Raw genomic sequence first — 60432 nt, 5'->3', positions numbered from 1 at the left:
AATATCCAATATTTTGTTATAAAAAAAAGCTAGATATCACCGAAATGTAGCTGTAGCACACAGTGTACCATCCATCCCATTTCTCACAATATCTTCTAAAACTAGGTGGGTTGTATCCAGGTTTAAAGCAGTATTCAGACTTTTTTATTGTACGTACAATATTGTATGCAACATATCTACGTTGTTTAACCTATTGCCATTCTATTTCCAGTAATGTTTAAGTTCTAACGAATGTTTGATGACGTAAAATCGATAATATATTTCTACTAGATATTATATGTAACATATTATTGATTTTTCGTCATCAAACATTCGTTAGAACTTAAACATTACTGGAAATAGAATGGCAATAGATTAAATAACGTAGATATGTTGCATACAATATTGTACGTACAATACTCGGAGTCTGTGGAGCGCTTTAAACATACAAATGAACATAACTTAACAATAAAATGAAAAGGAAATTGATTTCTTTTGTAACATTTCATGAAAAACTATTGTGTCCTACCACAACAAAAGGGTATATCCTTGGTGTAAGATGTTCATGAGTTAGACTATTGTAAAGACTGAATGTAAAAATTGCCTTGAGGAATAAAGCTGTATAATCCTTCAATAAATAATTCTGTGTACTTTTACATAAAGGAAAAACCAACAAACGGGCTGTTACTGATCATTTTGCTGAAATTAAGTTGCTGCATTTTAAAAATGTTTCTATTGTATCTGGGAAGGCTTCCAAACCTAAGCGCCGCTCGACCACAGGCGCCCTGGTGGTTTAACCCACGTTTAACCCATCATATTGCTTTGAACAACCAGGCCCAACTGCCAGAGTGCCAGCGGTTAGGTTTTGAAGCCATTTGTCATTACACAAGCAATAGAACTATTGCAGTTTGAGAATGGCGAATACACCATAGCACACAGATCAGGTGTATTATCTGCCTTTTGACCAAGATTAGGTCAAAGGTCATCTGTCTAGTTGACAGAATCCCTGATGTTTAGATCATTGACAAAAATAAATGGTAAAAATATGATATGAATGAGATTTGCAGGCACAACACAGTGCAGACGACAGTGGTCCTACAGCAGACGACAAATGCAATGACTGGAGGTTTAACAACATCTACTTCCTCAAGCCGAGTTATAAAGATGCCTTACAGAAGTTACGGACACAATATTTGCTTAACAAGGCCAAGGTGTGCATCCGCAAGGATGGCCAAGCTGCTGTAACTGTACTGTCCCTTAAGAATATGCAGGAAATAGCTGCATAAAAACCAATGGGAATTTGCAAATGGGTCTACATGGCATGATCTGATCTACTCAGACCAAAGTCGGAAATTGGGTTATTACCATTACCAACTTTCTCGAATGTAAGTTCATACGTGCTGGTAATAAACAATTTCCAAAAGTTTAAACTGACTTTAAAAATTCACTAACCTTGAATTTTTAATGTGTAACACACATCTTCATCAGAAGAAGTCCTGCTAACTTGTTCAGTACCAAAGCTTACTAACTCCCTGGCATAATTGGTTGCAAAGTCTTATACTGTTAAAGGGGGATCCAGTTGACCAGGCAAACTTTCAAGGACAACCCAATTAAGTAGGCTTGAAATATAATCAAGTCAATGTTCACCTCTATACCACCAGACTTTGTACAGCTCCCAACTTAATGTGTTTTCCAGATATTTATAGCGGCCTTTAATAAATGTTTGTTCGTTACTTTTGCCTATATCTCTTATTTCATAATTGCAGACTTGGCAATTTTTGCATACTTTGTTTCAACTCGACTTTGGCAGCCATGTTAATGCCATTACGCACTAGCGTCTAATGCGTGTTGACTGTTGACAACAGCCTTTGTGCGTGTATACACTCTGCAGGGATTAGGATAATGCGCACATTTTGATCCTGCAACCAGTGAAATATGCAGCTACATTGCTCATCAGAGACTGCCTTGCCGACTTGGCAATTTTTGCATACTTGGTTTCAACTCGACTTTGACAGCCATGTTAATGCCATTACACACTAGCGTCTAATGCGCGTTGACTGTTGACAACAGCCCTTGTGCGTGTATACACTCTGCAGGGATTAGGATAATGCACACATTTTATCCTGCAACCAGTGAAATATGCAGCTACATTGCTCATCAGAGACTGCCTTTTGTGGAGAGCGAGAGCAATCGCTCTCTCACTCTTCTTAAATCTGACATAGGAGAGTGATTTTTAGCTCTCATTACATTCTATTTTAAATGCTCTAAACCGCTCTCATCGAAGGCTCTAGAAGAGCTATTTAATGCTCTCCTGCAAATTTAAGACAGTCCCTGATTGCTACCACACTCAGGGTGAAATGTCTAGTCTGTGGTTACAGCAAAGTATCTCCATGCTAATGCCTTGGTGGCATACCATATTGGTATAGACCCCCCCCCTCCCCCCGACGTCACTGATCAATCGATATTGGGTCCAGCATTCAGGGTATCCCAAACTCAAATACTGTGCTGGCATACATGATTAACGTTGTGTGATGCCCTGTGCCAAATTTGTCATGTCATAGAAAGTAAGCAAATGAAAAAACAAAACAAAGATTGATTTTCAAATAGCATTGCATTTTTTTCTTTTGTATTTTATAAGATGAAAACAAGCTGAAACAAAGGTAGACAATAAACTCATGTTTAAGCAAGTATTTTGCGGAAGCTGAGGTGAAAAGAGACCAAACGAGGAGAAAATATGCAATATATGGTGTTATCACATTGCATACACCCCGGTTACTTGTTTACATCGAAGAGCCAATATCGATTATGTGATGTCACAGAAAAAATGTCTAAACTGGGAATCACACAAATTAACATGAAACTATTGTCTTTTCATAAACAATATACTTATTGTAAAAAATCATCACTAACCTGATTAAAACAGAGTACAATGACAGAATAAACATCTTAAAAGGGTAAAATCAAGTGCAAAAAATAACACTTTAAACAATGTTTTACATAACAATAAAGTTTTTAGTAATTACAGAACATAATATGAAAAGTACTCTATAAGTGGTAATTTTCGCGAGGGTTTTATTTTCACAAATTTCACGATTAGAGCTCCAACCACGAAAATAACATCTCACAAATATATGCAATAATGTATAACAAGTATAGGGAAGGACTGGGCAATAGTGAAATTAACATTCGCGAAAATGTGTCTCTCACTCCAAATCGTGAAAATAACTGCACACGAAAATTACCACTTATACAGTATTGCCAAAAACATGTCATTACATTCAGCATGGAAGATTCAAAGAAAAATGCGACCCAACGTAAGTACATGAGGCACACATTGGACCTACAGCAACTTTTATAAGGTCTTCACTTTTTGCTTTTTGTTAATAGAAGCCCAAGAAAGTACCACTCTAAAAATATACCACTGTATAACATTTTCACCCTGATGTGGCAGTAACATCGGTGCGCATTTCATTGGGCGCACAGCCTCAAATCCCTAGCATTTGCTCAAAGCGTTGGTGTACACACGCCCCACACATTTAAAGATGCCACATAGATGTACAATCAAAGCAATTGCTTCAATATGTTGATGTCACTGCCACATCCAGGTAACCCCATTTGAAATTAAGGTCAAGTCTTCCATAGGGTGTGTATGGATTTTAATCTGAAATAGCCCATTACACCAACTTCAGGCTCATGTACTTAGGCTAGGTCTTGATTTTGATGTGATACAAGGAAACATGTAGCATCCAAGAACATGCATTGGATATGTTTTAGCGTAAAGTAAATGTTTAAATACTTCTGTGGTCTGGGTACGCAATGTTGATAGAAGATGCAAGCTCTCCTCCCCTTCTATGTGCCGATGACCAGTGGTTCAACCGCCTTGTTATAATGACCACTGATCAGCAATCAGGGTGACTGTTACCACTTCTGTGGTTACGCTCGTTGCGACTCATGTATACTCACTGCAGAGTATAGACCACGGGGTATATTAAATCCTAATCCTTTTTGCACTCTATAGTTTTAGTGTAGTCATTACCCTCACACAGCACCATATTCGCCGTAGAAGTGGTAATAATCGGATTAACTACCATAGCAATAGATGAATACAATTTTTGAATAGATCGCCCTGTATACAAGCAGGTTGCACTCATCACCTGTGTTTGAATATACTACCACTCTTTTCAAAGATACTAATCTTACAGGTGCGAGTGATCAGCATGATATGAATATTCTATAGAATTACGATCTAAGACTTTATCCCTGTTCTTTGTCATCTATGGTTCAATGCACAGGTACCGTGTGAATGTTGTAGTGCAGGGCAATATATTCAAAATTGTATTCATCTATTGCTATGGTAGTTAATCCAATTAATTATGTCACTTCTACGGCGAATATTTATACCTGTATATTAATCCCTTTATGTATGGGAGTGAAGAATGTGAAGGTGCCAAAGAATACTCTTGGAATAATAAATGGGTTAACCCACTTAAGACACATTTAAGCTATAAAATCAACATAACATATTTCAGCAATAATGATTAAATATGTGGCAGAGAATGTCCATTTTAGTGAAGACAAAGTGGGGGATGGTATATTGAGTGATGAGGTTGATAGGTCCATAAGAATTATAAATCTATGGAGCACAAACCCTAATCGTAACCCATACCCTACCCAGCAACAAAGTTATAGTGCTCCTGGAGCACTTTCTATTGACAATAAGTCAATTAATCATAACACTATAGTAAATCCACCATTTTGGTTTGTTGCTCATAGAGGGCGAATAGTGTACCTCCAGCATTTTTTGGCAAGGGCCCAAAATCAAACAATAATTTATGTCTGTACGCTTGAGCATTACAAAGGTTTGCGCCCTCAGCGCATATTTTTGGCATAACACATTACACGCAGAATGCAAACAACCAAATACTTCAAATTGAAGTTTGTCTGCCGGATAGCCAATTATCCAGAGGTATCCTACTTGACCCCATTGAGTGGCACACAAACATGGTGGAGTCAATACTCTATGGTTCTGGATGGCATTGAACAATGAATACTGGATTTCATTCTTGCTGAGACCTGTACCAGCTGAAAATTATTATATGACTTAGTGGCAAACAGTTGAAGGTCTGTGTCACTGAACTCCACATTCCTGAACAGCTCTGCTGAATTATGAAGAGAGCGAGTTTCTGACAAGGGCTCTACGCATAACACATTGCACACAACAGTCACATCCCATAGCTTGGTATAGACAGTTAGTTCTTTGCGAGTTCTGGTGATGGAAGCGAGTTGCTACAATGAAGTTTTATCTGGTATCCCATCGCATGAGTTTGACGCCATCAAACAGAAGATTGTTGGTGGGATGCGGTAATGAGAGGGAATTATTCTGTGAGTTGGAAGAAAGCGGCAGGTCGGCATTGGGTAGATCTGGCACTACTGGTTGGTCCTGACAAATGAAAAAAAAAAAAAAAAAGAGAGAACATAATGAGTATAATGGGCTAGCACTATTCTGTTTGAAATCCATACACCACCTATGGAAGACAATGATCGTAATCTTCCAAACAGGTATACTATGATCAGCTCATAATAGGTGAGAATTATTTGTAAATTTGATGGCCATTGGCAGCAGGAATCCTATTTGGTTACTGTGAGAGTCAGTGAAGTTTGACTTGTAAACGCTTGTGTAAATTCACAATAATGCGTGTCAGTCACGCAATACACAAAGCGCAGTTCGCGTAGGTGCTGCGCCCAGCTGTGCGCCATTTTATATCAATCCATGATGTTATAAGTCCCACCTATTATGAGCTGATCAGAGTACAGTGTGAATTTCAATGGAGATTAGGCATCACAAACAAATTTGTTTGATCGACTGTCGATGCTGCTTTGATGCTTGTTATTAATAAAGTATCAACTAATTAATCAGAATTAATGCTAATTTATATTGGTCAATATCACAACATGCAAAAAATTACTATGTTATCACAATTAACAATAGTAAATTAATAGATTTCATAAATAATAAGGATCGACCAAGCATCGATGGTCGATCGAAAGATCAAACTAATTTGTTTCTGGTGCCTTCCCAAAATGGGTGACTCTATTAGACCCACTGTGCAGGAGATGAAGGTCACATCTTCCACAGGGGGTGTATATATTTCAACAGGAATAGCCCGTCACTGAATTTCACTCAGACTGCATACAAGCATGCACAATTGACAAAGTTTCTTGGGTATAAGATGGAATAATCCAATAGTATGTTATTTTCCCCTTTAAACCAACATGGCTGACCCGCCTAGCCTTCTCCACTTTTAATTAATTTTATTTCCATATCAAATGTTATGGCGCTATTTTCTTTCGATTTATCAATTATTTAAATATATCGCTCCACAGTCTTTCTCTCATCGATCACGCTTGCCTACGATTCTTTGAAGTCGGCAGCTAGCTATCGAAGGAAAAACATAAAATATGCGGAATTAAAGATTATAGAGATTATTGTTATCTGTCTATTTCTCTACGTGTATTCAGCGAGTTATTCCCTGTGAAACTTGAGATCCGTCAACCAGCTATTATGGTATGATTTCTTTAACCAAATAACTGGTTGACGGGACTCGTAAGTTTCATTCACAACACAAACATGATATATTCCCTTCAAGCCAACATGGCTGACACACTCAGCCTTCTCCCCTTTAATTCATTGATCTTACCTGTTGCTCAGCAATGAAGTGTAGGAGTTGAAGGGACAATTTACGACTGGAATGAAGCAAGTTACCAAGGCTGAAATAAAAATACACACAAATGGTAAGTATTCTCATATTGGAGTCAACAATGAAGTCTAGAGTTGAAGGGACTGTAATGAAGCAGATTACCAAGGCCAGGGACTGTCTTTTGGAATTTGCAGGAGAGCATTAAATAGCTCTTCTGGCACCTTCAAGGAGAGCTGTTTAGAGCATTTACAATAGAATGTAAGGAAAGAATGGTCAACTAAGGAGAGCTAAGAATCACACTCCTATATCAGATTTAAGGAGAGCAGAAGAGTGATTGCTCTTGCTCTCCTCAAAAGGCAGTCCCTGCAAGGCTGAAATCAAAACAACACACAAATGGTAAGTATTCTTCTATTAGAGTCAACAATGAAGTGTAGGGGTTGAAGGGACTGGAATGTTACCAAGGCTGAAATTAAAATAACACACAAATGGTAAGTATTCTCATATATTTCACTTAACTTTAACTGTTTTAAGTTACAAACACCCTTTTACTAGAGCACCCTTTTACTTACTGAAATGGGACTTTACCTGTGTCATAAGTTATGATTGATTTTGTGACATAAGATTCAGGCAATTTGGTTCACTCTATGTGACACCACCTGTTAAGAAAGTAAACATACTAATGAGACCATTTTTTGGACCATAATGTACGTGATTACACTGGCAAAATTTCATCGATATACATTGTAGCTCCTATATTTCTGGGTGATTTCAAAAACTTTTTGATACCCCCTCATACATATCAAATATATAAGTAATAATTTTCTACCATCTCTCAATTTCAAACAAATAATTGTAAGTCAAGTTTTGTTTACCTTTCTCTTCTGCACAGTTCATGTTTGGCAATTCTTGTGCACACCTCCTTGTTTACTGCATCGTCAAACAATGGCACGCCAAAGTACAAATTCAACAAGACCCAATCCGCCTCCATCTCTCTATTGATAATACCACCACCACCACGGAAAGTGCCACCCCCATGGTAAACACCACTGTCACCCATAGGTGGCGTCACCGCAATGACAACGAGTGTTTGTGATTGTCTTTATGCTAGAACTGTCTCCACTTGCAGATGGTGGCGCATCTGGCATAGCTACGACAGGATTACTCTCCACAACTGCTTCTTCAACATCATCCTCCTTGATGTCCGCTAAACCTTCGCTGCTCCGCACGAAACTGTTGTTCTGCAGCGCCAGTAATCGTGGGTCCGCCTTCCCCGTTTTGATCATGGTGATGTAGCCGCAGCTGTGCTGTAGGTCGAGATGTTGCGCTAGTTTCTTGACGGTGCTGTGCAGGTGCATGTTGTCTCGGGAGAACTTTCCTGTGGGGACAACAGACCAACCTGGGTGTAGTAATAAGATGGAGAAGGGTGGGGGGCAAGCAGAGGATATGATTACTAATTCTACCACAATACCACAGTGCAATTACAGAGCAAACATCACATTCAATTTCACCCTTATCCCTATGGGCAATGCATGGGCTGTTCCATTTAAAATCCACACTACCCCTATGGAAGATTTAGCTAAAGTTGTCCACAGAGGGAGTATGAGTTTTGATTAGAATAGACAAATTGGGTAATTTCCATTTGAAATACTCACTCCATTTGTGGAAGATATAGATATAAAAGCCAAAATACAGGGGGAGTATGGGCTTCAAAATGATTAACCCTGACCAATTTCATAAGTGTGGATTTCAACTGGAATATCCCAATTCCAGCCACATTATCAGCCTCTAAGAACTATTTTAATTGGTCACAAAGAGGGGTATATCATGTATTGAGCTAATCAGAGGTATAGTAAGAAACTAGATTTATGACCAACTCGTAAAATAAAGGGCAATCAGGAAGTTTGGCTTCGTCCTCAAGACTAGACAGTCTTGCTGTTTCTACAAGCATATAGATTCCTGACAGGAATTGAAATATTTCTTAGCATCAGATTGGAGCTCATAAAGAACCCTTTTCAACTTTTCTCCTACATTGACTTAAATTATCAAATGTTACCCTTATTTGGTTTTATTATTACCTACAGATTGTGTCAGCACAATTATACTTTAATGACCTACACTTAATTATAACATTCCTGACATAGATCAAGATCAAGTACAGGGATAGACTCTGATTATACTGTTACGAATTTAGTTTTTACGTTTTACTGGTTTCTCACCATCTGGGCAGCACCATAACAATTTTTTGGTATACTGCCCTCATTTTTTTTAAATATGGGGAGATTTAAATTGGGATGTCAAGCGAGGGCGAGAAAAGTTTGTTTGGAGTTGGCAATAATTTTGGGAATATTTTCCACCTGTGTTTTTATTCTTCTCTTTGTGTGCTTGATGGGAGTGCTTGGGCAATTTGGTTTTGCTCATCAGTCTGAGTTTTGCCAGCCATGCATGCACATCTGAAGGTAAAAAAAGTGGTGCATTATTACTTGTGTGATTTCGGTACATGAAGAAATGCTTTTTTTTTTAAATATTAGCTAAGCTTAAGTGCTTGCAGGCCTGAAAACTAGTCATGAAAAACAACAACATTGAAACAATGCGAAGCGTAGCTATCAGAGCTGTTGTGGATCACTGCAGGGGGTCAAGGGGATTTCCCCTGCAGTAGTCCAGGGGCAAAGCCCCGCCCATTTCTTTCTGAGGCTGTAGTTTTGCATGTGATCTAATGATGAATCGGGTTGTCAAACCTGACTGGCTGGTTGGGATTTGGGTCCTGGGAGCGGACTTAAAAATGTTTATTGTTACAAGCATGAATATGTAAACTAGAGACAATCTCTCTGTTGAATTAATGTCGCAATTTATTATTTGTTTTTATTGTTGTCTCGTAAAATAATATTTAAAAGAACAAGTATTTATTGCAATTTCATGTTTAAGCCTTAGATAAATTTTGAGGGATGTTAAAATTTAGGGATCAAAATTTCAGCCTTGAGAGCTGAGTATGGCTTTCATTTATGACTAGGCCAAAAAAAAAGTGTTTGTTTGCCCAGACAGGGGGTAGAAAGGAGTGGGTTGGTAGGTCGATTTCCCTTTTTTTTGTCTTTTTGTCTGTAGCCTACACGTGATGTTGCAGCAAGTGGGGTAAGAGGAAATTGATATTTTTACGGTAAATCCCATTTAGCCTTTGCGAGTAGGCCTACACCTGGGAACTCGTCATTTCATGTCACGCCGACTTGCAATTTGCAGCAACGATGTTCGAAAAATGATGTGCGCATTGGTGCAGATCGGTGTGACTTCAAATGATGAGTAATGAGTTCTCAGGTGTACTCCCAAAGGCTTATGGGATTTACCGAAAAGGTCAATATACGACATTCAGCCTCACATTTTGTACTTGTTTCAAATTTTAATGTATTTCAACTTAAAAGATTTTTGGCAACAAAATTCAGTATAAAGGGTGCACAACACCAAATCCTTCCGCATTTGGTGTAACCCTTCATAGTTCCGGTTAAAAATAGCACCTATGCGAAATATATCAAGGCGTCCTGAGGGAACTAAATTTGAGTGACTCTTGGTTGTTTTGATAAAAAAGATAGAATAGGAGCTCAACATTACATATCTGTTCAGAAAATTTTCTGAATCGAATGTGCATGGGTAATAGGCCATCGGAACAATATCATGGACGGAACTGGTAAGGAGGCAAGCGTGTCGGCTGAAATTCGGGCTGGCGCTGTTCAGGAGTTAGTATCTTTTAAGTTTGTATTAACTTGACCAAAAAAATTAAATTTAAATAAAAGTTTAATCTTTATTTAAGACACTGGTTTGATCAAAATATTAAAAATGTTGTTACATGGGGTAGAAAAACAAACTTACTTTCTTGTATTTTCCGTGTATTTCAATGGGACGATTATTTAGTGGTGTGTGCCCTTGAAGACTCATTTTTAAATGCTATGTACATGATTAATACCTGATTTTAAGTGCCAAAAGTTGAGATTTTTGACTGAAACTGATGTTTTTGCAAAGAAAAAAAAGTCTGTTTTTCTATTTCCGTCTACAAATACGCTGATTTCATTCTTAACGCACGCACGAGAAATTAGCTTCAAAACGCAAGTTCCCGTTGAATTGACAATTTAAGACCGTGCTTGAAATTGAGCTATTTTGGCCCCAATATCATAGAAGTGGTCACTTTTGGTTATCTCGGTGCTGAAAAAATGAAACATCTTTGGAATTATTTTGATGCAAAATATAATTATAAGATCAAAACTCAATTATAACCGTTTTGAAAATAATCACTGAACCTTTAATTGGGTCTCAATAGACATTTAAAGTCAAAGCATACTATATTATGGCCTAATGATGACAAAATAACGGCATTTTATCTCATGACCAAATGTTCAATTCCCAAGAGAGAAATTTATCAATTAATTCTAATGATGGGGTTTCTTAATTTTAGATCTTGCAAAAATAATACACGCAACTTGGAAATTTAACATTTTAGAGTGTCAAATTACCGTTCTATCTACCCATAACACACACCCCCAAACTTAAGGCATATGCCTATTGACACGTCTTTATATTATGCATGATCTAAGAGTGGGGGGTGAAATGATCACATATGTCGCCGGTCATGTTAAATTTGTGATTGTACATATATTTTTGTAAACAAAGTCACTTTCCTGATGTTAATGGGATTATAAATACAGTTTAACATGGTCCAAATGTTGCTCTGGCCCTTGAATGCTGAAAATTGCAAAAAAGTATCATATTTTCACCCAGTCCAAGCTTGTTTGGAGCCCTGTTTTATAAGTTTGGAGTGACTAGCGATAAAAAGCAATTACACTTTTTTAGGATGTTGACCACTGATTCCAAAAATAAAGAATATCAAAAATATTTTTTCTTATAAGGGTGCACAACACCAAATCCTTCCGCATTTGGTGTAACCCTTCATAGTTCCGGTTAAAAATAGCACCTATGCGAAATATATCGGCGTCCTGAGGGAACTAAATTTGAGTGACTCTTGGTTGTTTTGATAAAAAAGATAGAATAGGAGCTCAACATTACATATCTGTTCAGAAAATTTTCTGAATCGAATGTGCATGGGTAATAGGCCATCGGAACAATATCATAGCCGGAACTGGTAAGGAGGCGGCGTGTCGGCTGAAATTCGGGATGGCGCTGTTCAGGAGTTCGTATCTTTTAAGTTTGTCTTAACTTGTCCAAAAAATTAAATTTAAATAAAAGTTTAATCTTTATTTAAGACACTGGTTTGATCAAAATATTAAAAATGTTGTTACATGGGGTAGAAAAACAAACTTACTTTCTTGTATTTTCCCGTGTATTTCAATGGGACGATTATTTAGTGGTGTGTGCCCTAAATGCATGCTTGTTGCAAGGGTGACGGGCTGGAAGCCTGTAGTACAAAATCCCAGACCATACTTGTCATGCTTGGTTCTCTATATTGATGTTGATTGATGGTTAAATATATTGGGGAGGTTAAATGGGGAAAATGAAAGCTGTTATTGCCAAGAATATTAACTTTTAAGTGATATTGAGACATTTTCATCATTTTTGTCTTGAGACTTTTCATAGTGATTTTGGTATGGACAGGTTCAGTGAAATTCATCCGTTAGTGGATTTTCTTTGTGGCCTCTATAAAAAGTGTCTTTTTGTTTTTATGTTTTTTATTGACCTGTTTATATCTGTAATTTCCTATTTGGCTTTTGACCATGACCACTTTTGATTTAGGAAAAGCCAGTGTTTCCTTTTTGTTTAATGCGCATTGCGCAAAGTTAGGATGATAAATCATTTGTACGATTTGTTTTAGAGAAATAAATTGGGTTTTAAAAGTTTATCAATTCATGCATGAGATTTCAACTAAATTTCTTGTGATCTAAAAATAGTGCCAGTCATTTAAAAATTATATTTTAATGCTTTATTAAGGGATCCAAAATGAGCGTTTATTGCGTTTCGACAGTATTTTTTTGTGGGACATGAGAGCACCTCAGACCTATCGAATTGCATTCTGAATCTGAAGCATGTCTTTCTGATATCAAATAATTTTCATTTTTTAAAATCACAATATAATACAAATTTTATGACAAATTATAAAAATTTGATATTTTTCAAATTTTGATATATAACAGTCCTCGAAGTAAATTATATAAATCTAATGATATATTCTTAAAGTGTATGTAGCAGGGAGGAAAAGCCGACGGTCAATTGAAAATTTTGACCTTTCATATTGAAGATATGGATTTTTTTCCCAAAAAGACCTAATTTTTTTGGGTGTTTTGGGAAAAAAATCCATATCTTCAATACGAAAGGTCAAAATTTTCAATTGATCGTCGGTTTTTCATCCCACCTACATACACTTTAAGTATAAATCATCAGATTTATAAAGTTTACTTCAAGTACTGTTAAATATCAAAATATCAATTTTAATGATTTGCCATAAAATGTGTATTAAATTGCGAATTTCAAAAAATCAAAATTATTTGATATCAGAATGACATTCTCCATATTCAGAATGCAATTCGATATGTCTGATGTGCTCTAATGTCCCAAAATAAATACTGTCCAAACGTTCATACCCCAGCCCTTAATGTCTGCAGTGCAATATTTTGAAATGAGATTTTGGTGTTTTTGTAAAATGAAGTGAAAGCACTGAGATTATAAAATTAATGAGATTAAATTAATTTTTGCCTGTTATTTATTGTTTCATCTTAATTTTCATTTGTGACCCGATCCAGCTCACTCAGGCTAAAATCATATTTTTTCAAAATTGAGTTATTATCAGGTTTTTATGAAGTAAAAAATTCCCTTTCTATCATGTTTGTTACTGATTTGGTTGCAAACAACAGTTTTACATGTTCATAGTCTAACTATGACTAACTATAACCATAACCTATTTCTGGCTATATCGCCCTTTTGTATTTGACGACATTAGACTGAGTGAACTAAATCGGGTCACATTTGTTGTTTGGAAAGGCGATTTTCATCCACAGGTCACAACATTTTCCTGATTTGTAATTCCTGCATTCTCTGTCAGCCATGCTACCCACGGCTAGGGAACTGTCAGATTTCGTCATTAATCTGAATTTCAAAAATATTTTCCAAAAACCCCTGGTCTAGTGACACTACCACAGGCTACAATGCAATTACAAAAATACAAAGGTGTTAAAATGACCCCCAAATGATGTTTGCCCCAAATATTTCATTCCTGAAATTGCTAACGATTGAGAAGGGCATTCAAGGATATAACTACATGTAACTCTAGCACAAGATCAAGATAGATCTTACAATAATAGAAGTCTAACTAGCACAAATCTACAAAACAATTACTGCATATACGAGGGTTGGTCAATAATATCCCGCAACTATTATTTATCTACGCTCATGCATGACTTAGATGACTGTTACTTATGATTAATAAAGTTTGTACCTTTGTCTTTCAAAGCACATAACAATTAGTATTAGAATACCTTTAATTACGTAATCTCATTTGCATAAAGTCATTGCTATATGTACACTGAAAATTGTCAACATTGGCGGGAAATTTGAATTGTAGTTGTGGAACGTGTAATAAAAAGAAGCAGAAGTAAGGACCAAAGCAGTTTACAAGCCTTATTTTTGGTATGAGGTAATCTAAGTATATTCAATTGATAATTGTGAAAGAAGAAATGTATCTATCAACAGATGAAGAAAGGGACCGTCTTTGAACTTCACCAAAAAATAGGCCTTAACGACAAACAAAAATGGTGTGAAAATCGTGAGACAAGAGCCCACAAGGTAGAAGCGAGGATCCAAATTATCTCCAAAATGAAACAAAACAAATATGATTATTGGTATGGTATGAGAGATCATAGTCAGGGCAATAGAAATTGTTGTAATAAAAACAGAAATATGCGCATGCGTTGATGATATGCATGATTAAAAGTACCAAAAATGTATGAAAAAAAATAGGAATACAGATAATATTCCTAAACCATGTGATTTGAAGTGACCTCCACTTGAGTCGGGTATTTATTCCTAATTATTACGTAAAAAGAGACACATGTAGCACCTGCCAAGTACATTATTTTGATATGGATGTACACAAATGCTTTTATACAATAACAACAGAAAACTTACAAGTAAAGTCCTTCTTTTAGGCCTAAAAAAAATTGTTCAATTGGCGTAAAAAAAAAAAAAAAATTAGGGTAGGTCGGTCGGCAATTTTTTTTTTTTTTTTTTTTTTTTACACACACATTTTAAGCTGTAAATTTTTTTTTTTTTTAATTTTAATTTTTTTTAATTTTTAATTCTTTTTGGAAAATAAGAAAAAGTCTAGGGTAGGGCCTATTTTTAGGGTTGGTCTAGTTATGCCAATCAAACAATTTTTTTAGGCCTTACTTAAATCCAAGGTTGCATCACAGGATCAACTCAAGTTTATTTTCATGCATTATCAGTAAATACCTGAATACCCTCAATTTTCATATTAGTGGCAATTTCAATTGAATGAACGCAGCCTGACATAGCATGACGATCTTTTGCCTACACTGCGCTATGTACGCCAGCATGTGCGACTGTACATGAGTAACACGGAAGTGAATCCAACCATGCCAACGCACTTGTGATTGGTTAGTATTGTATCCAAGGTCGTGAGTTCGTGTTGTAGTTTGAAATATGCTATATACGATCGCGGTTGGATCGAGTACAGCTGATGAAAGCTGTGTTCATTCAATTGAAATTCCCCCCACTATAGGTCTGACTTTGTTATTATACAGGGTGTCGTAAAGGGAGTTTGGATTCGCCTTAGTATTTCTATGATCGCATTAACACATGCCAATCAAAATGATAGAGTGGCCACATCTGGTATTACATTCTCTTGAGGCAATTTTTGATATTTTTTCTTTCAATTTCTGATTCGAGGATAGCAAACTGGGCAACTTGGTGTTACACCACCTATGACGTCATTTGATGTCATACCACCTGTGACGTCATTAAAAGAAATTGACTCACTAGCTTACAGAATGAAACACACAACTGTTATGATAGTAATTAGTAGGTTTTTAAGCGGGTTCGCCGTCGGACAAGTTTAGAACTGTCAAGCTTTCGTCAGGAGTAGCTCTGACTTCTTCAGGACAAAGTACCTAAGAATGAGCCATGTAGACCGCCCCTTGTCTACTGATGACTCTGAAAAGAGCCGTTTGCTGAAGACTGCCCCTTGTCAACAGAAACTAGCAGATCTCGCCTATCTGCTGATTTTGTAAGTTTTGGTGTCTCTGAAAAGAGCCGTTCAATGAAGACTGCCCCTTGTCTACAGAGAACTAGCAGATCTCGCCTATCTGCTAATATAAACGGCTCTTTTCAGAGCCACCAAAACCTTTATATCAGCAGATAGGCGAGATCTGCTAGTTCTCTGTAGGGCAGTCTTCATTGAGCGGCTCTTTTCAGAGACACCAAAACTTACAAAATCAGCAGATAGGCGAGATCTGCTAGTTTCTGTTGACAAGGGCAGTCTTCAGCAAGCGGCTCTTTTCAGAGTCATCAGTAGACAAGGGGCGGTCTACATGTCTCATTCTTAGGTACTTTGTCCTGAAGAAGTCAGAGCTACTCCTGACTAAAGCTTGACAGTTCTAAACTTGTCCGACGGCGAATCCGCTAAAAACCTACTAATTGTTATGAATTCCCGTCGTAAAAGCCTATCCCACAATTTGTTATGATAGTGTACAGCTTTGACATGCATGTTATCATGGGTGGGGTAAAAAGGCCGCAAACATACAGTCAGAAATTCAATTGAATCAACACAATGTGCCACTTTAGTTGCGCTTGTAATTCCATGCATCTGCTAAATTCCATAACCTCCATGGGCGCATTGTGGTTGAGCATGTTGAGTGGTGACACAGGCATTCATCACTCTGTGTTCATTCCATTGCCTTTCTGAGTATGAGTGACTATGAAGCAAAGCAGTATACATACACAATGCACAAGGTATACAAAGACATATTGTCATATTCTGGTTACATTGATAACCTACCTCTTTCTTCCATTCCATAGAGAGGAAATGGAACACATGCTGTCTGTCCATCAGTAAACAGCCCGTGGCCCTATAGTGAACACAAATATAAGATCACGGCAATCAATATTTGATACAATGGCAATGGGTTGACTGTGAAATCTGTTGACTATTAACACCATGAACAGGGACCAGGGCCGGCACATCCTCCCTCTCAGCTATGACAACATCATCAAGTCATGTGACCCGAGAAACACCAGCGGTCACGTGACGACCACGGAATAAACCAGTGGCTCAGAAGGCTTGTGGATGCAAGCCGCAGGCTACCACAGCTCTGAATATAATAGTCGTGAGACGTAAGTTAAAACTTTCTTATACTATTAACACCAACACTCAGGGAATTTGGTCAGAGGGACCCTGCGTGTTGCCTATCCCACCCTACTGAAAGGGAAGCACAAATCATGTGATATTTTGTGGTATTTAGGACTACTGTGTTAAGGTTTATTAAGATCATGGGCTGAGTTGGATTATGAGCCTTCGTCCCGCAGGTCTGGACAAGGGGCAAAATAAAAATAGCCTTAAAAAGATAATTCTGAGCATTAATTATGCAAATTTGGTAATTGATTACATTATTTGCACTGTCTGAAGATGTTCTCAAACTCTTAGGTTCGCTGAAATGATAAATCTCGGCTGCATTTTAAGTTTTCTACTGAGACTAAATATCAGCCTAGCTTTGGGCTGTACTCACCTCCTACCTAGCAAACACCAGTGGCGAAGTGCGGGTCATCATATGGGGGGACACTGACCATGATGGGAGGGCACCGGTCTGATTGGAGGGCACAAGCCATTTTTCGGCAATTTTCCTATGGGGTTTTCTAAATTTTGCAATTGATGGGGGTGGGGGAGGGGGACGTGCCACTGCTACGCCACTGGCAAACACAAAAATGTTCTTAAAATGTTTTGATTACATTGAAATGTCGGGGAATATAAAGATCATGTATACATTTTTTTTAAAACATTATTTCAAACTACTTGTCAACAATTAGTTAGATAACAACGTTTTGCATCACATTTTCAAAAATGTTATCACATTTTGTTACTTTTTATATAACCCGACATTAAAACCTTTTCTGTAAAACGTGCGTTTGCTGGGTAGATGTGCACTTACTGCAGTGGAAAATTGGTGTGGTATAATTGATATGTTCGTCACAAAAAACAGGTATTCTTCATCATGATAATTAATTGATGTAATTTCTTACCTGAATCAAGACAGCTGAGTGAGCGAGGGCGTCATTGATTGTCAGCAGTGCATTGGATGTTGCCACGATGCCGGGGTCATGACCCCAGGTAGTAATCAATAACCTATCAAAATCCTGAAAAAAGGAAAAACACACCAAAAAACACATATCCATATTTCAATTTCAATTATGTTAATAAAACAGATTTAGAAATAATGCTCACAATGTAAATTTTAGGAAAGAAAAAGAGCTAGATACGATAAATCAAATAACCAATGTAGGCCCCAAACAGGCAACAGGAAAACAGTACAAAAGTACACAGCAAGTGATGAAAATCACTGTGCACGTAGCAGACAAACAAAACTAAAAAAAAAAAAAAAAACCATTACCCACTTCTTTTAATGTAAATTTTACTTTATGTCCACTGCCTCTAAGTATACTTGCTTCAAGCCAGGGTTGGCGTGATTTAAATCAATTGATTTAAATCACGATTTAAATCAAATGATTTTTAAAAAAAAATCACTGATTTAAATCAACTTTTTCAGTTTTTACCGTTTTTGATCAATTTAAGTTAATTTCTATCTTGAATTGCCTGTTTTACTTCATTTGTAATGTTTCTACACCTTTTGGATACAATTAAATACCTCTATGATATCATTTTATCTATTGCTAAAAATCATTTTCAAGGTGCAGAATTCAACAGGTTTTTTCCCATGATTTTACCAAATTTTTTCTTTGAAATTTTCACATCTGAAGACATGTTTTGATTTTTTGTAAATACCTGATAGGATTGTGCATATGTCTAGCATTCCACAGGTCTCTTTAGACTTTATCATGGGGTATAGCAGTTCTTGGGATTAAAAAAATTAAAAAAATCGATTTAAATCAAATAAATCTATTTTTTTGATTTTTTTTAAAAAATCAAAAAAATCGCCAACCCTGCTTCAAGCTCTTGGGCATCCTTAGTCAGCGAATGAAAATGTATGTAGGCCTTCTCAAATATAAGTAGTAGCATCTTTCTTTCCCAGAATATAAGTGAGTTATTCAAGCACTATATTATAGGCCTATGTATAATAGGCTGTGCAGTTAACTTCCATTGTTAATGAATGCCCCATTACACACTGTGACAATATGAGTTCTTCTAAGATCATATTTAGTGGTATACCATTGGAATTGCATTTTTTTTGCTTTATTATAGCTAACAAATTTTACATCAAGTTTTGGTAGTTTTGACCCACGTCAGCATATCATACTTACTGTCAAAAGTATCTACTTTCAAAAGTTTACTTAACAGTAGTGCCCATCTAAACGCACTTACAAGTAGCTACTTGCAAGTTACTGTCAACAATTTCAATCATACATGTAACAAGCTACTTTCAAAAGTAAGGCCCATGTGAACAAGACTCTTGTTCCTTTCAATAATAGTTAAGTAGGTGGCCCACTGACTAAAAGATCATAGGTGACGAATAGTATTTCCTTGTGCCTTTAAAAAAATAGTCAAGTAGGCATCCAACTAACTTCCAAATCATATAGGGTGGTAAATAATGTGACCTATTGGCAATAATGAAGTAGACAGCCCATTACCTACAACATGATCAACATGATACAGGGTGGTAAAAATCCTAGCAATGTGGAGATCATATATAGAGGGTGTTAATAACCTTACCTGGAACATGGGTGGTAAATAACGTAACCTTGTACCCTTCACCAATAGTAAAGTAGGTGGCCCGCTGCCTATGAGATTATATAGGTACAGCTTGAACCATACGGAGTTCACCTGTTGAATGGACAAAAGACAAATTTATGTATTGAAGATTTTGAAGAATAAATGTAAAGCATTTTGGTACATGTACATGCACTGTATAAATACCAACCTTTATTTATTTTTAATACAACTCACCTCTGGTATAGCTGGTCCTATGTGTTGTGGGATACAGCTGCTTACAGGTCTTATTTCATGACTAAGTGGGGCCATGGATACTAGCAACCTATAAGTGAAATGAAAAAAAGATTCAAGAAGAGAACAAATATTTGTGATCTGTTCAGGATAAGGAGATGGAGTTCGCCCAATATAAAATCCAGAGATATCCTGAACAAAAAAGGTAAAATTGACACACTATAGAACTGCTTCCACTCTTTATAAATTTGCCATTCGTAAGTTTCCTTACATTGATCTATACACAAAAGGAATATATTTGAGCATCATCATTTTTGAGGAAGCAGCTTTGAATGCGAAATGTGCGAAAATAAATGAAGTGCAAGACTTTTACAGTACACACTTGACGAGGGGTTGGGTGCAAGTGTGATATACACCATGTGTTGCATTGGACTATTCAAGTTGAAATCGTAAATTGGAAGACATGACCTACCACACAGGGAGTATGAATTTCAATGAAATAGGGTTTACCTGAATGTGTGACTCCAATTGAAATCTACACCCCCTGTGTGGGAGATTAAAGTCATGCCTTCCATAGGGGGAATATGGATTTCACTCCTGTGAAGATAAAATGATGTTTTCTTAAGGCAAATTTAACACATATCTCTATGGGACTTCGATTTGATGGTGAGATCATTAACACCTCTACTTACTCATAATTTTTCTGTAGCACCCTAGAGCAAGTTGCTGGTTCTAATCCTAATAGACTCTCACATCTTAACAAGTCAATGCCAAGACCGCCGCTGTACTGATCAGGGTCTGGACTGATACTCTTGTTATACCTGTCAATGGAATATAGTCCGTTCACTATAAGATAGCACATGACCCCAGGGGAGACAAAGATCATATGGTACACAAAACTTTTGGAAAATGTGTGGTAGTGTTAGTGAATGTTTCCAGAATTTGAACGTATCTTTTTCTGAAACAAAATTATGGACATCTAAGTGAAAAGATCTGGGTCATGTGCCATCTTATACTGAAAAGACTATAAAAATAAAATAAGATAAACACCTCACAAAAAGAAAGTCCCCACTTATTTGAGTGGTCATAATTTTCAACACATATAATAGTTTTTGGCAAGGTTCTTCAGTGGTCTGCTGATTTGGTGCTGTTTATAGCATAAACACGTAAGCGGGGTTCTGATTGGCTAATTGAATCACATCATCTTCACATCGGCACCTCATTTGCCGATCAAGCTGTATCGCTACGCATGACCTAGTTCTTGTTACGCGATAATCAGGAAGAGTAGTCTGACATGCCTGAAAGAATTTGCTGAATACTATAATTAAAAGCTACATGATAAAACTTAGATGACCTTGCTACGTTAGTTTTTTGTGCAGAAAGGTTTCTGAGGAGTGAGGGCTATGACCCTTACGAAACAGTTCTGTAAAACTAATGTAGCAGGGTCATCTAAGTTTTATCATGTATTAAGCTCCCTTCTTGGTTGAGCACTTTACCATGTCCATGGTTTCAACCTTTCTTGGATTATTATTTTTAAATTAATAAAAGCTATGAAATTTATATGAACATGTTGAGAATTTTGCTAGCTACAGTATGATACAGTACTTGTGTACGAATAAATCGGAATGATCAAGAAATAAATGACTGAATGAAATTTGGGGTGATGTGAAAAGTTGCGGAATCAAACAGATTATTTGGTAAAACCTCAATGCACAAAACAACTCTAAGCTCAAGTAACATACTTGATTTGATTGTATCATCATGTGAACACATATATGGGCATGGAAAGCTTGGCCGGCCAAGGTACACCCCCGTGGCATGCCATCCTTGTTCGCATGTCTGGCACTCAAGGGGTCCGTGGTGCAAAGCTGCACCCGATAAAAAGTTTTCTCTACTTCTACTTTCTTTCTTCCATCCTTCCCCCTTACCAAAAAGCACCTGAGGCGTTAAAGTTAACTAACCTTAAGAATGTGATGGTGTTTTTCAGTGTGACTGCATGTTCAAAGTACCTCTGAGCTTCACCTTCTGCTACGCTGTCTAATGGAACCTGTCATCATGAAAAATATCAATTAATAATCAATGTTAATCAAACATATTAACTTACAATGTACAGAAATGATGTTCTTACAGAAGTGATCATGATGTTCTATTTTAAAAGAAGCAACACACAGTTCAAATGTCCTTATGTCTTGTGAATGCAGACATCCACATAAGATATTAAGATCACCAAATAAATATGCACCAGACATCGTTGGGATCTTCAGCGGTGTTTTATGCTAAACCTGAGAGAACTAAATATGAGACGCCACACTCCGATCACTGAGCTGTCATGTGCCTCATTGAGAGCTGGACATTGCATACACGCACTGACAAAAAGTGATTCTCTTTGGTGAAGAGCTATGTAATTAAAGCACAACACTAACAAAAACATCTTTTCTCACCTTCTTTTGAAGAGCTAATTACATATCTCTTTCATAGATTGTTCAATTACTTTTTTTCAAACAAAATATGTCATAGGATTACCTATTTAGATTTTTTTTGATAGATTTATCACTGATTTTAACCCTTAATTCTGACACTGGATTCATGGTGATAGATAGATGCAAGGAAGGACAAATTCTGTTGACAAGATTGCCTTCAATTCAAAACAACACAATATCTGCAAACTGATTGATTGATTGATCAATAAAATGATTTACTTACCCTGTCTAGTTCTGTCAGAAAACTGTCCAATGATTCATCAGATAATTTGCCTACTTCAAACATGGTCACTGCATGGCTCTTCAAACCCTAATAATATAAAGATATCAATATTGCCAAACAATAGATCAATGTCTTTTCATGATATATGACGCTCCAGAAATTTCACATTTATGTTTGGGTGTATGGGTGTTTGTCTTTATGTCTGCTCCCCAACATCAGGTTAGGATTATAGGTTGTTCAACAATTTTGGCTGAAATTGCAGAATAAAAATATTTGTGGCGAGGGTGCATACATTCTAGATCATGTATATGACCTACTGCTAAAATCCATATATCACTTCTGTTCATATGTGATCAAGCCATCAGACAAGATGACGAAAGCTCAGTTTTGTGAGTAAAAATTTTTGGATTTGGCTAACAAAAAAAAAATTAACCAGTTTATCTAAACAAACATACTCAATGCATCTCTTTGCTGTACACCCAATTTTGCGGATTGAAGACTTACCGGTGATAAGTTTCCCATCATGAGGAAAGCAGTGAGCGTGGAGTCAAACAAAAATGCGATACGTTTACTATGCCCGCTACTACTCGTGATACTCGGTGTCTCTGTTGCCGATGTCACCTCTGCTTCATCAAGGCTGTTGTTGTCTGATGTCATGCTGGCTAAGTTTTCGGTTGATGGAAGTTTGGTTTCTTGGGACGTGGAGCTCCAGTCGATCAGAAGCAACTCTTCTTGGACGTTTCTGGTATTACAAGAAATTAAAAGAATAGTAAGCGAGCAAGAAAAAAGTTGTTTTAATATTGAATGACTTGGTTGTAATTGTTTGTGATTCATACCTTCGCGTATCCCACCATGTACGTGCATCCCAATCAAATTGGGCTATTCCATTTAAAATCCACACTACCCCTGTGGAAGATTTAGCCAAAGTCTTCCACAGAGGGAGTACAAGTTTTCAATAGAATAGACTGTTGAGTAACCTCTATTTGAAATACTCACTCCTGTTGTGGAAGGTATAGGAAAAGCCATAATACAGGGGGAGTATGGGTTTCAAATGATTAACTCTGGCCAATTACATTTGAAAAACATTCTCCCCCTGAGGAAGATATTTCCAAAATCTTCCACAGGGGGAGTGTGGATTTCAATTGGAACAGCCCATTGTTTGTTAGAGGACATACACACACAACATGGATGTTTTTTGAATTAAGTTCAAAACTTTGCATTGAATAATCTCGGTATCAATTTTGTATAAATGGGTGGGGAGAGGTAAAAAAAAGCGCAGTGATTTATAGGGCGCTATAGGCACAATGCCTAGACATTGATCCACAAGCCTCAGCACACTGTACAGGTAATAGGGATGAAGAGCTTTGCCTCAGTGCTCAACACATTGGCGCTACAGGAATTTGAACCCACAACCTTGAGCTACCTCACAATTATGAATCCAAGTTTAAGACCGATGCGCCATCGTGCCATACCGTAAAACCCCGTCTACAAGCATATATAGTGTTTTTTATGAAAGCTAAATTAATTCGAAGTAAGCGTAAATATACCAATACAATAAATTGGTCTTAAAATAATACTTGTTTGTATATGCTTGGATCCGTAATTTATTTGCTCAAACTCCATAATGGCGCCTGGATTAATGTAGTTTTCATCAGAAGCACTCTATATGCTTGTAGACGGGGTTTTACGGTAGTTGGAATGATGAAGTATAACTTACTTCTTTGTGTTGTACTGTGGAGCATCCTGCCATGATGGATGCAGTGCCTCCGGATCCAAATCTTGTCCTTTCCTTCTGGCAAAACCAAGACGGCAATACATGGACACAGCATTCTTGACTAGGTGAAGATCTATCTGTAGCACATTGGATAACTGAAGAGAAATACATAAAGAATGTATATGGTTATGTGGAGTACCACAAGGTTCAGTCATTGGCCTATTATCTTATTCATTCTGGAGAAATCAAGATGATAAGGCAATGTGACAATACTTTTGTTGCCATGCTTCAGAGTGTTCTAGTATCCCCAAAGAGTTATAAAGAGTTGCAACATTACCCATCATGTTGTATTTTGCAGAAATCAGCAACCTAAATCGACTAACCGACCCAGGTGTTGGCACCTAAAGGGTAAGTCAACTATTTTTTATATGGATCTCACAGTTATTTAGAAAAACATGTTTTTATTGCTTTGAGAGCTTCAATGTCATGCACTAAAGCATTTAGAAGTCTACAACTATGTGGCATAAATAACTCAAATACCGTCTTTCAGTGTTATAACCCTTTTGAGTAACCTTTTTACCAAACAGTGTAGCACTTCATATATTTAATGTAGAATAACACATAATTCACTTATCCGGATTTTTCACTTATCGGGCCAATGCTTGGTCCCATCATGGCTGGATAAGAGAGGTTGGACTGTATTAATATTTGAAGAAAAAAAAAATCTTGTTTATAAAGAAATTCTCACCTCTGCCACTGTAGTATGTTCATCTATTGACACAAATATCTTGTAGAGTAATGTCTCAAAGTAGTCACCTTGGACTCGATTCATGACAAATCCTTCCAGAGGAGGAACTGAAATGGAAAAAATAGGGAGGAAAGACCAGAATAGATTAAGTAAACATATTTGGTTTATTATTTACATAATGGTGTATTCCCTCTTGACCCAAACCCACTTGGCCCAATCCCACTTGAACCAATAGGCACTTGGCCCCATGGACGAAAGAGATAACAGACAAACTCCAAACAGTCAAAGTCTCAGCATCAATCGATAATGAGGTCCGATTGTTCCATGAAATGCCACAGACGAACTGCTACTCTCATACCGCATATTTTTATGGTCTTTCGCGTAAACGATAAGGCACGCTGGCGTGATTCTTAGATTCTGCACAATCAAAATATCGACCCTCATGAATATGCAAGAATTCACAGCATACAATGCATGGGAACATTGACTGTTGATAAATAGTTTGTAGTAGTCTGTGCTTGGCCTAATCCCACTTGGCCCAATCCCACTTGACCCAATTCCACTTGATCCAATCCCACTTGACCCAATTCCACTTGATCCAATACCACTTGGCCCAATCCCACTTGGCACTCATTTTAAGTTCAATCCCATTTGGCCCAATATGCTAAAATCTTTCTCTAACTCTTGTAAAAACCTACACATTTTGATGTTGAATCCCAAGGCAGTGTTATGATTCTTTTATATGTCCATTTCTTATGTTTTTTTACTGTTTTTCTCCTCACTTTTTGCCTACATCTCAGTTTCATTATTGTTGACTTTAGCCTGATTGGATCAGATCTGGTCACATATATATATGAGAATGGTTGAGAGTGCACATGGGGTGTACAGGGATGTGTTTGTACTTTTGTAAACACCAGTAAACAAGGTTAAATAAATGAAAAATATTTGTGTAATGTGAACTGCAGATGAATACATTTCCTGGACCATGTTTCTAGATCACAAACAGCATAAGAATGTGTCATGGTAAAGACTAACACACGGAGAGGGTGATGGTAAAAATGATAAATGGTAATCAACCAATGAACTGTCTAGAATTTATGTATGAGTGATATAATACAGAATCAGATGAATACACCCAATCTGATTCCATACTATCTAACTGGGGATACACACAACTTTTCCCGGCAAAGTGGGGACATTTCCACACATGCATAGCGATGTATCGAAGTTGCGGTTGGATAGTCCCAGACGGGTGTACATACACGCATGTCCCCGATGTACACATTTTACAAGTAGGGGTGTGTATGCATGTATGAGTCCTTACCTATTATACAGTCATCATCTTCTATTGGTACTTCCATATATATTAGACCTTTGGTATATAATTCTGAAAAGAACAAGAAAACATACATTCTGTCACTAAAATCACCACTAAAAGATTAACCAAAAGAATAATTTAGAAACTTATGCACATATTTCATTCATATGTAGCCTATATATCCGGGTGCAGCATGGCACGCTGGTTAAGACTTTTGTAAGAGGTCCCCGGTTAAAAAAATTTCCACTGGATAGGAAAAATCAAATTTAATCCGCTATCCTTGAGGCTTACTAAACTTTTTTTTTAAACAACACCTTTATTCAGATTTCTATAGAGCTCCAAAATTAAGGCATGTTAATGGGACAAGATTGACAAAAAATACTAGGGGTGTATTTCATCACAACTCTTCTGTAGGATTTATTATTTGCTGAAGTTCCAATGGGTTTGACTCATATCACATTTATTTCATGACCATTAAGGTTTATGACATTTTTGTTTTGGCTATAGCCCCCTCTTCAGAAGTACATAATTGAATTCGTTCCTGCTCAAGTAGCAGAGCATTGTGAAAAATCTAAACATTTTGCTTTTGGAACCGAGGAATATTCAGAGGCGCGAAGCCCCGAGGGATATTCCGAGGTCCAAAGCAAAATGTTTAGATTTTTCACAATGCCTGACATATTACCGATGCAAAGTTATTAACCTCATTCATAACCGTCACTTTGATATTTTAACTTTACAAAATAACACAAAATATTCCTCAAAAGTTTGTAAAAATAAACAATTTTTACATCTTCCCTTTCCCAAAATCGATCAGGCTAAAACAAGACGACCAATGACATAAGTGCGTATCAGAATCTGTGCAAAAATGGTAGTGCGCAATCCAAATACGGCAGCCTGCAGCACGCGCGCAGTTTATGGGACGCACAATACGGCGCACGGGGAGGTCAATTGTGTGCGACATTGGAACAATTACACATTTTGCGGTCAATTGTGAGATATTAATGACCTTGATTTGCATTTGCGTTTTCACAAATAATAAAATATAATTGGATCGCACGCATCACGTTTATTACCCCTTACACCCATAAAAACCACAGAATACCACGATGAAAAATTCTGCGCAATAACCTGTGTATCTCCCAGTCCGCGATCGTGTGGTTGGCATGCTGGGGGTCAAAGGTTCGAATTCCAGGGGTGCCAAGTCAAAAACTTCTGTGACTTCCGATAGCAAAAACAGTGTTAGGGTTAATGATGTTATGAATTGGGTGTAAAGGATACTGCATTACCCTGTATTTCTTAATTAAAATGTGGTCACACAGGGAACAATTTTGATTGAAACCGATAGATTTGAGTGATCACTAATATCCTAGAGGATGCCATCAGATCAAGTGTTGTCATTGCCTATCAGATCTACTCAGGCTAATGGAAGATAAATGCCGTAACCACAGGAAGCATACTTGTTATTTTTAAATCTTAAGCCTTTTTATAATTAAAATCCTGCTACTGGTTACAGTAGCTCATCAGCAAGAAAATTTCTCATAATTGTTTCCATGAAAAATTATTTGAATAAAATTACACTCATAGTGCAGATTTAATAGTACAAGAAGTATTAATGTGCTCTTTACTCTACAAGTGTTAAAACTGAAATGTGACATTTAAAGGAGGATTTCGTGATCCTAGCATCCTCTTTTTATGACATTTTTTAGTAGATATCTACGAACGAGAAAAGCTTATTCCCAAAATTTCAGTTGATTCTGATTTTGCGTTTGCGAGTTATGCATGATTGTGTGTATTACACTGCTCCATAGGCCACTGTTGTAATAATTATTTCGTTCTAGTATACTAGAACAAAATTCAAATTTGACAATATTTTTGTTGATTGAACTAATCTGCAAGAAATATTTGTTACATAAACATTAAAAGAAGTATCCAGTGGTATAGAAATCTCATCTTTTTTTGAAAAAAGTGAGGGATAAGACGGTCGATCACGAAATGCCCCTTTACGTCTCTGTTCATACGGACACTTGCAGCAATTTGAATGGAGCTTCATACCTTCAATGCACTGTTGTTTTCTTCCTGTTTGTAGATTTTTCATATGATAAAATACATAATCAAAAATTTAATAGGCTTTATCCTTCATCTCAAAGCTATTCCTACAAATTCCCAGTATTTTGAGTCAGGAATCACTGAAATATCATTCTTGTCTGGGTTTTGTTTTTCAAAGGAGGTGGGTTGGATTGACTGTTCATTCTTCCCCTGTTTTGTATGCTCATCAACAATGTTTACATACCTGCAGCTGAGGGAGTCAACAACAATTCAACATTTGGGGTAAATAAACCAACTCAGGGTCAAGGAAAATATACCAATGCAGGGTATCTATAGACAACAATGAACTAGTAGATTCAAGGTAAATATACCAGCTCAAGGTATAGACAACACTTCTACAGTCAAGGTAAATCACTGGCAATACCTATAAAGCATTTCCTGGTGCATATGTTCAATCCTAAGTGCTTCCTCAACCTTGTCTGTTCACAGATCCTGTGCACAAGCGTAGGATTGACTTTTCATTCTTTCAATAATTTTGATTTCTTTATATACAAACTGAGGGTAGACAACAATTCAACATCTCAACTTTGTCTGTTCACAGATCCTGTGCACAAGCGTAGGATTGACTTTTCATTCTTTCAATAATTTTGATTTCTTTATATACAAACTGAGGGTAGACAACAATTCAACATCTCAACTTTGTCTGTTCACAGATCCTGTGCACAAGCGTAGGATTGACTTTTCATTCTTTCAATAATTTTGATTTCTTTATATACAAACTGAGGGTAGACAACAATTCAACATCTCAACTTTGTTCACAGATCCTGTGCACAAGCGAGGATTGACTTTTCATTCTTTCAATAATTTTGATTTCTTTATATACAAACTGAGGGTAGACAACAATTCAACATCTCAACTTTGTCTGTTCACAGATCCTGTGCACAAGCGTAGGATTGACTTTTCATTCTTTCAATAATTTTGATTTCTTTATATACAAACTGAGGGTAGACAACAATTCAACATCTCAACTTTGTCTGTTCACAGATCCTGTGCACAAGCGTAGGATTGACTTTTCATTCTTTCAATAATTTTGATTTCTTTATATACAAACTGAGGGTAGACAACAATTCAACATCTCAACTTTGTCTGTTCACAGATCCTGTGCACAAGCGTAGGATTGACTTTTCATTCTTTCAATAATTTTGATTTCTTTATATACAAACTGAGGGTAGACAACAATTCAACATCTCAACTTTGTCTGTTCACAGATCCTGTGCACAAGCGTAGGATTGACTTTTCATTCTTTCAATAATTTTGATTTCTTTATATACAAACTGAGGGTAGACAACAATTCAACATCTCAACTTTGTCTGTTCACAGATCCTGTGCACAAGCGTAGGATTGACTTTTCATTCTTTCAATAATTTTGATTTCTTTATATACAAACTGAGGGTAGACAACAATTCAACATCTCAACTTTGTCTGTTCACAGATCCTGTGCACAAGCGTAGGATTGACTTTTCATTCTTTCAATAATTTTGATTTCTTTATATACAAACTGAGGGTAGACAACAATTCAACATCTCAACTTTGTCTGTTCACAGATCCTGTGCACAAGCGTAGGATTGACTTTTCATTCTTTCAATAATTTTGATTTCTTTATATACAAACTGAGGGTAGACAACAATTCAACATCTCAACTTTGTCTGTTCACAGATCCTGTGCACAAGCGTAGGATTGACTTTTCATTCTTTCAATAATTTTGATTTCTTTATATACAAACTGAGGGTAGACAACAATTCAACATCTCAACTTTGTCTGTTCACAGATCCTGTGCACAAGCGTAGGATTGACTTTTCATTCTTTCAATAATTTTGATTTCTTTATATACAAACTGAGGGTAGACAACAATTCAACATCTCAACTTTGTCTGTTCACAGATCCTGTGCACAAGCGTAGGATTGACTTTTCATTCTTTCAATAATTTTGATTTCTTTATATACAAACTGAGGGTAGACAACAATTCAACATCTCAACTTTGTCTGTTCACAGATCCTGTGCACAAGCGTAGGATTGACTTTTCATTCTTTCAATAATTTTGATTTCTTTATATACAAACTGAGGGTAGACAACAATTCAACATCTCAACTTTGTCTGTTCACAGATCCTGTGCACAAGCGTAGGATTGACTTTTCATTCTTTCAATAATTTTGATTTCTTTATAATACAAACTGAGGGTAGACAACAATTCAACATCTCAACTTTGTCTGTTCACAGATCCTGTGCACAAGCGTAGGATTGACTTTTCATTCTTTCAATAATTTTGATTTCTTTATATACAAACTGAGGGTAGACAACAATTCAACATCTCAACTTTGTCTGTTCACAGATCCTGTGCACAAGCGTAGGATTGACTTTTCATTCTTTCAATAATTTTGATTTCTTTATATACCAACTGAGGGTAGACAACAATTCAACATCCAAGGCAAAAAAACGTAAATCAAAATTAACTCCTTCAAGGAATCGGATAGCAACGTTTGCGCAGTATTTTTTGTGGGACATAAGAGCACATCCGACAAATCGAATTGCATTCTGAATGCGAGGATGTTTTGAAATTTGTGATACAATTATTAAAAATTGACATTTTTGATATTTTGATATTAAAAAGTCCTTGAATTAAACTATATGAATCTAATGATATGTACTTAATGAATATGTACATGTAGCTGGGAGAAAGGTCATAATTTTCAAAAGATGGACCGTGGCATTTCCTCCCAGCTACATACAAAAAAACAGAAACAAAATAAACACATTTTGTATACAACTTTTTTGACCTGCTACAGGAAACAAACATGTTTTTTTTGCCTTAAATATAAAAAATATCATAATTTTTTTATTATATCGCGAATTTAACAAAATCAAAATTATTTGATATCAGAAGGACATTCCATGTAGTCAGAATGCAATTTGATGTCTGATGAGATGCGCTCTCATGTCCCACAAACAAATACTGTCCTAAAATTGATATCAGATCCCTTAAAGCCTGATGAATTACAATGACTACATTCAATCCTGAATGCTTTTTGTCTGCTCCCGTTGTACAATGAACGGTGCAGACACGGCACACCATGACAATGATTGCATTGTTGACAAAAAAAAACAAGTTCAAGGACAGTGCAATGACACTGTCATTTTCTTTGATTGCTTGACCAATAGTGTTTTTGCTGCTATAACCTAAGTGTAATTTCACAAGAAAAATCATAGTGTCATAAAATCCAATTGCAACTTGGTGTTCCAGGAAGTCAAACTTCTATTATAACAAGAGCGGTAACCGCACCATAGCTGAACCATGCCCGATCGGAGCAACTCTAAATTTGACCTTACCTTTGACCTCAGATGTCCTTCGAAGCCGACCCTCCTGATTTTTTTCATGAAAGGGCAAACAAACAATATTTTTTTCTTGGCCTAATCACACTAACAAATATGATGCACAATGTAAATATTTCAGCACACACAAATCCTTTCAACATTGGCATAACATGGCAACCAGTCATGGATGTCATCGTCGTAATGACTTCCATGCCCATGTATCAATTACAGTACTTAATCCCATATCAAGTCACATATGGAAGTTTATTAATACCCATATTCTGCATGTTAACATTAACCCTAACCGTGCCCATGGTTTTTTTAATATCGTAAGGGAAAGAAGAAACAAAAAAGGAGAGAAGATGAACAAAAAAGTCACTTGCTACCCTCGGGATTTGAACCTTGGACCCCTCGCATGCTATACAGAAGATCACCAGCCACAGGGGTTACGCTGGCCCGGCCATGGATTCCCTGGGTTTATATGACTAAGGCTGATTGCATCATCTCATGTGGAATGCATGCATTAGCAGTGGTTTTAACAGTGAGCTTTAGTGAGCTCTGGTTATGTAAGGGTTCTGCGGTAATACAATAGGAATGTTCAGATGGTCATGGAATTCTAGTTGATTGATGTACTTGAGAATTGCTATTCCTCAGTCAATCCCCATCCTGTGTTGTCAACAAGACTCCATGGAAAACTGGAATCCACAAGTTTTGCAATTTCTGATAAAATCAGCTTTGGAAAGTTACAAACATCAACTAACTGGTACTTCACTAGTGGCCTGCCAAATTGAACCATATTATAATTAAACCAAGGTCAGAGATTAGGCTCAGCACTCGAGAATCGCAAAATGGCTTGTTCACACGGCGGTAGCACTCTTGGACCACTTGTGGAGTAATCAGGATATCACAAAATCACCTAAATTACTTGGGATACATTTGGAGATGAATTTGTGGACAAAATTTAAGTATTGGAATCCTCAACACAGTTGTCAGTTCACACACCAGATTTCCCCACATTTTTTCCGAGAACCGTGATTCTTAAGCAAAAAGCTCTCATTGGGACATACTTTATGTGACTGCATCACATTTTATCCATCAGGTGTTCAATCTTAATTCAACCATATCCCTGATTCAACTTTACTTGCACTTTTTCAAGGATTTTCAAGAAATTTTTAGGCAGATGTTCAAGAACTTTAGAGGCAAAACAGGTGGTTGTGACTCATATGAGTTGTATGAGATCAAAATATCTAAATTATAATGAAGTTCATGAACATGCATCCAATAAAGATTTTTATTTAGGCCTAACCATGCCTACTAACTAATCTATAGATTATCTTTGTGATATCATATGGCAGTGCAATGAACCTTGGGAATGAACCAAGATAACCTTTGATTGAAGTGCTAAATACAGACTGCTAATATTGACCTAGGACTGAAGATAATCTATTGTACAGGTGGTAATTATAATTGTGAACAAACCAGTACTTTGCCTATTCCAGAGGTTTGCCTATTCTGCCGGTATCGATCCAGCACTGTCAAAGTTGTGATTGGTCCTAGAACATGCCCAGTAAACCAGGAATCGCAAAACAATGTATATTTGGCCCTCAAACATGAATCTTTGAAATGAGTTTGGCCCTCCTAATCTTGTAAGCAAATATAATCACTAGCCTTTTCTATATCTAGATAAATCCTTATAAAATTCATACTCCACAAAATTTTCCACATAGGTATGTGGAATTTAAATGGATTAGCACATTTGAGAGATTATGTCAAAAGCAAATTTCCTAGTGTAAACATTGTCAATGACAAACTTACTATGAACGATATAGTAGTCACATGTGCCGGCAAGTTGAGGTCCAATGTCTATTATCTTGTCTATTACATTCTTCTCTGATACAGAGACAGCCTGAAAATAAAATAAAATTTGAAATGTATTAAAAGATGAAAAAGATTGACAGTTATATATATGTAGTAAACAAGTAGATTAGTAAATCTAGGCCTGTAACCAGGGGGGCTGAAGCGGACAACCCCCCCCCCCAAATCGCCAAAGGCCCATAAAGTCCCATTTGCTGGCGTAGCGAGCGAAAAATAGGGGGGGTTATACCTTTTTGGTCAAAAAAGGTCCAAATTTTGACAAAAAGTCCCCTTTCTTCAAAATTTTGCCCAGTCCAAAAAGGTCAGAATTTTGAAAAAAAGTCCACTTTTTTTTAAATCAGCCCTCCCCCCTAAATAAATCCTGTGTCCCTGCCAGAAGAGCGGTTTACAGGTTTTCATGGTCGTAAAAATTTGTAAAAAATATTTTTGACCTCGCACCTGTTGATATTGCACATATCAATGTACCTGTAGACCACGTTGACATGTGACGTCATTGCCCGGCAGTATGCGCACAAATTATGGCAATTTCCATTGTTCTTTGCCCTGCAGTGTGAGTACGCATCGTAGTTTGTTCAGGGCATGTGCATTTCAAATCGCCCACCACATTTCACATTGTACAAGAAAGCCATTGAACAGTGTAGCGGTTCGTTCAAGCATATCGATAGACCAGTCCCTTGCTTTTGTTGATAAACAATGATGTCAAGTGGTCTATTATAGGTTATGTTGTCCAAGTCTCTTTGAAATTGGAAACACGGTGGTTGAGAGGAAAAAGCTCCGCAGTTTTGAGCAAGTATCGCTCAAATGCATTCAGCATGCATTTGCGGTCTATTGCAGCACGGTCATGGGTTGTAGGAATGTCCACGATGGAAGGTGAACAATATTGCGTGTGTCTGCGTTTGGCGGTAAACATGGCACCTACATATAGATGTTGGAGCTTGTTTTATAGTCCCCTTTGCCCAACTACTATGCTATTTTACACATAATATTAATTGAATCACTTAAGGGCTGGGGTATGAACGTTTGGACAGTATTTATTTTGGGACATCAGAGCACATCAGACATATCGATTGCATTCTGAATACTGAAGAATGTCATTCTGATATCAAATAATTTTGATTTTTGAAATTCGCAATTTAATACACATTTTATGGCAAATCATTAAAATTGATATTTTTGATATTTAACAGTACTTGAAGTAAACTTTATAAATCTGATGATTTATACTTAAAAGTGTATGTAGGTGGGATGAAAAGTCGACGATCAATTGAAAATTTTGACCTTTCAGATTGAAGATATGGATTTTTTTCCCAAAACACCAAAAAAAAAAAATAGGTCTTTTTGGGAAAAAAATCCATATCTTCAATATGAAAGGTCAAAATTTTAATTGACCGCTACATACACTTTAAGAATATATCATTAGATTTATATAATTTACTTCGAGGACTGTTATATATCAAACATTTGAAAAATATCAAATTTTTATAATTTGTCACAAAATTTGTATTATATTGTGATTTTCAAAAAATGAAAATTATTTGATATCAGAAAGACATGCTTCGTATTCAGAATGCAATTCGATAGGTCTGAGGTGCTCTCATGTCCTACAAAAAATACTGTCGAAACGCAATAAACGCTCATTTTAGATCCCTTAATTGATACAGTTAATTTAAGGTTACCAACAACTACCTTTCAATACAATTCATTTAAAGTTACCTTAATATCATCTTCTGTGACATATCCCGCTTGTACAATCCACCATGGTTCTACAATGACTTCTTCTACCGGTTTGGTTGGTAACAGATCTTTATAGGTCTCCTCCGGAAAAATTTCTATACAACGCAACAAAAACAGGAATAAAAATTGCTTTGGTAAGATGTTCATGGCCAATACAATTGGACACACTTAAGGCCTAAAAAGGGCTGGGGTATGAAATGAACGTTTGGACAGTATTTATTGTGGGACATTAGAGCACATCAGACATATCGAATTGCATTCTGAATCTGAAGAATGTCTTTCTGATATCAAATAATTTTGATTTTTTGAAATTCGCAATGTAATACACATTTTATGGCAAATCATTAAAAATTGATATTTTTGATATTTAAGAGTACTTGAAGTAAACTTTATAAATCTGATGTTTTATACTTAAAGTGTATGTAGGTGGGATGATAAGCCGACGATCAATTGAAAATTTTGACCTTTCGTATTGAAGATATGGATTTTTTTTTCCCAAAACACACACACAAAAAAGGTCTTTTTGGGAAAAAATCCATATCTTCAATATGAAAGGTCAAAATTTTCAATTGACCGTCGGCTTTTCCTCCCAGCTACATACACTTTAAGTATATATCATTAGATTTATCAAATTTATTTCGAGGACTGTTATATATCAAAAATTTGAAAAATATCAAATTTTAATAATTTGTCATAAAATTTGTATTATATCGTGAATTTCAAAAAATGAAAATTATTTGATATCAGAAAGACATGCTTCGTATTGAGAATGCAATTCAATACGTCTGAGGTGCTCCCATGTCCCACAAAAAATACTGTCGAAACGCCATAAACGCTCATTCTAGATCCCTTAAGGAATAGGGTAGCAACGTTGCACTAGGGTTGGGATTTTCGGGTTATTTTGTGCCCGGTACCCGTTTATTTTTTGGCGGGTACCCAGGTACCAAATTGAAAAAAAAATAATTAAATTTTGAATGCATTTTGATGTCATTAATAGAGTATGACATGAATACAAATGATCAATTTTAATATTAAAAACACAAAACATCATACAATTTTTAGGTCAACCATGAATGATCATAGCATATAGATCTAGGTCCAGGGACACTACAAAGCCGAAAAAATAAATAACTTCAAAAATAAAATTTTTTTCTTTTTCTTTTTTCTTAATTTCGGGTACCCGGGCATGGAATTATTAGGCTACCCGGGCAGGACTCAAATTCCCGGGACTCAGTCCCAACCTTAGTTTGCACAGTATTTTTTGTGGGATTCCTCATATTCAAAATGCAATTTGATATGTCTGATGTGCTCTCAAGTCCCACAAAAAATACATGACAATATCACTAACCGAGCCCCTAAGAGATTGTTCATAAATACTTGGTGGGGGTGGAAAAGCTAGAACGTCCGACATCAAAAACAGATAACCCTAAAAAGGGTGTATTTTTTTAACCCCCTCTTTATGGTCTAAAATATTTTGATCCCCCTTTTCATGTCCTGAGAACAATATAATTTGAACACTATTCTCGCTAATATCTTAAAAACAATATTAGCAACATTAAAGACAGCCTTTTCATGTCACAAATGTGCTTGAAGAAAGGAGGAGTGATTCTGAGGGATATACCCTCTATTAGCAGGGTTGTAGCTATACCCAAATTGAGCGCAGGTTAGAGCGCTGGCTCTGGGCACAATCTTTTTAGTGAACATAAGTGATTGGGGAATAAAAAAAAAATTTTGCTCTTCTTATGATGAAAAAATCATTTATCAAAAAAAACGTAGCTACAACCCTGATAGAGTACCACAAAAAGACTTGGAAGTGATCCTGAACCTCGTCCTCTAATTAACTTATTTATGTAGTTTTCCCAGAAATTGAGGAGGTAGGGTACGGGAACCAAAACAGAATTTTTTTCGGCCCATAATACTTTGGTATTATTATAAGTACAAATATGATCTCATCATCAGGGTGCGGCTGTGCAGGATTAGTTGATTTTAGTGTTAAGTCAAGTACATGTATGACAGCTGTGGTAAAAGTAATCAATTAAAACAACTCGCTTATTCATAACACAACTTTGTGGTCAAACGCAAGGATCAAGTAACTTTTTCACTCGGATCTCAAACATGATAATCTCTATGACACGGTTCCGCTTAATTACTTACTATTTTCTTTATTTTGAAACAAGCGGTCACAGCCCAATATGAACGGTACATTTTGGCACCGCAGATTTAAATATATTGCAATAACTTATGGTTGATTTTATACATTGATAATACTGCAGCCCTGGGTGTTATTTGTTTGTTCAGCATCATACTATGTAGTTAAGATGATCAAAGTAAGAAAGTATCAAATTAATGCAATTAAAATGTCATTTATTAACAGAGAAAATGTCAAATAAAAATCAAATAATTAAATATTTAGCAATTCTACATTTTGGAGGCGGGAGGGAAACAGTAAACGCAAAATCAATTGTGAAGGGCCTATTCTACCGTATTCACTCCAATAAGCGCCCATGCCCCAATAAGCGCCCACCCAGGGTATTTTCAATTTGCTGAAGGGTACATGTACCATTAATGTTGAAGTGACGGATAGACATAGATACAATGAAATAGCTGTGGGATTAGAAGTCCCATGTAAACTTGAAATATATTTTCTGCATCAGAAAAGCTACTATCTAATGTCTCAGGCCCCTTTTATACTTACGTAAATTCGCCTATAATAAACGCCCCTTACGAAAAAATTAGGTAAACTATGTAAAAAATAAGCGCCCACCCAAAATGACTTTGTTAAGCGCCCTGGGTGCTTATTGGAATGAATGCGGTACATGTACACGAGTTAGTTCACAGAATGACCTTTACACTAAGCACCGGAGGAAAACGCGATCACGGTTTTTGTGGCCTCATTTGCGTTTTTTGGGTGCAATTGCGTTTTTCAATCTCTTATTTTCTTATATTTTTTTGTAAGTTATAGACCTTAAAACTATTTGTTATTCAAGGTTGGAACCAGAGAAAAACTGCTATTAAAAAATACAAAAAAAACAAAAATTAAAAGTTCTGAGGTTTTTATTCAAAGCTGGATAAAGTTGTACAAAATACTTTTGCTTCTATTGAACGGCTAGCAATGCATGTTAATTCAATATGTCCCTGCTGTTCAATAGTAGCAACAGTATTTAAAATATGTACAACTTTATCCAGCTTTGAATAAAAACCTCAGAACTTTTACTAGTTTTTTTTAATAGCAGGGGTTCTCTGTTTCCAACCTTGATGAACATGAAATTTAGGGTCTATAACTTTATTTTATTTTTTTTTAAATTTAGTTATTTCGGAAAATCATGACTTTTCGCATTTAAAAAAAACACCGTGATGCATTTTTTGGCTTCCCAAATTGTGTTTTTCTCCAGTGCTTACCTTTACACACACTAGACCTCAAACATGACAATCTCTAGGACACAGTTCCTTAACCCCAATATGCTGGTGCACTCATTGAATGACCTTTACAGACACTAGGATCTCAAACATGACAATCTCTAGGACACAGTTCCTTAACCCCAATATGCTTGTGCACTCATTGAATGACCTTTACAGACACTAGGATCTCAAACATGACAATCTCTAGGGCACAGTTCCTTAACCCCAATATGCTTGTGCACTCATTGAATGACCTTTACAGACACTAGGATCTCAAACATGACAATCTCTAGGACACAGTTCCTTAACCCCAATATGCTTGTGCACTCATTGAATGACCTTTACAGACACTAGGATCTCAAACATGACAATCTCTAGGACACAGTTCCTTAACCCCAATATGCTTGTGCACTCATTGAATGACCTTTACAGACACTAGGATCTCAAACATGACAATCTCTAGGGCACAGTTCCTTAACCCCAATATGCTTGTGCACTCATTGAATGACCTTTACAGACACTAGGATCTCAAACATGACAATCTCTAGGACACAGTTCTTTAACCCCAATATGCTTGTGCACTCATTGAATGACCTTTACAGACACTAGGATCTCAAACATGACAATCTCTAGGACACAGTTCCTTAACCCCAATATGCTTGTGCACTCATTGAATGACCTTTACAGACACTAGGATCTCAAACATGACAATCTCTAGGGCACAGTTCCTTAACCCCAATATGCTTGTGCACTCATTGAATGACCTTTACAGACACTAGGATCTCAAACATGACAATCTCTAGGACACAGTTCCTTAACCCCAATATGCTTTTACACTCAAAGAATGACTTTCTGGGTGGGGGAGGGGTCATTGAACTTTGCCTTTGGGATTGCTATCAGTTTGGCTAACAGGGTTGACTACTGGTTTTGTTAACTCCATGCATCCTACATTTGTACGGTACAAAATTGCATATTTTTTACCCTTTTCACCACAAAATACCAAAATTGGGACTTTTATTGCCAGTTATTTCCAACTTGGAATGTTTATAGGATTGCATACCTGCCAACATTGTAAAAATAAAAATCTGTACAGGGTGCTTGGCGATCCGGGCGCGAAAGCACGCGCTCTCCCGTGAACGGCACATGCTTGCCAACCTTTGGAACTAAGGTTGGTGTATAATTAGAGTGAAGCAAGAAGCGAAACAAAACATAGGAAAAAAGAAGTTACACTTGTTATTCAAGGTTGGGAAAAATTATAAAAAAAAAAATTTTATTAAATTTTTTTTCTAATTTTTTTAATTCAAAGTTTTGGCAACTTTAGAGAACCACTGGACCTATTCTGAAGTGTTAAGATCATTCACAGGTAATTTAAAAAAAAATTTAAAAAAATTACAAAAAATTACAGTTTGTTATCCTTAATATGTAAACCATTAACTAGTGTTTACCTCTTCATGTATCACATATTATAGATGCATTGGTTTTGCATGCATTTATAATATGTGCTACATGAATAGGTAAATATTGGTTAATGGTTTGCATATTAAAAATAACAAACTGTAATTTGTTTGTAATTTTTCCAATTTTTTTTTTTTAATTAACTGTGAATGATCTTTATGATCCTAGCAGTTCAGAATAGGTCCAGTGGTTCTCCAAAGTCGCCAAAAACTTTGAAAAAAAAATCTAAAAAAATCGGAACGAATCCGATTAAATCGGAACAGTTGGCAGGCATGGGATTGGGCTATGTTTCATTTAGGTCCCCTAAAAAAAGATTTGTCACTCAAACAGATGCACATTTGCAAGTGAAAGCTTTTAAATTCAAGCATTAAAAAAACCACTTCTGTGTTGCTAATATTGAACAAAGAGCAAATAAATAAATATTGTTTATTATTATTATTCTGAAACAATAGGTGTATTTATATAGGCTGCATTACAAGGGATGAGTGCAACAATAGAACAACTGCATCTAACATGTCGAAGCACAATAAAAGCCTGGGGTACTAGCACGCATGGATTAAGATTTTTAAAAACCATGTATCAAAGAGGTAGCGTGTGTTCGTTTTTCTTAGTGCATCCATGTCAGCGGAAACGGCAAATTCATTTTTAAAATCATATAATTCTGATAAATATTTTGAAGAAAATTTACTCGATTTGATACTCGCATTATTTAGGTATAAAACTAATTGATATTTTTAATTGTACTTTAATTGTGTAAATCAACCACAATTTTATGCTGTGTACTTTTGAAGATTTGTAAATTACATTTTAACTTTAAGTTTGAAAAAAATCTTAAAAATAAAAATAAAAATCTCAACAAAAAAACCACATTCCTCATTCGTTTTTAAACTGCCATGGGCTTTTATAGCTTTTTTTTTAGCAGGGAGCGGGCATGCAACTTTTGGCCTCCTGAGAAATAAGGCACATGATATTTCTTTCATATTTCAAAAACAAAACAACATTTCAAATACACAACACAAATTGTGTGTCAAAGTTAATTGAGCACAGAATTGCATATCGTCAGCCTGCTACGCTAATTGCCTAAGTCATTTTTTGTAATTTTGAGAACAAAGAACAAAATGTGGTTCAATCATGCATCAGTTACATAATCACCCGAAATATATCGGATTATTCCCTTTCGTTTGTGTCAATATCATTTCTTCTTTGGTGAATAAATATGTTTACATGCATGCTTATATTTACAAAAAATGACTTAGGCAATTAATGTAACAGTCTGACAATATATAGCCATTGAAAAACATAAATCAGCATAAATATAGGTAACATTACAAATCAAAATCGAAACTCAAAAACTGAACAGAGGAACCACTAATAGTAATACTGGGGTCATCCAAAATGTAGTATTCTTAAACACTTGCTGCAACCTTTTTGGTTCTTAGCCGTGTTATATGACAAGTTTGAAATGTTTAAGACTGAGAATAAAGGTATTGTTTTTAGCCGCTCTTTCCCTTTGTTGTTCTCCTTAAAATAATGATGTTGTCTGTGATATATGAGACGATAGATGCATGACAGCGGCTAAAACAATACCTTTATTTTCTAAAGTCTAAACTGAACTAAAGGTAACAACACAACCAAACTAAAGGAAGGCGCTATCAAGTGATACCAGTAAAAGGCGTAAAAAATAATCCATAGAAATTGTTTAAAGAGGAAAGATAGTTAGCCAGGCCAACTAGCCCGGGAGGTAGCAGTATCAATTACTAAATGTTTTTATTTGTTTATACTAGGATTTGGGTAGGAGACCTTGTCCTTTCATATTACAATGTTCTTTTACACTGGTCAGGACCTTGGTAAGTTGGACACTTCAATTCAGTGTCGAAGTTACGTAATGTTACTATGTCAACAGGATCATGCTCAAGTTGAGAAACGAGTCACGATCGAAACAATCACCACATAAAGTATATGGCACTCGAAGGCATACCAAAATAGCGTGATCCGGTAAACAAGAGAATTACGTAACCACTTCAATGCTGAATTATCATGGCTTATGTTTGGCTATAAAATGTTGAGCTTCTTATAAATAAATCCAGATGTGTTGTTTCCTCTTTAAAAGTGACGGATAAGTCAATAAAATTGTTTATTTCCATAACAAATTGTTGGCAACATCAAACAAAGCATATATCATACATGTACCGTAAATATTGCGGACTACTCAAATGCATTCAACAAAAACATGATTGCAATCTACCGCAACAGTTCATCTCACACACATAACAAATGCACTACGATCAAATAGGTTGATGACAACATTTCATTGAATGGACTACACTGCACCATGATTACGGTGAAGGACACTGGTTCAAATCCTTTGTTTGGAGCCAATCAATAATTTCATGCACAACCTCTATATGACAGTGCAGTGTTAAAAATGAAGCTCCATTCAAATGCATAGTGTAGCTATAGTGTCCATACAAACTCTACCAACATTGACCAAAATGTGGCATTTCTACCATTACTGGGATGTTTTTGTAAGTCTTGTCACTTAAGTATTTTCACACATTCTCTTTAAAAATGCAAAATTCTGATTTTGGATAATTTTTCAGATTTTCTGATTAAGTGAATCACAGATAGTCTCACTAAGGTCATCCCAAGAGTATTTCAACAGTAGTATAAAATTCATCTGTATTGGAAAACATCATATATTTAGGTTTTTTTTTTCAATTTAAACTTTCTTTATCTCAACACAAGATTAGACATATACCTCAAATTTTCGGTACTAACCCTGCCCTTCATCAGTAGAATGGCACCCCCAAGTTAGGGATCAGTGATCTTTTGGACACTCGATCTCAGAACTTTGTTGTACACTTTTAGAAACTTGTATCAACCGCCGTCACAGTTGAGTGCTGGTTGATTGACTATGCTACAGATACATCAGATACAAGTTACCAAGAGTGAACGACAAAGTGGTGTCCAAAAGGTCACTAACCCCTAACTCAGGTTGCCAGTCTCCCTATGAAGATCAACATTATGATGAAACATTCAGGTACATGAACTGAAGGCCTATAGATAATAACATCACTGCTCTTCTCCATCTGACTCATTAGCTCAGTTGGTAGAGCATCGGTCCGGTGATCCGAAGGTCCCAGGTTCAAATCCTGGATGGTCAGTGAAATTTTTTCACTGGCTGTAATTTATGTATGTGGAGACTTGTGTTAAAAACCTTTCTCATATTACAGGTACATGTAGCCTACATATTGTGCATATGTCTAATCTTGAAATTTTTTCACTGGCTGTCATTTATGTATGTGGAAACTTGTGTTAAAAACCTTTCTCATATTACAGGTACATGTACATATTGTGCATATGTCTAATCTTGTGTTGTATATAAAGTTTGAACCCAAATGTATTTTCACACTGTTAAAAATTCCACAAAAAGTGCACAAGAAATTCACTTAAACAGCCGCACAGTACCATTACAATAGACATTGTACTATTCGAGTTGATATCCATATCCCTATTGTAGACATGGCCTTGATCTCCAACACTAGTGGTACATGTACTGACGATGCTTTATCATTGTTAAACAGATCTTAAATTAACACCCCCTTTTACATCCCCTTTTGGAAGATACATTACCCTTGGGGTGTTAATTTGAGTGAATACAGTAAGTCTATGAAATTCTTTTCTTTGTTTTTACAGAATGAAACAGCAGTGCTGAAAAAATGATCAGATGGGAAATTTTTGCACCTTGCCAACAGCCAGACAAAGCATGACAGCATGTCAAACTGATTTTTTTTAAATGACATTAAAAATGATAAAGAGACAAAACAAAAACAGCAGTAATTGTTAAAACAAACAAATAAAAACAACTTACATGGAAGCTTCCGGCTCTATTTAGAGAAGGCTGTTTGCAGTGTTTGGTAGTATGCGTAAGAGTTGGACAGGCAGGCAAGCAGTGTAACGTGGTAGAGATTGAATGTCACAAGAGTAAACAGCGCCCCCATGAGAGTTTACAGAGATGCAACACCCATTGTACGGTAAGCAGTAGGGGGGAATGGTAGCATGCATGCAGGGTGGTAGTGTCAGAAAATAAATGAAAATTGCAAAAAATATGGTCTAGTGAGTATCTGTGAGTGTGAATATAGTATGGTGCTCTAAATCCGATATCCCATTTTAGTGGAATAAAAAAACTTTAAAATATAAAAATAAACCATAATTTGCGAACAGTGATTGTGTGCTGACAGATCGACCCATTTTTGCAAAAAAATTAAAAATTATTTAAAAAAAATTAACATAAAAAATGAGTTCCAAGGCCTTTTTCATACACAATTTACAGCTTAAAATATGTGTGTTAAAAAAGTAATAATAATAATAACAAAATTGCAGACCGACCTACCCCAATTTTTTTTTTATGTTATGCCCATCAAACAATTTTTTTAGGCCTAAATAAGGCAGGGAAATGTCCATATGGTGTTCCCTCAAGCATACCAGTTGCAAACCTTTTACTTATAACATTTCAGTCACCTCATACCTTTCCTTTTTCTTATTTTATAAATAAATTTTGATATCTCTATGTACTGTTTGAATTAAGTTTTGTGTGTGTACTATGTAGAGTGAACAAATTAAAAAAATATGTACATCACTACAAATAAGGCCAAAAAAAAAATGTTTGCTTGCCCTCAACCGACCAACCCTAATTTTGGAAATCAGAAAAAGGTTGTTTTTTTCTATTTACTGTACAAAAGAATACCGAATCTATTTTGGGAAATTCCTGAAAAAGTTTTTTTTCTTTTCAAATTTTTGCATTCTGAAGATGTAAAAACAAATGTAATTTTAGAGCTTGCGCTTAACATTTTAGTTGTTTTGTTATGTTAGTTGATTCATTTTGACACCAAAATTGTCTGATTTTTCATATTTTGAGCCTTAATTGATACAAACAGTAGAGTTTGCTAGTAATTAAAAAAAAAAGAAGAAAAAAAAGAAATCCCGACCGACCGACCTAATTGTTAAAATTCATTTGAGGGCAAGCAAACAATTTTTTTTCTTGGCCTAAGTTAACAAACAAACAAAAACAATTGAAAGCAGCTTAAATTGGATGAACTTGTCAACACATGAATCAAAATCTTGGCAAAACACTGTAACAATATATTAATTTTAGGCATGCTGATGATAACACTCCGTATTAAAGCAAATTTGATCCATCTTTTAATTGACCATTGATGCTTGGTCTATCCTGATTAGGCTTAAAAAAATATGTTTGGTTGCCCTTAACCGACCGACCACCAATTTTTTTTTTTTTGATCACTTTTTAGAAGAAACCTTAAGGGGTACTACACCCCTGCCCAATTTTGTGCCTATTTTTGCATTTTTCTCCAAAATTATAGCGTATTGGTGACAAGTAAGATATGCATATTATAGGGGCAAGGACTACAACTACTGCACTTGAAATTTTATTTCAGCACAGACAACAGTTGTGGAGTTACAGTTAAAAATGAGGGAAAACCAATATTTGATCAATAAATCAATAACTACTTGCCTTGAGTTGCTGAATTTTCAGTGCAGTAGTTGTAGTCCTTGCCCTATAATATACATATCTTACTTGTCACCAATGCGCTATAAGTTTTAAGAAAATTGCAAAAATAGGCACACAATTGGCCAGGGGTGTAGTACCCCCTTAAATTCGGACAGAATCAAGGACTATTAAATTTGTTATTCACTCATTTTATTTATTAAATGCATATGTGACCATCCAGCACAACTGAGCCCTGAAGTTGCCAATCATCATTTTTGAGATATTCAACCAAAATATTCTACTTGAAATTAGCTTTAAAATGATGTATATCATGTCTATAGTACTTGACATTTAAGTAGTGAAAAATCAATATAACAGTCAATAAATCCTTTGTTTTCTATTGTTTATTGTTAAGTTCAATGGAGCATATCTCAATAGTGGCACTGGCGACATCCGGGCTCAGTTGTGGAGGATGGTCACATATTTGATTGAAAACAAGAAGTATTTCCATTTAAATCCAGTCCAAAAACACATAATTTTTTTACCATAAAATGATCAAGCATTTGTCAATACTAGCCTTTTCAAAATGGAGGAAAAATCGAGAAAGAGTCCATGAAAAAAAAAACAAGGATCGACCTACCAACGCTCCAAATTTTTGTCTCGGAAGGGCAACCAAACAATTAATTTTTTTTGGCCTTATGTAAATGAAATATCAATTGAGTGACTGTAAGAATGTGATAATATTTAATCATGTATTCAAAGTATTGGCCAATATATTGCACTATAACTACAGGGTGCACAACTTATAAGTACCCCCCTAAATACAATATAAAATAAAAATATTTGACGAAATTTCCTTGTACAAAGATGTGTAGTTATTTTTGTTTTACACCTATGGAACAAATTAAAGCATCACACGTCATTGCGTTCAGTCACAATGGTTTATTAAGTAAAAAAAGAGTCAACTCTCAAACAATACAGCAGGCCAGGCCTATTCGTGTGGAAAAGTAAACCTGACTGCTATGGGCTCAGGTGTAACTTTTAAAACGGCCTCTTTTCTTACATAATGAACCATTGTGACAAAACCCAATGATGTGTGGCGCTATAAATTGGTCCACAGGGGTAAAACAAATAAGGCTATACATATCTTTTTACATTTTTACATTGTAAAATATTTTTCGATAAGTTGTGCACCCTGTAGTTAAAAATAAGTATCAAAGCAGCATTGATGTTCAATCTCAAATTTGGCTGCATCGCAGTGCCGCAGATCAATCACATGTCACTTGTCGAATGTTGCAGAGAAAAAAATTATTTTATCAATCAATCAATCAATCAATCAATCAATCAATCAATCAATCAATCAATCAATCAATCAATCATTTATTTCCATAATCAAAATCATTCAGTTGAATTTTGAGTTAGTCTCAATCAAATTACATCTATTGCTAATATAAACCTTGGTCAGATTAATTGGTGCTAAATAAACATTACAACGAAAACAAAACTATCGTAACTTCCACCTTTGTGTACATGATAATTTAGGTGAAATATAAGGTTGTTGAACAGTCAGTGAAATAAAATAACAACAATAATAACAATTATCTCACCTTAGATGATCTGCATTGATTCATGATATCTATGTATTGATTTCTTCCGATGCCTAAAAGTCTTAAACCTACGGAGAATGAAATTGGGATGTAAGAAAATGAGAGCAGCATTAAAATCTTCATTTGTGACACGATCTGGTCCATGGGGGTCTGGTCCATAGCGCACGCATTTCGCAAACATTTACACATTACACAACAAACGAGCATAGTGAAAAAAACGACTACAGGTTGAAAGGGGGTCATAAATATTTTTGAATATGAAGAAATATGATTTGTGTGTGTGTGTGTGTGTCGGAGAAACCCACTGTAAATTCCCATTCCAATTTGCAGCGAAAAGGGTATTTTTTCCATTTCAAGACATGGATTAAAAAAAAATAAATAAATAAAAAACCACATTTCGAATTTGACTTTTTGGACCTTCTACAGTAAACAAACATGTTTTTTTTTGGCCTAAGGCTTGTATAGTAATGGTACTTACAATCAGCTGCTGTAAAGTTTGGTAGTGAATCGTAACTTTTCTCCCCCGCCATGATGTCATGCATCATGCGCAGATAGAATGAGAATGGCGTGATTCTCAAGCCTTTGACCATGATGTCTGATAGATGATATGGGTAGAGCAGCAGGTGGTCCTGACTATACTTGATCAGGTCTTCATAGTACTTCTTCTCATCTCGTTTTACTGTACGAACTGTGGAAGCACAGTAATATTGGATTTTGTTAAATTCAGAATGAATAATAATGGGCCTAATGATAGAACCTTGGGGTACACCATATATTTTATCTTTATAGTGATAATTGACCATGATGTCTGATAGATGATATGGGTAGAGCAGCAGGTGGTCCTGACTATACTTGATCAGGTCTTCATAGTACTTCTTTTCATCTCGTTTTACTGTACGAACTGTGGAAGCACAGTAATATTGGATTTTGTTAAATTCAGAATGAATAATAATGGGCCTAATGATAGAACCTTGGGGTACACCATATATTTTATCTTTATAGTGATAATTGACCATGATGTCTGATAGATGATATGGGTAGAGCAGCAGGTGGTCCTGACTTTACTTGATCAGGTCTTCATAGTACTTCTCCTCATCTCGTTTTACTCTACGAACTGTGGAAGCACAGTAATATTGGATTTTGTTTAAAATTTACAATGAATAATAATGCAGAGATGGCACTCAGTTTCACTAAAAAAAAAACCATGAAGACCTGAAAAAGCATGGAAATGCAGACCAAAAAGCCTCAAAACGGGCTGAAGATATATAAAACACAGAATTTTGGACTCAAAAAACCTAATTCAGGCTAAAACCTGAAAAGTGGCATCTCTGATAATGAGCTTAGGGATAGAACTTGGGGTACTGTATCTGTATAGTGATATTTACATGAATTGTAATGTATGATTTATGTTATGTTAATGATTTTAAAGATCTTGTAGGTTTCTTTACCAAGCTAGAGGACTGATTTTAAGCTTTAAAATGACACCTCTTCCATTAATGTCGCATGTAGAATATGACAAAAAGAATTCAAATTTCTTATAATTTTCTTTCAAGGCCCTTTTTCTTTATTATCTTTAATGGTTTTCCTACAATTGCCATGTTTCGATGATGTGATGGGTCATATGCAAGACAATTTTTTACCCAAAAATAGCCCTCCCCCAAAGTATTATGAGCCCTGCAGTACACACTCTTCGAGTGGTATACCACCCTGTTAATATGTTACCGCTTCGAACTATAATTTGTCTTTAAATGAAACATATGGGACACGATCAAGGGAAATGAGTCGGATGTTGCTAATATTGATTTTGAGATATTGGTAAAGAAAGTGTTTAAATTCTTTTGTTTTATATTGTTTTTTGTGATTGATAAATTGATGTAACTTCACAATTAAAAGACATATAACATGGGGTTTTCAGTTTCTGAAAGCTCTAAATGTCCTCTTTAGGAAAATATGTAAAATTAATTTTCGACCAGGGTCAACATGTGACTCATTCCCCTTGATCATGTCACATATATCAAACCTCAAACAAATTCTGATCATTTTTTATATTAATTAGAAATATAATAAATATACCTACACTCACCAAGATTTCCCTTGTATCTGAGTTGATTCTTCACACTGAAGTTGAACACACACTTTTCATATTCTTTTGCAGAGTTGCCTAGTTGCTGTATCGATATGCAAGAAATAAAACAAAAGAAAGCTGCCTGTTAAATGAAGTACTAGTTTGAACTTTAGGTAGGGTTCCAATACAACCATAATTGCACAGGGCCATAGCCAGGTTGAAAAAAATGAGACGGCCATCAAAATGTGGGGTGCCCTGAGACTAGTTCTATCCTCAGGGGCGGCCAAAATATAAACATGCGCCAAAATTGGAATAAAGCAACAAAGAAAAACAAAACACAGCTATGAGACTTGACATTGGACTACCAACCCTTTAGGAGTGGCGTAAACAATCACGCCTGGTGACAATGTATAAGAATATATAAGATCCTCAACCATCAGGTAGCTGTTCCCTTCCCTGACATCACACCTAAGAGCAACCAGAAGTCAACACAAGCACAGATTCACTAGACTGAGATCACCTTGGAGCAGTTCAAGGAAGCCGCCAGCACCGCGCCGAGTAATTGGCATCACTGTTTTTACTTGCACCTTGACTGTACATATTTGGTACATGCACGAGCCTTCCATCGTCAGTAGCACCCTTGCCTAGTTGCTGAGCAGACTTTGACGAGTAACCAAGTAGAAGTAGAACACAAGTTTCTTAAAAAGTGAGGTGGCCATCCCAACTGTCCGCTTGTTTACACCCATCAAATGTGTGTCATGTCATCGGCCCTCAGACTGTAGGAACCCATGGATTTGGTCCATGTACCGCTTGCTACAGCCCAGCAAGTGCATCAGATGGAAAGCTTAGACCCAGTATAGAGTGTATGCAATAAACCCAAGCGGAACGAGAGTTGCTAAGTAACCGCTACCGAACCATAAACACATGCATGATCAGACAACAAGTGTTCAATTTCCCCATAGCTTCCCACGTTGTACACATGTCAGTCGAATTTGGCGGTGTTGGTTTGTTTGTCCTCCAAGTTATAGCATTGTTTACTTTGTGTTGAACATTGTACGTGGGCCTCACTGTAATAACTCAAAGATAACTGTGATCATCATTTCAAGAGGTCACTCTCCCGATTAAGCTAAACAACCTATGTGGAGGAATTTTATGCATGAGCAATCACATCAATGACGTAGTAATGAATACCCTCTATACCATGCAAAAAGATCTGACTACAAGTCAGTTCTAAACTAATCATGTAATCGCCACATCAATCATTCCCTCATTTCAAATATTTAGTTTTGGTTTCTCTTTTGTTTAGAAACCAAAAATCAAGGGATTAAAAAGTAGAGCTGATCTGGTTTGCAATCATAACACTATTATGCTGGAAGGACACAGTACAGGGTATATAACCAGAAGTATACAATAGCCTATTGTGCTAACATAATTATTATCATGATTGATATCGGAAATCTATCCCGTGGACGACAGTTGATGCTCTCTGTCGAAGGTAGGTGGCGTATTACACTCACGAGTTCTAGGCCTAGAAATCATATACATGCGCGTATATTGAAGGATGGGGCGGGGTGGGGGATTTGTTTGTTTGTATGAAACATAAACGATGCATGGAGATGATTTGATTATGAATTAGTTTATTATCCCCGGAAGGACAACCCATACCTCTTTAAGAGGGGGCTCCCTCCCTATATAACCACCTCTTCCCTAAATTACCCCTTTCCCCTCCTCCTCCCCTACATTCGATATCTTCATCTCGAGCTCTCCTCCCCTTCTCTTTCACTTCCAATGCTCTCTCTCATCTGTTTCTCTCTCTCCCGGCCCATATCCACCTTGCCCTCCAACCACCCCTACCACACACACACACACACCCCACACAATCTCTTTTCCCCTCTATCTTCTACTTTTTGCAGTAAAAATTGCTTCAGTAAAAGTCATTAGGTTATTAGAGGTCATATAATGGCCTTCCATCGATTCTGGTACATGGGATTAAGGACATGAATCGATTTTGTTTATAGCACCTATACAATTACAATAGTGGCCCCTTTTGTAATGTCAAATGCAAATATTTCAATGGTCTATATTTTTTCACAGGTGAATTAGCCTAGACTTATTCAGTTTTGTAAACCACGTCTTTCAATACATGTAGATTACCATGCTCGATTTCTCTCCTCGTGATATTGCACTGCGAAATTTAAACATTTCTTTTGTATACTTAGAGTAGGTAACTTCAAATAAAATAATTTTACGATCCACACCACTTATAAGAAACTGAAACCAAAACCGACACTGACTGACACAAATGTTCGGTTTTAAACAAAAGGTAGAAACAATGAGTTCGATATCTTATGATTCAAGTGGTTAGGCAGGACAATAGGAAACCATGTGACCAAAACCAAAACCAAAACTAAAACTATATATTTGAAATGAGGCATTGCCAAAGAAACGAGTGTGGTCACAACACAACCATAAATTCCATAATTATAACCAGTGCCATACTATTACGCTGCTTTTCCTATTCGGCGAGGATGACAATTTTGACCTCCTCACCTGTTTACAAACAGAGAGGTAGACAAAAAGGCCTGTCAAAACTGTTCCGCTTGTCCAAACACTCAAGTATCAGAAGGATGGCCCACAATAGTGATTCACGCAGCATGAATAGGGGATTAAAACCGTGAAGTAGGTCCATGTTAGACTCGCTCAACAGTCCTACGATACATACCGTACCTAAGGACTGACTCACGCCATTTTGTCCGTCTATTTATACACACTTAACGGTTTGCGCAGCTCAGGTCAGATATTCAAAAAATATCTTCCAAATTTCATCAAAGGTATATGGTCATTTTCACAGTAAAGGGTGTAACTTTTGATTTTTTGGGTCAAAATTTCAAACCACTTAAATATGTTTTTGTTTACTGAAATCATGCATAGAAGCAACTTAAATTCCAGTAAAATAATGTTTCAAGGCTTAAACCTTTTGATTTCTAATAAAAATTTGACGTTTCCATAACATTTTGGTTAATATCTAAGAAAAAATGTATTTTACATAACCTCAGAAAATTATGACATGAAAGCTGGAATACATGTGAATTCCCATTCCAAAGTAAGTCAACATATATAAGTTAAATTTTATACCATGTTTTGCTATGTTTGTAATTGCAGTTTTGAAAATTTTTAACATCAAGTGTCATTTACAATGGAAATTTCCAAACCTTAAACATATTTTTTAAGTTTTAATTGGGTTCCTAAAATAATTTGAATGTCTAACTTCATGTACAAATACTACTTTATGAGAGGAACCTCCCAGCCAAGTTTCACAGAAATTGGAGTTATTTTTAGAATTGGCAATTCAAGCGATTTGTGTTTCGGAGGCTTCAGGTAAAAACACAGAAAATAATAAAAGTAAAATATTTGGCTAACCACATGTGACATAAAACAATAGGTAAAAAATATCACAATTACCAATTTTCATGCTTTGCTTCTAAGTAAAGGGGGGAGGGGACTGGGCATGGGCGGCTTATTTTTGGTCTTGAGGTGGGATGAGGTGGGATGGTCTTAGAGGTGATACGCACCTGTTCGGTCCCATTCTCTGCACTGGTATTAATTGTGATTTTAAACATGTATATTATTGTAATCTTTTCAGAATGTATTTTGCTATTTTATATTTAACTGTTATTATGATATTGTGCAATCTCCAGTGTATAGAGTCTAATAAATAAAAAAAAAATAAAAAAAATAAAGTATTGAATTTCACATGACAAAAATTAAATTATCACAGCAAGTCATTTTTTTTGTTTCGGAGGCTTCATGTTAACAATTGCTAAACATTGCAGAAGTAGTTTTTTTGAAAACAACAGTGTTGGGATCATCTAAGCTTATATTTTCTTGTGTATATTGAATCAATGATTCTATGCGGCAGATATTGTAGATTTATCACATGTTAATTTTTTCACCCATTTGTTAAGTATGGTGTTTTTTGCATGTGAAGCCTCGAAACAGGCTTTTTGGGTATCAGTATATATTACAAACATTAAGGTCCATAATGTCAATTTTTTTAAATTTATGACATTCTGCACATATCAAGTAATAATTACAATGCAGATATCAGTATGAAACGCACCAATTTAGATATGCATAGATGATAATTAATCTTATTGTTGTTTCGGAGGCTTCATTTGTTTCGGAGGCTTCAATTGTTAACGGAAAGTTTGTATTGGGTCCCATTTTCAAACGGTGATATATATCTCCACGATTTAAAAACATGTGACTTGAGGATCTACTTTGCTACATTTTGATAAATAGATTGGATGAGCTCTTTTATTTATATTTGCACAAGCTTGCTGAACAGTTTGTTTCGGAGGCTTCAAAAAGTTAACGGAAAAACGGCTCTTTGAAGTCAAGATTTTATAAAAATTTTAAAAGCTTGCAATCAACTAATTTTTGTTACCCATTTCAAGTTAAGATAACAACTGTTATGAATCAAGAAGAAGTGAAGAAATAACCAAGAATTATGAGCCAAAGCTACACCCACAAAGTTTGTTAACAATTGTTAACGGAAAATGAAGCCTCCGAAACGACAAATATCGAAGTCCGGTTCTCAAAAATACAGGGCTGTTCACAATTAAATCTAATGTGGCAGTGTTTACTGAACATATGACTGTACTTTCAGGATAAGAAAAATTATCCATGAACTAACTGAAGAAAACACAGGGTTTTACAAAAATGTTACTGTTTTTTATAGTTTTTCAAAATGGCAATATTAAGTACATTTAAGCCTGCTAAAACTGAACGCAGTAACTCCCAAAGCTGATTATGCTACCCAAGGTAGCTGCTAACTAGATGACTTATGTGGCCAAAAATCATGGAATTCTGTGGCTTTATTAGAACACTACGGATTAAAATGTTAAAAATCCAAAGTTACACCCTTTACCGTGAAAATGACCATATATATGGTACCCAGTACCCACCTTATTGTGCTTGCTAAATCAAGACTCAGTTGAAACAAAATTAAGGATCGAATGCATTTAGTCTAAAAAGAAAAAAAAAAGGTAAAATTATCATCAAAGTTCTGCCGAATTCTCCACTCTTGCAAAGGGTGCAGAATTGGAATCGGTAATAAAAATATCTGATCTTTGCGATCAAAAACACAAAATTACAACTTTGGACATACTATTGGCAAAAGACATTATTGCCAAACAATATAGAATAGAACATTTAATACGGTAGGCAAAATAATTCCCATTCAAACGCATGGGAAACTGAAAGTGCATAACACCGACTAGTCCATGTGCTTCTTTTGCATGTTTTGTCCAATTTGCTATTAAGATTTTGCATGAAAACAATTCAGACCCTGAACACGATCATGTCAGAAATTAATATTTTGTTCTGGGACTGGTCTGATAATCGTCCGTGCGTAGGCTAGCATAGACTCGCTTGCCAGTCCTATATACGCCGTACCTATGTATATTAAGGACTGGTGGGTTTTTTAGCGGGTTCGCCGTCGGACAAGTTAAGAACTGTCAAGCTTTCGTCAGGAGTAGCTCTGACTTCTTCAGGACAAAGTACCTAAGAATGAGACATGTAGACCGCCCCTTGTCTACTGATGACTCTGAAAAGAGCCGTTTGCTAAAGACTGCCCTTGTCAACAGAAACTAGCAGATCTCGCCTATCTGCTGATTTTGTAAGTTTTGGTGGCTCTGAAAAGAGCCGTTCAATGAAGACTGCCCCTTGTCTACAGAGAACTAGCAGATCTCGCCTATCTGCTAATATAAAGGTTTTGGTGGCTCTGAAAAGACCTGTTTGCTGAAGACTGCCCCTTGTCTACAGAAACAAGCAGACAAGACGAAAGCTTGACAGTTCTAAACTTGTCCGACGGCGAACCCGCTAAAAAACCCACTAATTGTTATGAATTCCCGTCGTAAAAGCCTATCCCACAAATTAAGGACTGGCTTACGCCATTTTGGATGTCAATGGGAAATACACACTTAACGATTTGCGCCAATTAGAAACTTGAAAAAAAATCTTTAAAATTTCATCAATGTATACAAAAGTGGTACCAACCTTATTGTGCTTGCTAATTTAAGACTCGGTTGAAACAAAATTAAGGATCGAATGCATTTTAGTGTCCAAAAGGCAAAATTATCGTCAAAGTTCTGCGAAATCGGCACTCTTGCGAATGGTTCAGAATTTGAATCGGGAACGAAAATATCCGATCTTTGCGATCAAAAACACAAAATTTCAACTTTAAACATAGGCCTACTATTGGCAAAAGACATAATTACCAAACAATATAGAATAGAAAATTTGACATCATTTTCTCAAAATATTGAAGAAATTTGCTCACTAGACATCGAAAAAGTACATAATCCAATTCCCGCTCAAACGCGTGGGAAACTGAAAGTGCATAATCCCCACTAGTAGGCTAGCAGTAGTCTAGCACTAGTACAAGGAACTTATACGATGTCCTCATTCACAACTGATACTATCTGTCCATCGTATAAGCCTGTTACCGTACGATAATGTGGTGAAGGAATATTACAGTCAAGAATAGGCTCCATCATTTTTTTGTTCTGATCCCTCCCAGTCTCCCAAAACATCAAAACATCAAAAGCGTTGCACATTTACTTACTTAAGACTGTCCTTTTTCATATAACGCAGACAAAGTAGGGCCAAGCTACCTAGAAATGGTCAAATTTTGGCAAGAAATATCTCTGTGTAATCCTAAAGTTGTTTTCTTTAAACTTGCCTGTGTGTATCGCGTAGGGCCTACACGAGCGTAAACACAAAAGCAATAAACAATCACGCTGATTGGCTGATCAATGCACTTGACAACAAGCCGGCTGACCCATTGGTGCGTAGTAGGCGACCTTGTCACTTCTACGCGATTGCAATTCACCAGCGCGTACCCGGACCACGGAAGTTTAAAGAAAACAACTATATGTATGTCGCATATCACATCGTTATCGGCGATCGAGGTTTTTTTTTTTTGGTTGGTACCCACCAGCGTCATGCATGTGACGTGACACATCACAGCTAAAATAATCGACCGGGAATCGGGGATCGTTAAAACGTCAACAAATTTCAAAACACAGAAAGCAGTAAACTTAATGGCGAGCGGTCTGAATTTTGAGCCATACAAGTTTACGTGGTGAACTAGTCTAGCACCACTAGCAGGCCTGCGTTGCCGTGGAATTTTTTGCTGAACCCAGAGCCACTTTTGCAAACCCACAAGCAATTTCAAGAAATTAAGAAATTAATTAGTTTCACAGGTTTTATCCATTCCAGCAATTATTTACATGCGTCTACCAAGTGTAGCGAGGACAACACTTTTTAGGTTTATTCTAGGAACATCTACAAATTTGGTATCACTGTAAAGAGCATTAAGAAACTTAGACAATGGTACCAAAAACAGCTCTATAGCTCAAAGTATGGGGAGTTATACCTATTTGAAGTTGTGAAGGGTAGCGGAATTTGTCTGTCATTTTTTGTTTATGGTACCCTGGATTTATTTGTCTAGCACTTGAATATTTTTACAAGTAACACTTACAAATCTGGTATCAATGTAAAGAAAGGGCATTAAAAAAGAAAGACAATGGTGCCAGAATCAACTTAAAATATGGGGAGAATATGCCTATTTAAAGTCATGTGAAGTTTACTGGGTTTTTGTGAGTCAATTTTTTGCGTACAATAAATACAGCATTATTTTAGAGATGATGTAGATGATATTGCCTCCAAGAAATAAATAAATAAATATTGTAAGTAAATAAACAAGTAATTTTAGGAATGAATGAATAAAGGAATAAAAAAAAAAAATAAACAAATGAATATATGTAATCATAATCTAATATGACCCATGCAACACATGAACATGTTCTGCCGTTACTTGTCAACCTCATCTGACACTGCACTACTCAACTTTAGTATTGAAAAAAAAAATACAAAGGAAGTGAAAAAAATAGAAAAAAAATAATACAAATTCTTAAAGTATCATAGAGTTGATTAAAAGTAGTAACAAAAATATTATCACTTTAATTAAGTGTGCATTTTGCATTTTACCACATACGACATGACCCGATATATGCTACATCTCCCACCCGGCGTTAGCACGATCAGGAACAACACGTGCACCGCCACCTCACCACTTCTCCCCGTATTGTCGTATTTTCACGGCCAATTGCAAATACGGGTCATCACAGTAATTCCCTAATGCGCATCTATGCGCGATGGATTTCTGCAGAAGAATGACATTAAACATCTTTAAAATACTCTAAAATTTCATATTAGGCCAAGTAAAAAATAAAACATGTTTCACGTCCGGGTTTTCGAAAAAAAGGAGGAAGAGGGGACTTTTTATTTTCTATTTTTTATCGCAAAATTGGTGTAAATACCCATACTTAGAGCTGTTTTAGCGTATACAATAATGCCTGGAAAAAGGAGGAGGCCCTTTTTTATTTGTTGTTCTGAGAGTTACACCCCCTCTAATGATCACAAAACAACTTCCTAGACATATTTTTTGAAAAGTTATAACTGAATTTCAAAAAATAAAAATATATTTGAATATATTTGAGGAAACCTCAAAAAAGGAAGCGGGAGGGGACGTGAAACATGTTTATTTTTTTATTTGGCCTTATATGGGTGTAATACTAATATAGGTGTAATGACCTCCTTCTGCTCCATTTCACAACTTTTTACGCCAAAAACCATGAAAATCTTACCTAAAAAATAGACCTTAAAAACTGAAAAATTTGGGGTTTTTCCCAAAACAAACCCCGTCGTGTTTGGTATGAGTGCAAAGGTCACAAAATTGCCCACAAAATGATGACATCATCCAGATAAGTCTCGTGGAGTCTCGTGGATAAATCCAAATCGAGATTTTGTGAATTTCAAGCAGACGAAAAAATGGCGTCCCGTCGATCGAGTCGCTACGGTCGTAACTCCTGAACTTCAACAAGTTCATGACATTAAAAATTAAAAAAACATGCTTAATGTTCTTTTTTTGTGGAAAACTTTACATAATCGGAAAATTCCATCTTTAAACTCTGACTGTAAAAATAATTTCCTATTGATTGTATTTGGAGTTTTGAAAGGATGAGAAATGGTGAGTTGTTTTCACTAAGTTTCACACACAAGCAGATACAAATACGTAAATCATCGTATGCGGGGTAGTTCTAGTACTTGACTGTTTCGTTTGTTTCCTTCTTTTGTCATTGATGTTGTCCCCTTTTAAAGGACCCCAATGGAAATAAGCCTCCATGGCTTTTTGGGCTATCCTTGGTCTTATCAACATGCTCTCTATAAATATGTGCTGTTTATATTCTTATTCTGTTTTTATAAAATGTATTTAAGTATTTTCTATATGTGCCTTTTAAAATGTCAATTGTTGTTGTTGATAAGACTAAATAAATATGAAATGAAATGAAATGAAAAGTGATCACAAGGTTGTGAGTTCGAACCCCCACCTCTGTCGCTGCATTCGCTTTAATCAATTGATAGGTCCAAGAGTAATTCTGACGTCTATACATGGTCAGCCAGCATGACTGATTCTTCTTCTTCTTCTTCCAGTTGTAGTGAAGGCTTCTTGAAAAGAAGATTACTCACTGCAGAGTGGTGGGTGCGCAGACATATGACGCAGACAAGAGATCACAGGTGCAAAATATGTACAGTGAAGTGCTGATTAAAAATTTGATGCTGTCTGATAATCTAGATGGAGCCGTCCCTCAATGATTAACCTAGACGTAAAACGTTTCTCATCAAATGTAACTGGTCTAACCAGCTTAGTTTTTAGTGTAGATGCAGCTTTGTCTGTGATACTGAGTTTCCCAAGGGAAGTTACCGTAACAGAAACAGAAACAGAAACAGAAATGAAATGAAATGAAATGCGCTGATCTCGCTACCAAGTGTAAACAATATTAATAATGTCATCCCTGCCGAATTCGACGTCTTTCACGTTCTCGATTTTGACAGTCTGTATTTTGGTGCATGAATCCTTACCTGTTTCACCGTAGCCGGTAATTTTGACCATGGATAATTGTTCCTGATATGGAACTCTACTTCAGTATTCATGATGATGCGAAAGGAAGGTTTCTATGCATCAATATACGCTGATTTGTTTGACTTTCTCCATTCATTCGTGTCATCAATCTGTTTCCGTCATTTTGGTTTGTTGTACTCAGGGTTGACATCCTGAATTATGAACACCGGCGCATCATTGAAAACATATTATAATGTATTGTGTTGTTTGTTTTGTTTGTTTGTAATTTTGTAGGTTTGTTTGTTTACCCAGGTTGGTCCGTGAGGGTCACATGCTAATCCATGGATCTTTCCAAGCTCATACAATAAAAATGTGTTGTGCTGTGTTGTATTGAAATTGTATTGTATTGAAATTGTATTGTATTGAAATTGTATTGTATTGTATTGTATTGTATTGAAAGTGTATTGTATTGTATTGTATTGTATTGTATTGTAGGCCTATTGTATTGTAGGCCTATTGTATTGTAGGCCTATTGTATTGTATCGTATGATTTGTACCGTATTGTTTATTGTATTGTATTGTAGGCCTATTGCATGGCTCATCCTGTATCGCTTGTTGCATTTGGTTCACTTTTGTTATCCCGGGGCACTCAACTGAAACTTTGGTATGGGTGTGCGGCGCGGAGCGCCGAACCATTAGGCTGCGTTCACATAGAAGTATAGGCCTACTATTCGGGTATACGGTGCACGTTTTGCAGGTCCACGCGTATAGATTAAATCGAGCAAGGCAATTTCATAGTACCGGGTCACCAAGGCTACGATCGCATAGAAGTATACTATTCGGGTATACGATGCACGTTTTGCAGGAGCACGCGTATAGATTAAATCGAGCAAGGTAATTTCATAGTACCGGGTCACATAAGAGCTATTCGAAAAGGCCGTATACCTGCGTATAGTATACCGTAAACGTTCGCCTAATGGCGCTTTTGGATTCTTAGAAATGTGAGAGCGCCATCCTTGTAAAATCTCAACAGCATTAAGGATACGTGTATGTTAAATTGAGCAACCTGGACATAATGCCTCAGAAAAAAATATCGTGACACGACCCAATACTTTAGGTCACTAGGTTA

The 60432-nt window shown here is 36.2% G+C and overlaps 1 protein-coding gene across 1 annotated transcript; it reads right to left on the bottom strand.

The window, feature by feature from the left end:
* Window positions 1-3974: 3974 nt before the first annotated feature.
* On the bottom strand, window positions 3975-59503 carry LOC140139811 (protein FAM91A1-like). Its single transcript, XM_072161546.1, is given in 23 exon segments — window positions 3975-5419; window positions 6678-6747; window positions 7550-7731; window positions 7733-8052; window positions 16678-16747; window positions 17916-18029; window positions 19561-19671; window positions 19795-19882; window positions 20484-20612; window positions 21753-21838; window positions 22495-22581; window positions 22999-23236; window positions 24212-24363; window positions 24957-25063; window positions 26281-26343; window positions 33505-33595; window positions 35278-35369; window positions 35372-35393; window positions 44024-44053; window positions 47269-47336; window positions 47747-47956; window positions 49352-49436; window positions 59324-59503. Coding segments are annotated over 23 exon segments (2628 nt in total). The 5' UTR covers window positions 59396-59503; the 3' UTR covers window positions 3975-5278.
* Window positions 59504-60432: the final 929 nt, after the last annotated feature.

Source organism: Amphiura filiformis, chromosome 18 (assembly GCF_039555335.1).
Source record: "Amphiura filiformis chromosome 18, Afil_fr2py, whole genome shotgun sequence".
Taxonomy (NCBI): Eukaryota; Metazoa; Echinodermata; class Ophiuroidea; order Amphilepidida; family Amphiuridae; genus Amphiura; species Amphiura filiformis.
Note: the sequence above shows the minus strand (reverse complement) of the source record. Positions and strands in the feature narration are given on the sequence as shown.